Genomic DNA, 72089 nt, shown 5'->3' with positions numbered 1-72089 from the left:
CCCAAAGTACTTAGGCATAACACCTCATCACACACATGTAGGAGGCACTCCACCAACTAATAGTCGGGGGAGCCCCACTGCAGCTCTCCTACATCTCAGGGATTGGCCCTTTGATGCGCTGCTAGACATATAACACATATACGAGCACAAACTCCTCTCAAGGTACCAATATTTTACGTTCTAGGATGTACCATTCCTCACAACACTTTCCTTTAGGACCCAACGACTAACCTACAGCTTAGGACGTCCTCTCACGCTCATCGTTGGTCACAACCTAAGGAAGACAGGTGCCATGCATCCAGGAGGTTTTCTGGTACCTTTTAATTATTATGCTTAATGCAAATCGTGTATGGCTATGTGCTCAGACAAAAGAAAAATCAGCATCGTGCATGGTGCATAAAGCATTCTTTCCATGAATTTCACTAATGCGTGCTACGTTGAAAGGAGGCACCGAGCCATGTGCTCATGCTACTATCCTCTTTATTTAAACCGTTTCCTATTTGCCAAGTGTAATGCATAAATCAAATCTTTTCTTTATCTTTCAATGTTTCAGTTCCTTTTCATCCAACTCTTAGCATTTTGCATCATTGATTAGTTAGATAGGGTTTCTATGCATTTTTCCCTTTTAAAAGAACGATAAATACGCACAAAACATAGAAACGGGGACAAACCGAGGCCAACCTCGTGCTTTGCCATCGTTGTACATTGCACAAACGTAGATATAATTTTCCCTGATTTTTCTCTGTCCATTTTTCATTTTTTTCCTAGTTTTAAACCCATTTTTTCTATTTTTGGGTAAATTTTCCCTATTTTTTTAAATAAAAAATGACTGAAAATAAAAGTTGATTGTGGGTTGTGGCCCTTAGGTTCATTGACAGCAAAAACTCAGATTTAGTTGGTGTGACATATTATATTTCTCATTTATATAGCAAAAAATCCAATTTTACCCTTAAAACGCGTGTTTTTCATGTAATTTAACACTAATTCCGGCCATGTAGCCTTATATTTTCTGACTTTCAGAGCATAAACTGATCAAACTCATGGCAAACAATGTCATAAAGAACTTTCATCCCATATGAATAAGATTTCATAAAGCAAATAGCATAAAAAGATCATTTTTCTTCATAAAAATAGCATTACCGCTTATTTTCAGGTCTCGATTTCTTGGTCTTGATTACAGGACTAATTTCTAGCATGCATTTAATGCTCATCATCTTCAAGAACAGCACTCTTCAAGTCTTCATCCATCCGGAAGCAATCCGGTCTCATCCGGACAAGCTTTCCTCCACCATTCTTCATTGTCTTCATCCACACAAGAACAGCCCCTTAAGGGAGAGAGAGGGAGGAGAGAGAAAGACTAGAATTGGCTCTCTTCATTCAGTCCACCATTCTACGGGCGAAGGGCGGCGATAAGATCGGCCAAGAAGGAGAAAATCAGCCCCAATGTCTGTTCCATTGGGTACTCACAGCCCACAATCATGATGAGAGAGGAGAGAGCGCGAAAAATGCGCCATTTCTTGATCACGCCATGTCTCTCTTCTCTCTCCACGTTTTTTGATCAAGAGGTGCATAAAATTTTGGGGGGGAGGGTCCAAACTCAAAAGGCATGCCCAATTTTGGCCTCCCAAGTGTCCATATTTTCATATCTTGACCATTTTGTAGCCATTTCCTCGTCCGGTGTCCAATTCGAGTGCTATAAATTTTTGTGTGTCCGGCTTGACATCTTGCATTGGCCGGCAACTCCTGACAACCTGCACGACAGTCTGAAAAATTATCAAAAATCAAGAAGTGTCGCTCGGGCGCCTTTAAAGCACTTGACGCTTAAAATCGTCCTAGCTGGAGCCGCCTCCTTTGACGTTGAATATTTTTCCCTTGATATTCGTAATTTTTAGCTATTTTTAAGCACTTCTCGGCATCAAAACTCCGCTCTCATTAGTGACCACAGGATAAGGCGACTCAGCTCGTCGAATCCCACAATAGATCTGCACAAAACAACCAAAGAAAGCATCAAGCTGATACAAAATAGATACAGACTAAACACAGCACAATGCTCATCCTACCCCCTGATAAAACCAAGGCATGACATCCACAAGGAGTAGGCCTAGCATAATCTGATAGAAGGTCCAAGGCTAGTCACTAACCAACCGCTCCAACACGGCCAAACTAAAAAGAACTATTAAAGAGGTTGCCCTAAGTGGTGGTCTGAACTACCTACCTAACTAAGAACAACACAACCACGAGCTCCTACTAGGCGAGGACTCCTATAGCCTGATCAAGAAGTATTTTCTTTTATTACATTTCTTCTTTTAGGTTTTTATTTTCCATACTCGGGCATGTAAAAAGGAGGGAGCTGAGTGTAGTGACCCAAGGAGAACAGGGCATCGGTCTCAGGTCCTGTCTCGGTACCCAAGAACCTACCAAGCCCTCGCAAGGCGACACTTAATCCTTTTCTAACTCTCACTTTTATTTTTGCTCCAACCTTCCTTACTTTCTTCTTTTCTAGCAAGATGCCACCCCTAGGAAGACAAGGCATCGGCCCTGAGTCTGACTCATCCCCACGAACCTACCAGGCCTTCGCAAGGCGATGATCAACTGCTTATAAATTTTTGTTTCTTTTATTTTCTTTGATAGGGGTTAGAACCCCTTTTTACACACCTTTGTATATTTTTTTTGTCTTCAAGATATTCAGGGTTTCTTTTCCTTTATCATCTTTATTTTCTTCTTTGGCAGGCTTCTTTAACTGCCTCACAACTAACAAGAACTCCTAGAACGGCTGCCTAGCAGGCTAGCAGAACAAGGTCACTAGGACTACTTTTAAAACAGGTCTTTCAATGCCTGGCAATATCTTTACAGGAGGCAACGACTACTCAAACCTCCCTCAAACATACTGAACCTAAACCTGGGACTTCATGCCTTGGACGCCGGTCCCCAACAAGAAACGAAAAACCCCTTAACAAGTACACAAATATATATAGCATAAAACCACAGTACTCATAAAGGAAAGTTATCACCTGGACAGGGCCACAAGAAGCGTCCATGCAACAAAAGGTTCCTTCCAAGCTCTTCTTTCGAACCTGTCTAGCACAAAACTAAAACAAGAAACCATTAACCATACCTGCACTAAACAGACAACTGGCCCTCTTGGCCTAATGAAATAAGCATTTTACTGCAAAAACTGATCGGCCCTCTTGGCCTAATGCAATAAAACAGAATAGCACCTATACATTCCTCCCTGAAAGAATCCAGATATACAATAATAGACTCCTTTCCAAGGTGGAAAAACAGGCTTGCAACCCTAAACTAAATGCATAAGGTTATGACCCATCCCTCCTGCATATATAGCAAGAGGCGTACGCATAACATGTTGTCTAATCAGCCTATGGGTCTAGGATAATAATGGTAGATTAGTCTCGGGTACTCTTTGCATCACCCATATCAACCATCGTCTGCCATATATTGCATGCTCTAATAACACTCCCCACAAGCGACCGGATCCTATTTCATCATTGATAACAATATCCAAACTAGGACCACAATTGAAGAAAATGTATTCTTCATAGGCAAGATTTGCCAATGAATCCGCAAACTGATTCCAGTAATGTGGAATCAGCTGAAAAGACACTCTCTCAAACTCTTCAAGTAGGGTCATAGCAGTCTGATGATACATACAAAGAATGGGATTCCGCACTGTGTACGTCCCATCTAGCTGATTCAGGATCAACTGGGAATCCCCTTTTACTAACAATCGACGAATACCACCTTGTTTGGCAATAAGAAGTCCCATAATCAAGGCTTTATACTCCGCCATATTGTTAGTGAATCCTACCCCGAGATAAGTAGCTAACTTCATCGTAACTGTACGTCGGGGATTTCGGATTACTACTCCAACACTTCCTTTTTTATTAGGGCCCCTGGACGCACCGTCAAAATATAATGTGTACGTCCACAATGGGTTTACACAGCCTGCCATCATGGACTCCTCAATTCGTAATTATGATAGTTAAAATTCAACATGTTGAGAGGATGAACTAACGGCTCCATCCCACCTTCTTCATTTAACTCAACAAGGATGCTTGTCAACCGTCGTAAGCAGTGATGGCAGAAGACTTTAATCTCCCACACAAATGTTCCGTCTTCTTGCTCAATCACTTTGTATCCTTTGCTCCACTAGATAAGTTTCCCCTGATGGTATCTCTGCTCCAGATATGGGTGCTCCAAATAAGGGATTAACCGCCCCATCAACCAGCTTTTAAGCTCTTTTGCAGGTCTCAAATCATCCCCAGCGTGGACCTGCAATGCATTTTCTTTGTATTAGTATACTTAGAAATAATAAGGTTTAATCTTATTAAGATTAACCTTATTTTTAAACTTTACTCCCTGCAGATCAGCTAATAGAGCCGTAGACCTATTTTTCCCGAGCCTAACAATCTTGTAGGGACCATCCCATTTAGGTTCCAGCTTCCCTGGAAACAACTCCCTACGCGCATCGTAATAGAGGACTAATTGCCCTTTTTTAAATGTATATTTCTTTGCTCTAAGGTCATGCAACTGCTTCATCCGACGCTTGGCTATCTCCTGGTGTAATAAGCTCTGCAACTTCAGCTCATCCAGGTGGGCTATGGTCATGAAACGTTCAAAAAGGGAATCCTCATCTCCCAAAGAGTGGTTAATTGCAAACCGTATGGTTGGCAACTCGATTTCAAGGGGTAACACATACTCTTCCCCATAAACCAATTTAAATGGAGTATGGCCGGTAGCTCGCTTGAACGTGGTATTGTACGCCCATACTGCCACATACAACTTCATGTCCCAGTCTCGTTTCTTCTCAGAGACTATTTTAGACAAGATCCCCACAAGTTGCTTATTAGTACTTTCAACTTGCCCATTTGCTTGTGGATTATAAGGGGTCGTTTTATTGTGCTTGATTTGCTAAGCTTCCGTCAAGCTTTTGATCACTTTATTCAAAAAATGAGTGCCACGGTCCGACACTAATTCTTTCAAGGGACCAAAACGGTAGATAAATTTCTCTAAAAGGATACTTGCAGTCTCTTTTGCATTGTCGTGCCTCATCACCCACGATTCTGACCATTTTGTAAAATAATCAGTGGCTACTATAATGTACCTCTTCTGGGTAGTAGACGACGGGGTAATAAGATCCACAAAATCAATACCCCACTTCTCAAATGGAAGAATAGCCATGATAGGTGTAAGTGGGCGTTTCATATTCTCTGTCCTGTCATGTCTTTGACAGGTATCACATCTCTTAACATACTCAAAGGAATCTTGGAAGATGGACGGCCACCAATATCCAGCTCGTAAAGCTTTCTGCGACGTCAACCGTCCCGCAAAGCGCCCTCCACATGCAGAGTCATGGCACTCTTCCAATATGAAAGGAACCTCGTCAGGCATCACACATCGGCGGTAGATATCATCAACACCTTGTTGATATAGTGTTCCTGCGACGATCAAGGAAAACTTCAATGCCTGTTGTTTGATTTTTCTCTTTTCAGACTTTGACAAATCAGCTCCCGTCTCTCATGTTGATAGATAGTGTGTAATAGCAGCATACCAAGATGGAATAGAAGCTATATCAATTTTAAACATTTCCTTAATATCACTTCCTTCAGCCAAAGTCTCTTTCGGCTCCTCGAAATCCACAAGGCATTCCACAATACCCTGCAACCTCGGTGGCTTACTCTTAATCTCATAATCGAACTCCTACAAAGTGATTAACCACTTTGCCAAATAATCAGGCAGCTGCAGCTTGTTCATAAGCAATCTAAGCCCTTCCGCCTTTGTATAGAACACTACCTTTTCATAGAGGATGTAGTGCTTGAATTTCTTAGTCCCAAATGTTGAGATATCGACCTCCACTCGTGATACGCCAGGGTGACCGTTGTGTATTTATATCACCGACTTGTCAGTTGCAGACGCGGTTGGTACACCGCCCATGAATAATAGCTACATGATAGCTATCCTTATCTACTCTAGTTCGTGGCTCAGTTAGTATGCCACCTTAGTTAGTTGAGTTTGGTTTGAGACCCATATAGAGGGTTCTTCTATTTCTTTGTACTAGAGTTCTTTTGGCTTACACAACTAAGAAGAGAAAAACTGTTTTCAGCCTCCACCCTTGTGTGTCTTCCCCCATTGTGTAAGCAAGAAAGCTTCAAGCGAGACTCCTTCCTTCTCTCCCACAATCTTGACATGGTATCAGAGCCTTGTTCGTGGTAAGGAGCTCAAGAAAGCAAGCCAAGCTCGAGGTGTTCTGGTAAGAGGAGCAGTGTTGCTTTCATTTTCTGTTTTGGGAGCAGATCTCTGCAGGTAGCACAGCCGGAAAGTGCAGGAGTGCATTGTCTCAGGTTGAGATGCCCTTCGCGGTGAAGCAAGAGGGCAGTATATGCTACGGGAAAGGGCTTTAGCCCTTGGCGACCTTGGTTTTTTGATTTGAGGCCATTTCGGGGCCTGTTTTGGAGGCGGAAGTTTTCTGCACGCACTCAAGAAAAGGCCCAGTTTTATGCTGTGCAGCCACTGTTCTACAGGTCGGTGAATAGTTACTGTAAAAATTGCATTGTATGCTTGTGCGCAGAGACATTGGGAGTTACAGATTCATCCCTGTTGCCTGTTGATGCAAAATCGTCACTAGGAAGTGACTGTGTGGTCAAATACCACTTTCGCCAGTTTTGCAGATTTTCCCTTGTGAGGGTGAAGGTGTGGTTTTTGCAGTGACAGAATTTTTTGCAGTCTTCTGTAATGGCATCTGATTCTCTTTCACAGATTGTCACTGAAAAGCTTGACAAGAATAACTTCCAAGCATGGAAGTTTAGAATGACGAATTTCCTTATGGGAAAAGGATATTGGAAATTTATTGTAGGAAATGAAGAAGAACCAGTTCTTCCTGATGTTCCCAATCAACAGCAAATGCAGGCATTTAAAGCATGGCATGAGAGAGCCAGGAAAGTTATGTATTGGCTGTCTATCAACATTTCAGACTCTATGATTGTGCATATTCAGGATGCAAGTACGCCAAAGGAGGCATGGGATACTTTGTCAAAAATGTATAGCACAAATACGCAAGCCAGGAAAATGCAGCTCAAGCAAGAGTTGCATAATGTGCAAAGAGAAAATATGAGCATCAACGACTACCACATGAAGGTGAAGAAGATTGTAGATGCACTTGCTTCCATTGGGTCGCCAGTGGAAGATGATGATTTAGTTTCCGTGACCTTGAATGGTCTAGGAAAGGATTATGCACAGTTCCGAACATCCATTTCCGTCCGTGAAAGATTTCCTGATTTTGAGGAGTTGATTGCTCTTCTAATTTCTGAGGAGCAGAGAAATGGTGGTGCATCTTCTTCAGGAGGAACTTCAAAAGAAGTTGTCTTCTACTCAAATGCTGGAAGAGGTAGAGGCAGAGGTAGAGGAGGCCGATTTGGAGGCCGTGGCAGAAATCAGAATATGCAGCAAACTCAAGAAAACCAGTCCTATGGAGGAGGACGTGGTAACTCTAGAGGCAGGGGGAGCCAAAGAGGTCGTGGTGGATGGCAAAGAGGCCAAAATGCAAACAGTAATGTTGAATGCTACTACTGTGGTAAAATGGGTCATATGGCTAAAGACTGCTATAAAAAGCAGAATGACATCATGAATGGAAAACTGCAACAAGGAAATTATGCATCCTCTAGTAGACAGGGTGATGACAGAAATGAGCATCTGTTTATGGTGCAGCACATGAACAATTCTGTGACAAGTGCAGAAGAAAGCAATGATGTATGGTATGTTGACTCAGGTGCATCAAACCACATGATAGGTCATGCAGAATGGATGGAGGATGCAAGGAAAATGGAAAAACCAGGATTTGTGGAGACTGGTAATGATACTGCACATCCTATTGTGCAGATTGGAAAAATTCCCTTGTCTATGCAGGATGGGAAAAAGAAATACCTGTCCGATGTATTTCATGTCCCGAATATCACCAAGAATCTGGTTTCTGTTGGTCAAATGGTTGAACAGGGCTTGCAGGTCAGATTTAATCCTCATGGATGCTTTGTTGAGGATATAAAAAATAAAGGTCGCTTGATAGCAAAAGGAAAGAAGAAGGGCAGAATGTTTACATTGGATGCAGACATGTCTGAATTGAGTGCAGCAATGTTTGCACATGGGACCGGTGTAGTTGCAGATATTGATATCTGCCATAAACGCATTGGTCATGTTAATGTACAGCCACTTAAATCAATGCAGGCCCAAAATATTGTTGCAGGTTTGCCGAAATTCAAGGTTGCAGAAATGCATAAGGTATGTGAAGCCTGTCAATTTGGAAAACAGGCAAGGAAACCATTTCCTAGACATGTTCAAGAGAGTAAGAAGCCATTGGAATTAATCCACTCTGATGTGTGGACAACTAAAGCTGCATCTCTTGGAGGCTGTCATTATTTTGTCAGTTTTATTGATGACTATAGCAGAAAAGTTTGGGTGTATTTTATGAAAAAGAAAAGTGAAGTTTTTGGGCATTTCAAAACTCTTAAAGCGATGGTTGAAAAAGAAACAGGCCTGCAGATAAAATGCCTAAGGTCAGATGGAGGGGGAGAGTACCTCTCAAATGAGTTTGCAAGGTTCCTGCAGGAGCATGGCATAAAGCAGCAATACTCATGCAGTCATACCCCACAACAAAATGGAATTGCAGAAAGGAAAAACAGGCATATTGGAGAGGTATCTCGTGCCATGCTCAATGAAAAAGACTTGCCAAATTTTTATTGGGCTGAAGCAGTTGCTACAGCAGTCTACATAATGAACAGGACTCCCACTGCAGCAATACATGGAATGACTCCAGAGGAGAGGTATACTGGTAGAAAACCAGATATTTCTCATTTGAAAATTTTTGGTTGCATTGCCTATGTACATGTGCCAGATGAGTTGAGATCCAAGTTGGATCCAAAAGCTGAGAAGTGCATCTTTATTGGTTACTCTCTGCAGCAAAAAGGGTATAGATGCTATAACCCTTCTACTCGTAAGTTTACAGTGAGCAGAGATGTTGTTTTTGATGAGATGAGTAGCTGGTATAAACCAGTAAATGTGATTGATGATGTAGATGCACAAAATGGTAATGCTGCACAGAATTCACAGCAGCAGTCACAAAATATTAGTGGACTTGGAGCATCCTCTAGCAGTGGTTCACATTCTTCGCCATGGACAGGCAGATTGAGATCAGGAGAATCTTCTCAAAGTAATGCAGATAGTGGTATGCATGTATCACGAAAAGGAAAAGAGAAGGTTGATCAGCCCATGTTTGATGTGAATGTAGGTCACTCTTATGTGGATGGTGAATCCAGTGGCTCAGAACAGAGCATTGATGATGAGTTGGGTATTCCTTCTATTGTTACACCTGGAGTAAGGAAGACCAGGGATGTTTTGAGAGCACCTGGGAGTGAACCTACTTTGCGCAGGTCTATGAGAGCTAGGTATCCTGTGGATAGGCTGAAATATGATGGATTTACATCCATTCACTATGCATATATGGTCAAAGTGATACAGGAACCAGAACCCACTTCTTTTGAGGAAGCCATGGAAAAAGAAAAATGGGAGAAAGCCATGGATGAAGAAATGGATGCCTTGGAAGCTAATGCTACATTGGAATTGATACCTTTGCCTAAAGGTAAAAATGCAATTGGTTGTAAGTGGGTTTATAAGGTGAAGCACAATGCAGATGGTTCTGTGAACAGATACAAGGCAAGATTAGTAGTCAAGGGGTATGCACAAACATATGGTATTGACTATGAAGAAACATTCAGTCCGGTTGCAAGGATGGCAACCGTAAGAGCGGTCATTGCTATGGCTGCATCAAAGGGATGGTCTTTACATCAGATGGATGTAAAGAATGCCTTCTTGCATGGTGATTTGCAAGAAGAGGTCTATATGGAGCAACCACCAGGTTATGTGCATGCTGTTCATCCTGAGTTTGTTTGCAGGTTGAAGAAACAGTATCTTGTCACTATTGGCTTTCAGATTTCCAAGGCAGATTTCTCACTTTATGTGAGAAAAACAGAGAAATGTATTATGCTACTTGTCATTTATGTTGATGATTTGATTATGACAGGTGACAGTGATGAAGATATCCTTCATGTGAAAATGCTATTGAAGCAGAAGTTTGAGATGAAGGATTTGGGAGAGCTGCGTTATTTCTTGGGCATTGAGGTGATTAGATCACCAAGTGGGATACAGCTCTTGCAGAGGTAGTATGGATTGGACATGCTGTCCAAATATGGGATGACAGGCTGTAAGCCTATTTCAGTTCCTTTGGAGCAGAATGTGAAGCTGAGCACAGATGCAGGTGAGCTTCTAGAAGACCCTACTAGGTATAGACGCATAGTAGGAAGTTTGATTTATATGACTATTACCAGGCCAGATTTGAGCTATGCTGTTGGATTGGTAAGTCAGTTTATGCAGGCTCCAAGGAAACCACATTTGGATGCAGCTAGATGCATACTCAGGTATGTGAAGTCCACATTGCAGTATGGACTATTTTATGAGACTGGGGTTCAGATACAGTTGCATGGATACACTGATGCTGATTGGGCTGGTAGTATTTCTGATAGACGATCTACCAGTGGATATGTGTTCTCTTTTGGGAGTGCTGCAGTCACTTGGAGTAGCAAGAAACAGCCTACAATTGCCTTGTCGAGCACAGAGGCTGAGTACAGGGGTGTAGCAATGGCTGCATGTGAGGTAGCTTGGTTGCATAAGCTACTTTATGATATGCATCAGTCTACAGATGGACCGGTTGTCATTTATTGTGACAACATGAGTAGTATACACTTGGCAAATAACCCAGTCTATCATGCTAGAACAAAGCACATTGAGGTGCATTATCACTATGTGCGAGAGAGGGTTTTACTAGGTCTTATTGATCTAGTTTACGTCAGCACAGAGGATCAGGTAGCTGACATATTCACGAAGGCATTGGGCGCAGAGAAGCTGCGCAAGTTCAGAGACCTGCTTGGTGTGCAGGAATTGGGATTGAGCTCGAGGGGGAGTGTTGAGATATCGAGCTCCACTCGTGATACGCCAGGGTGACCGTTGTGTATTTATGTCACCAACTTGTCAGTTGCAGACACAGTTGGTACACCGCCCATGAATAATAGCTACATGATAGCTATCCTTATCTACTCTAGTTCGTGGCTCAGTTAGTATGCCACCTTAGTTAGTTGAGTTTGGTTTGAGACCCATATAGAGGGTTCTTCTATTTCTTTGTACTAGAGTTCTTTTGGCTTACACAACTAAGAAGAGAAAAACTGTTTTCAGCCTCCACCCTTGTGTGTCTTCCCCCATTGTGCAAGCAAGAAAGCTTCAAGCGAGACTCCTTCCTTCTCTCCCACAATCTTGACACCAAAGACCATCGCAAGACACAACTTCTCCATGTAGGTATAATTGATATCTGAAATGCCCAATTTTCGACTAGCAAAAGCTATCAGATGATACCACTTTTCCTCCCAAATTTGGGCTAAACAGCAGCTAATACTATACATGGTGGCTGCTGAAAATATATAGAATACCTCACCTCTTTTAGGTGCTTTTAAAACGGGTGCTTTTACTAGCTCCTGCTTCACATCCTCGAAAGCTACCTTACAAGGGTTGCTCCACCCAAATGAACAGCTAAAGGATAATAAGTTTGTTAATGGCAACGTTCTTTCTGCCAAGGCATTGATGAACCTTCGATAGTGCCCTATTGATGACAGAAAGCTATGCACCTCTTTCGGAGTGCGTGGTAGACTCATGGCAACTATAACCTTGATCTTTTCAAGGTCAGTTGCTATCCCTATACTGAACTGACCACATGGCCTAGCAATAGCCCATAAGGTACTCCAAAAACACACTTCCGTGGGTTAAGAGCGATAAAAAATTGTCTACAACGCTCAAAGCACTTTCTTAAGATAACCAACATCCTTTTCCTTACAGTGGCTGCCCCCAAGTCATCAATAAATACTTTCAACTCATCTGGGTAAATGTCACCAAAGGTCTTGTCTGCTGTTCGTTGCCACGATCCAGGTACATTACATAAACCAAAGGCCATCACATGGTATGCAAAAGTACTAAAGACAGTAATAAAAGTTGTTTTCAACTTGTCTTCTTCTGCAATTTCCATCTGGTTATATCCCGCAAAGCAATCCATGAATGAATATATCTCCCTACCCGCTAATTGATCCAAGATCCGGTCAATAAATGGCAACAGGTAGTAATCCTTAACTGTCTGCTTATTCAGCTCTCTAAAATCTACACATAAACGAATCTGGTTGTTTTTCTTCTTCCTGATAACAACTGGTGAATACCATTCTGTGTGTTGAACAGGGAAGATCAAACCAGCTTTCCTTAGCTTCTGTAACTCCTCAAACAACCCGTCCCTCAGTTCAAAAGGCATGCGCCTTACTTTCTGACGCACAGGACGACTGCCTTCTTTTACAGGAATAGTATGAATAGCCAGGCTGGGAGGAATACCTCTCAGCTCATCATAACTCCAAGCAAAGATATCGCAGAATTCTTGAATCAAGGACACATAGTCCTCCCTTTCTGCTGAACTGAGCATGGAACCTAATTTAATTGGCCGCGAATCATTCGGCGTGCCAAGTTCCAACTCAATCACATACGCGTCTCTTATCCTATCTTGCGGCTCTATCGGCTCATTTAGAGTTATCTGATAGATATCCTCTATAGTGGACCCCTCTTTAGATTCATCGTTGGATGATGTCTCACTACCAGATGGATCGTCTACTGTCTCTAATTCAGTAGAAGATAAAGAAGCTCTCTCACTTTGAGGAGACTCAGGATAAGCATCGACTATTAGGAACAACGTTAGAATTCGAAACTTGGCCTCCAACATTTGGTGGAGCCAACTGACTTGCCATAGGCATAGTCACACTAGGAGGAGGTGGCAGTAAAGGTACATTTTGAACCACACTCCCTCTCCCAATAGGGTTAGTCATAGGCATCCCTTGACTTCCATTCGTCAATGATAGATTGCCGCCAGGTACTAAACCCCCATTAACATTCATTCGAGAGGAGTAGGCCGTTTGTAATCGTGCTTCTACTCCCTCTGCCCGCGTAATAGCGGTGTCTATATCTGCCAAGGCCACACTGCTCAATTGTACTTGGATATTAAAATCCAACCCATGCAAAAATATTGCAATTGGGCAGCCGGCGGAATGGAAATGTAAGTTTGTAACTTACGGAATACTTCTTTCAGCTTCTTGGCATATGCTTTCACATTCTCATGAGGGTCTTGGCGTGTTACATTCAAGACCCACAACCAATATTGGCCACCTCTTTCAGGGGCATATTCCGCTCGGAAAGCTACATAGAATTGATCAATGGTGGTTATAGTTCCAGACTCTATGCTGTGATACCATAACACAGCCCTTCCTTTTAACGTCATATTGAATAACATCATGAGATGTCCCTCGTCTTGGATGCTATAATTGAACATCAATCTTTGAAATTCACAAATGTGAAATTCTGCAACCTCTTCCGCTAACCCATTAAAAATGGGCAAGGGAACTCCTAAGGCTGGTAAATCCAGCGTCCCTACAGGAATTGCAATAGGCTATGCCATGGTGATAATCGGATTAGCAATAGGAGCTTGAGCGGGTGAATTCACCCTCCCACTTGAAGTGGGTAGACTTGGTGGAGGAGAGGACGAACTTACGCTTCCTCTTGCACCTAACGGAATATGTGGAGCAGTTAAGTGACTAAGACCACTGCTTCATATACGTACTGGGCTACTCCTTTGAGGAGAATAACGGCTTACGATCTCTAATCGCCGTCTAGCCCTCTCAGCACGTTCTGCTTTCTGGATTTCGGCTTGACGGTCCTTGTCAAAGGACATAAACCAACTTCCTTTTGGTCCCTAGAAACCCTAAATCCGAAAACCAGCACTTATAGGCAACTCTTGGCAGACGCACCACTGACGCGACCTGAAATGGGCCAGCACTGGCTATAGCACTAGCCGGACCTCATGCTCATGACACACAAATACCCTCACGGCCTCGCGGACCAGGAGCGTCAATCTAATGCTAAAGGACAAACCGCCCTAAAGCTTAATTCATGCGTTTATAGTTTATAGTCCAACATTTTCCTTGAACTCCTCAGAGGGAGATCCCAAAGTACTTAGGCATAACACCTCATCACACACATATAGAAGGCACTTCACCGACTAATAGTCAGAGCCCAACTGTAGCTCTTCTACATCTCAGGGATTGGCCCTTTGATGCGCTGCTAGACATATAACACATACGAGCACAAAACTCCTCTCAAGGTACCAATATTTTACGTTCCAGGATGTACCATTCCTCACAACACTTTTCTTTAGGACCCAATGACTAACCTACAGCTTAGGACGTCCTCTCACGCTCATCGTTGGTCACAACCTAAGGAAGACAGGTACCATGCATCCAGGAGGTTTTTCTGATACCTTTTAATTATTATGCTTAATGCAAATCGTGTATGGCTATGTGCTCAGACAAAAGAAAAATCAGCATCATGCATGGTGCATAAAGCATTCTTTCCATGAATTTCACTAACGCGTGCTGCGTTGAAAGAAGGCACCGAGCCATGTGCTCATGCTACTATCCTCTTTATTTAAACCGTTTCCTATTTGCCAAGTGTAATGCATAAATCAAATCTTTTCTTTATCTTTCAATGTTTCAGTCCCTTTTCATCCAACTCTTAGCATTTTGCATCATTGATTAGTTAGATAGGGTTTCTATGCATTTTTCCCTTTTAAAAGAACGATAAATACGCACAAAACATAGAAACGGGGACAAACCGAGGCCAACCTCGTGCTTTGCCATCGTTGTACATTGCACAAACGTAGATATAATTTTCCCTGATTTTTCTCTGTCCATTTTTCATTTTTTTCCTAGTTTTAAACCCATTTTTTCTATTTTTGGGTAAATTTTCCCTATTTTTTTAAATAAAAATGACTGAAAATAAAAGTTGATTGTGGGTTGTGGCCCTTAGGTTCATTGACAACAAAAACTCAGATTTAGTTGGTGTGACATATTATATTTCTCATTTATATAGCAAAAAATCCAATTTTACCCTTAAAACGCGTGTTTTTCATGTAATTTAACACTAATTCCGGCCATGTAGCCTTATATTTTCTGATTTTCAGAGCATAAACTGATCAAACTCATGGCAAACAATTTCATAAAGAACTTTCATCCCATATGAATAAGATTTCATAAAGCAAATAGCATAAAAAGATCATTTTTCTTCATAAAAATAACATTACCGCTTATTTTCAGGTCTTGATTACAAGACTAATTTCTAGCATGCATTTAATGCTCATCATCTTCAAGAACAACACTCTTCAAGTCTTCATCCATCCGGAAGCAATCCGGTCTCATCCGGACAAGCTTTCCTCCACCATTCTTCATTGTCTTCATCCACACAAGAACAGCCCCTTAAGGGAGAGAGAGGGAGGAGAGAGAAAGACTAGAATTGGCTCTCTTCATTCAGTCCACCATTCTACGGGCGAAGGGCGGCGATAAGATCGGCCAAGAAGGAGAAAATCAGCCCCAATGTCTGTTCCATTGGGTACTCACAGCCCACAATCATGATGAGAGAGGAGAGAGCGCGAAAAATGCGCCATTTCTTGATCACGCCATGTCTCTCTTCTCTCTCCACGTTTTTTGATCAAGAGGTGCATAAAATTTTGGGGGGAGGGTCCAAACTCAAAAGGCATGCCCAATTTTGGCCTCCCAAGTGTCCACATTTTCATATCTTGACCATTTTGTGGCCATTTCCTCGTCCGATGTCCAATTCGAGTGTTGTAAATTTTTGTGTGTCCGGCTTGACATCCCGCATTGGCCGGCAACTCCTGGCAACCCGCACGACAGTCTGAAAAATTATCAAAAATCAACAAGTGTCGCTTAGGAGCCTTTAAAGCACTTGACGCTTAAAATCGTCCTAGCTGGAGCCGCCGCCTTCGACGTTGAATATTTTTTCCTTGATATTTGTAATTTCTAGCTATTTTTAAGCACTTCTTAGCATCAAAACTCCACTCTCAAAAATACATAAATAAGTAATATGCTGAGAATATGCTTCATGCCACCACTATAAAAGTACCATACATCAAACTCCAAAATAGACATGCAAGAATCATGTAAAAAAGGGTCATAATTGCATTATGTACTAAATGCCCACTATGTGTCATGCACAACAATTGCAAATTTTGACTTAGAAGGAGAGGCATTAGCAATAGCCATACTAGCCTCTTTCTTCTTAACCTCTTTTGTAGCCACTTTAGGACAATCCTTACACTGGGTTTTACCTTCTTATAGTACTTGCAAGACATCTAACTCTCTCTTTTCTTCTCATCCTTAACAGCCTTCTTTATCTAAACAACATTTGTTGATTTTTGCTTACTAGCAAAAATGAAGATTTTCCTTTACCCTTCTAACTAACCACAAAAACTTGGTATGCAATATGCATAATGTATCTATTTTGACTAGATTGTTCTTACTGTAGCAAAACAAAAACCAACACATCAAATGGCAAAGCATTTGGATTTCGTTTTATTATCAAATGAAGAGTAGATGCAAAACTCTAATAAGGATTAGGAAGACTGCTCCACAACTAAACTATTTGGAAAATTCTTATCTATAGCAATTCAAGTATATCCCAAGTATTCTTAGCCATATTACATGAAGGAATATGTGATGGTATGTTTAACAAACAATGCAATTAAAGCATAAGCCTCTGCATCTCTACCATCCCAATGAATCGACTTAGGAGTAGGTGGTGGTGGCACTCTAGCTTTAACTGTAGCAAAGTCTACAATGTCCTCAACAACATGTATTTTTTATGTTTCTTCTACACTTACAACTTCTAAAATAGCAGCAAGGTGTCTTTCAATTCCATGTACAATGTTCAAAAGCCCCTTTGCAACCAAATCATAATATAAGCCCATAGTGAATAGTTGGTCCCATCCAACTTGTTCTCAATATCCAACATAGAAAATATATCATTGTAGCCATTTATTGTACTCGATGCAAAAGTTGCATGTATAGAGGAAAATATGCACAAAACCAACATGTGTTATGTAGCACATCTTGAAGGAGATTGTAAGGGCTCTTACATACAAAATTGTTTGATGTTAAAAATTTTGCAAAAAAGGACAAAATAGCCTACACAGTATTGATAGTAGTGCAAATGAAGGCCAAAACAACTCTAGATCAAAAACTTGAGGATATCGAGTCCTAAAGGGCAAGCCCATATCTATATTGACCTGAAAATGCTTGTTAAATCTTGTTCCAAGCTAAGGAAATCAAGTGGAGGGTGTTGATGACTTTGTCCAAGAAGTCAAAGCCCACTGTAATACCGATTGTTGGATTTAGGATTGTAGAATGCACATACATAGCTAGGAGAAGAGGGATGCTTGGGAATGTACAACTCAAAGTGTGTTGAGAGGTGTGGAAGAAGAAGATTTACAAGACTAAGTATGCCCTAACATGAATAGGCATATAAACAAGGCCAAGGGCCTAAAGAGAAAAAAAGTGCCGCGATGATTCCAAGTGTATTCACACGCATCACTATTGAAATATGGTAACATGACTAACAAAGTTAGAGGTGACTACAAATGATGGAGCATGGATTGTGGCCATCCTAGACCCTAAACTTTAAAAACAAGAAAAGTTGATTCATATCCTACTCTGTAATGCAAAAGTACAACTTAATAAGAAGCATAATCCATTTGGGGATGTTGGAGAATTTGGTGGCAAAAAGTATTGAAAAACAAGACTTCAATGCCTATGTGCAGGGTATATTGATTCTACATCTAAGACATTGGTCATTGATGTACAAGGACCTGAAGAGTCTAAGGACACCAACGATAAGCAAAAAAGCAAGAAGGAAAAAGAAACTACAAAAGCCACCTTGGTGGGGTTTGGATGTATCTTAACTACCATGATAGAAGAAGCCATCAACAAACCATGCATACCGAGTGGAGCAAGAGTGTCAATCTAGAAGGGAGCATCGGGTGCATCAATACAAGAAGTCTCCTCACAACAATGGAAGGAATGGTAGAGCTAAAGTGGAATCTTTCAACCTTGAGCCCACATATGATGAAGGTTTGCAACAACTACAAAAGGAAGAAGAAGTAGTAGCCGAATGCCTTGTAGAGACTCAAAGAAGGCTCAAAGTACATAGGGAGGCAAGCAAGAAAGCATCCAATCAAATGTTCTCAAACAAAGGCCGCCTATTAATAGTGAGACCAAGCTTCAACCGGTCTTTTGTAGGCACAAATAGAGGAGTATTGCACACCTAGGCATAGAAAAAGCAAGAACAAGAGAGGATGAAAATAGTTGAAGAGGCCAAGAGGGCTAGGCTAGAAGCTATCTTAAAGCAAAATGTTGAAATAACTAAATCAGGTGAGATCCCACAAGTAGTAAAGAAAGCAAAGAAATAAATTAAAACCCCTACCAATGGTAGGAAAAAGAAGAAATCATTTAAGAAATATACTGAGATGGAGAAGATAGCTTCAAAAGAGGAAGATGCAATTGAAACAATGAAGAAAATATAGAGGAAAAAGGAAGAGCAATGATAAGCTAGGCAAGAAGAAGAAGATCTCACAAGAAAAGAAGAGGAAGATATGCATTGAGCCATCAGAAGATCAATGGAGAAACCTAGTACGGCTAAGGAGCTAGCTACCATGGATCCAAGTTAACATGCCCTAAGAGAGGTTAAATCTAGCAAGAGTGGAGAGAAGAGCATGCCTAGGGAAGGTAAAGGAAATATGCCCATTGAAACTCTATCACCCCCTTTGCCTCAATCAGGAGATCTAGCTCTAACCATAATTCCACCCTCAATTCAATCAGCCTTGACAAAGGTCAACACAATAGAATCGAGTTGGACACTAGACTAAAAAAGTTGGAAACTTGGCTTGCAGCACTATCACAAGGGCTATCTGAAGAGTTAACACTTACATGGTCTAAAAGAATGGTAGCAATGGAGGTAGAGTAAGAGAAAGGGGTTGAAAAGATACCTAGAATAGAAGGATCATCTACCTCCATTCCTCTCCTCACCTAGGGCCTTACTCAATTTTCTAAAGATTTACTAAAGGAGCTAGAGAAAGAAATAAATAAAGGTTGTTATTAGAATGCTACAAAAGGAAAAAGAGGCTTCATTGTATACAAACGATAATAATTAGGGAGAGATAATCCCACTATGAAATAAAATGGGCCAATGAAAGGGCTAGTTTGAAAGAAAGATTGATGCACCCCCAACAATAAAGCTTTACTTGCACTTTAATTGTAGCCACTGACCCATGTAAATAGCAAGAGAGGCTCTCAAAATAAATTTGAAAGTAACAGTACACCTAACATCAAGTATGAATTTAGGAGAGAAGACTATATGTTATAACATAGGGATGTAGGTTTCTCAAGTGTAGACCTAAAGAAAATCAATATCATCGACTAGGAAGATTCACTGATCACCACCTCTTGATGTAGAGGAGTGGGACCCAACATGTACCATGGAGCCCATATCCAAAGAACTAGCACCCATGGAGGCTTTAGACAAGTTCACGTCTTTGAATAGAAGTAGAGATCCTAAGTAAAGGACGATATAAAGTCTAGAAAATGTTAGGAGGAAATTTCTTGTCTCACCCCAACACATGTAATGAATGTACCATTCCCTGAGAGCAAGGAACCCACCCTCATTAATTGAGAAGGTGAAATCCTAATAGTAGAATGGTGGGAGTTATAGGATGTACCCATAATTTCAAGTTCAAATTTTTACAAAGACTTGGAACTATGCTTCCATTAGATGTGGTGCAAAAAGGAATTAAGGGGGGAGAAACATTAGGGAAATGATGGCTCAACCACAAAATACAAAATCCATGATCATGGCTTTGAGAACAATAAGGTTATTGGGTGGCAAGGTTCTTGAAGTACCAAGGACAATGTATGAGAAACAATAGTAGAATGGTGGGAGTTGTAGGATGTACCCATAATTTCTTCCATTAGATGTGGTGCAAAAAGGAATTAAGGGGGGAGAAACATTAGGGAAATGATGGCTCAACCACAAAATACAAAATCCATGATCGTGGCATTGAGAACAATAAGGTTATTGGGTGGCAAGGTTCTTGAAGCACCAAGGACAATGTATGGGTATGAATCACATCCTAGATGGAGGAAGAATATATTGGATTCAATTAGTGATGTTTGGGTTGCCTTCCATAATGCCATATCATTGGAAAGGAGACTCCACTCACCTACCTTACCCACAAAGGCATGGAGTGGGCTACAGCCCTGAAACCCACGATCACTTTGATTTTCCCCTCATCTTCAATGTTAATTCTTGAAAGGAGGAGAACAACATCAAGTTCCGAGAGCAAGATTTGATTCCCTCCTTCAAGTGCTTTGAAACACATTTTTTGAATTGTCCAAACCAATCCTTCATCACCACCTATAATTATCTGAAGATGCTACTCACTTTACTGAATCTAAGGAGAGCATTGGAAGAGGAAGGTCTCCATCCATTATTTTTTTATGTAAATGTAGGCATCAACAAGTGCACCATGGTAAGGATCATCTCTATGCTACCATGTGACTGGCTTTTACTGGCTTTATGTGTTGGACGATATGAACACAAGTGAGTTCACTAGTTGTAGCCACCCATTCTTGCCTATCACACTACTAGTGACTCAATTAGCCTTGAAGAGCTATCTTATGATCAAAGCCTACATGGACCGTTCATCAAGACCACTCCTCTTGCAGAAGAGGAATAAAGTATACTTTTAAAAAAAGAAAAAGAAAAAACAAAAGAGAGCAAATGCTCCACCACATAGCTTACATGGACTATTCATTCAGACCACTCCTCTTGCTTGCACAAGAGAAGAAAGAAGATGAAAGTAAAAGTAAAAAATAAAAATAAAAAAACAAAAGAAAGCAAAGGCTCCACTGCATAGGCTAGTTGCATGCACCAACACAACACCTAGGATTTAAGTTAAGCAAAACCCCTTAGCATCTTCTCCACATTCCCATTTAGGGTTTCTCAAGAGTAGGACACTCAAGCAATTAGCTGATTTGTCCCCTCAAATGCCATTTGACCACACCTCACCAATAACCTTGTATTGATTGGGTCCTCAAGTATGTGACATACCTAGGAAGTTCTAGCTGGCCTTCTTGTTGGTGGGTATCAAAGAGCTACCCTCAAGAACCATCAAGAGACACCCCTACATCATCATCAATCTAATCTCTTACCTTTGCTCACCATTTCATTCATGTCTTGCACATTCTCTTGAGTGCCATCGGACTAGTACTTGATAAGTGAGGGGGGTAATGTTAACCCTAGTCAAGGCTAGTTAGGAGCTAGAAAGTAGAAAAAATGGCAGGTATATGGCCCAAAAATTTAAAAAGCAAAGGTGTAACAGGGACCAAGACTTCAAGGTGGATGTGACACAATTCTCAAAGTGAAAAAGCACATCAAGTTAGATAAAGTAAAAAAAATGGCTGGAAGATGTTAGGCACTATAGGACTATTAAGGGATTTAAAATTAATGCTAGAATCCCTTGAGGCCGTTCAATGTAAAATCATGCTCAAGAATTGGGCTCACTCTTGTGCATCTTATATTTTAAATTTATGCACGCATAAAGAAGTAGGAGAGTAACTGAGTCAGAGACAAGTTTAATGCGACACATTGGACAACTAAAAGTAACCCTAAATTTGTGTTAAAAATAAGTTTGTGGCTACATGTGGCCCATGAGTTAATTGGCCCTATCTGTTTGTAAGTGAGTCCACCTTATATTTAAGGTGGGAAAAGCTAATCTGAACTCATTCTTATGTGTGGAACTTGGAGAGAGCTATGTCTAGCTTCTAAATTATCTTATTTTACACTTGTGGGTAGTGGAGAGAGAGAGAGAGAGAGAGAGAGAGAGAGAGAGAGAGAGAGAGAGAGAGAGAGAGAGAGAGAGAGAGAGAGAGAGAGAGAGAGAGAGAGAGAGAGAGAGAGAGAGAGTGTGTGTGTGTGTGTGTGTGTGTGTGTGTGAGAAAGGGACCAATGGGAGAAACTCTTATCCATCTCCATTTGCTTCTTCATATTAATTTCATTCCTCTCACCATGGAGCATTTGTGGAATGGCATGGAGGCCATGGGGTAGTGGTCTAGTTGAGGATGTACCATTGAAATCATGGAGCCATTTTCAAATCTCTTGAGCCTTGACTACAACCTGTAGGGTAAGAAAATGAGCTCCCTTCAAATCATCATTAATCTTGCATTCTTGCTTTTGGGATTTGAAAGGGGAATGTATGGTTAGTGCAAGGGTGCGCGTGGATAGTCAAGTGAGAGATATCAACGTCGAGGTAGATTGAAACTCTTGAAATAAGAGGAGCTTCGTCCAACATCCCGTTGTTGTGCTTATGAGGTGTGACAATAATCATACACATGGATATGTATATTCAGTCACACATTTAGGAGAAACTAACCTGGACACATTTGAATAGTCAAATAGATTGTGATGAGTTATGTATATGCATGCACATTCCAAAATGTGATATTTTCTCAAAACTTATAAATCAATCACAATCATGCTAACTAAATCATAGAATTATTTCTATATGTCCTAATTATCCATGTACCCTTTTACAAGCTAAAGCACATAGAGAACATGACATGGTGCTTGTTAAATCATGCACACATTCATATATGCAACCATAAGTGAACCAAACACACACTAGATGACTCTATTTTCAATTTCTCTTTCTTGTTATCATAGCCCCCTCATTTTTATTAGCTCACTTTTCATTTTAGCATAATTAAAACATATTTCTTTATAATTATTTGGGAAGCAAAGAAAAGCCATGATGACCTTAAAAGAAGAAGGCAATGGAACATGAGTTGTATGAGCAACATTTACAATGGTCTACCTAGAACTTGCAAGAGTCTCCAAAAGCATTGCATTAACATCAATGGTCTACCTAGAACTTGCAAGAGTCTCCAAAAGCATTGCATTAACATCAATGCAAACTACATGTATTTAGTGATGTATCTACATATTACTTCATACATGAATCCCCATTTGTTTGTCTTTTAATGATTTAAATGACTATACCAAATTGGATTTGCTAAACTAAGCTCTTTAGATTTGATATCTTTCCTTCAACATTCACAAATGGCACCCCCCTCACCGTGCATTTGATATCTTTACGTAGTCACATGGTATCCATTCAAAAGGAAGCTTTTGCCTTTATAGATTTTTCATGCCTTTTGATAGACTCATATTTATGTCACAACCCTAATAACTAAAGGCCATATTAGAATCGCTGTGGTACAAGTTACAATGTGAATTTTAATCTTTATAGCAACACAATTGCGGATGAGGGGCAATATATTGCTTTATGAATGTTACATGAACACATGCAAAAATCATGGATGATGCATTGATATGCCAAATCACACAGCTTGTCCAATTTAGTATTGTCTTTATCTATTTATCAATATCTAGATTGATTACTGATGTATGCAAGGCACAATTTGTAGTGTCTCATGCCTGGTACTAAATTATGAGAGAATGCTCATAAAATTTTCCACGTAGGAACATACACACATCCACCCCTGTAAGATTTGTGGATTTGTATAGTAGATATTCGTACACATACTACATACACCTACAGAATCTCCTCTTACACTACATACTCATAGAAACACTCTTGAAAAGTTCCATAGACTAGAAAGACATGAAGATATGTACAAGCATTTACTAAGCTTTAGAGGCCATTTGTTTGTGGGGTCCCCCTCCCCTTGTAGACCTTATGATGGACATAGCAATTAACTTCCCTCAAGCCCATCTGTCATGAATTGATGTCTTTTGTTCAACTTTGAAGACTCGTATGATGGACATAGCAAATGACTTCCCTCAAGCTCATGAATTGATGTCTTTGTTCAACTTTGTAGACCTTTTCAAATGACATTATAATGTGCATGCAGATACTATGCAAGTAAGATCTATAAACTTAAATGTATTAAGGATAAAGAGTGTGAGATGACTTTGAGAGAGAGAGAGAGAGAGAGAGAGAGAGAGAGAGAGAGAGAGAGAGAGAGAGAGAGAGAGAGAGAGAGAGAGAGAGAGAGAGGTGTAAGTTGAAAGGAAAAAGAAAGTTCTGGTAAGTGTGTTGTTTGCTTGTGGAAAATGTGCCCCCTTTGGTAGAGTGGTTGCTGCTTACCCAAAACATTAAGCGAGTGAGGTGCAACTTCACATATGAAATGCTATATCACATGACTAATTTCTTTTCCTCATAGAAAACATGAAGCATAGTCTTGTGAGAAGTGGCTAGTGGACCTAATGGGTTGTAACTTGCCAGGTCATTTCTAATGGGATAATGTGTGAAGCATGTTGTATTCTACTACATTACATAATTCATCATGTGATTATGTTTTTGTTTGTGTAATGGTTTGGGGGGAAGTAGCATGTTCTTGAGGGGAAAATTCCCCCTAGCACTTCATAGGCTTTTTTCTTTTTGCAAGGGTTTGATTCTACCATAAAGACAACCACAAGAGAAAAATAAAAAGTAACAAAAGGACAATGCCCTAGTGCATGTTAAGGTTAGAAACTAGAACTACATATGTTGGAAGATGTAATTTTAGTTTAGGTAACTTTCACAAGAGTCTAGTCAACTTTTGCATGTAGGAGCCTAGGTGGATGTGCCATGATCCGAGGCATTCAAACATTTGTCCACATGAGGAAAAAGATGTCCAAAGTGTCCATGTTGCCCACTTTCATAGTAAAACAATGTTGTGCTAACAAAGACTTGAATCGATGAGCTTCACAACATGTGACGATGATATATCCAATAGACAAATCAACTTTAAGTGACGATCCTCTGAATGAAAGAGAAGATATAAAATGAGTTCATTTGACTAGTGTGGAACCCTATGATACCTTCTCTTGAAAGGTGCACCTAGTTTGCTTGGACTAGTGTGTATCTGTCCTAAATGTGAGAAGGTCCTTCAAAACCCTCAATGTAACGAAAGAATCCATCTTTCCAAACCTTGCTAAAATGTGCCAATTTTTGAAACAATTGTGATTGGATTTCATCCAAATCTTTGCATCCCTAAGGGTAAGGCATTGCTAAGCTGCTCAATCGGGATGTGCATGTGAGAAATGTGATGTCAAGACTTCTCTATCCTATTAAAAATTTCCCCGCTTGATCTTCTCACTTTCTACTGCTACAACAAGCATCTCGACGATGGAGGGAAGGTGCAAAGCTGTTCTTGCTTGGATCTGGGCAACCTAATGAAGACATACTTTGTAAAAAGGAAGAGTGATGGTGTTGGGCCAGAAGAAGGACATAACCAGTGTTCTTAGTCACCAATCACAAAGCTCCCATTGAAATGTTCCTACAGTCAATTGTTGAGAACCTCGCAAAAGCTATCCGCATATGGGGGGAGGTAGTTTGCGATAATTTCAGGGGGCCACAAGTCTATGGGGCCATGCACCCGAGCTTTAATAAACTCGGAGGTTTGTGAAGGGCCTCATTGGGAAGGCCATCACCGTCTCTCGAGTCTCCAATGGACAAGTTCAAAAGCCTTTGGACGGGTAGCCTAGGTGATATAAGTGCGACAGACTCCAGAGCCAAAAAAGTCAACAAAATAGGAGGAAAAAGAAACAAGACGCGATCAAACCGACGACATGATCAAATCATTACGAGGCGGATGAGACCGCGTTCAGGATTTTCAAACTTGCGCTTTCGCAGTGCCCGTTCTGTGAAGAGATCCATCGTCCATGCAGCCTCGCGAGAGAGAGAGAGAGAGAGAGAGAGAGAGAGAGAGAGAGAGAGAGAGAGAGTATATTAGCCGGCCGCAACACGACGGCACCTCCCCTCCCTCCCTCCCTCCCTTCCTCGACTCCATCAATCCCTCCCTCCCTCCCTCGACTCCATCAATCCCTCCCTTTTGTCCTTCCCTTTTACGCAGAAAACGCAGACCGCCGGCACATGCTCTCCCGCACGCATGCTACCATCCTCCGTGCATACATGTACTAGCTCTCTCTCTCTCTCTCTCTTAGGGTTTTAGTCCCTTTTATCCTCTCGCTCTATAACCTGCCAGTATCCGTCTCTTTCCGAGAAAATCATTCCTCTCTCCATTCCCAGGGAAAAAGGCTCCCGATCCGCCATTTTTACGAATTCGTACGCCATTGGTAGACCAGCAAATCTGATAGTCCTCGCCTCTCAGTGTTTTTTTGAAGACTTGCTTTCGTTGTGCTCTTTGCAATACGCAGAAAACGTGAAGGGGATACTTGTTTTCCTCACAAACATCGAGGTTTTGATGGTTGCGGGACCGAACTTGGCCGGGAAATTCGTTGTCAGGCCGATGAATACAAGCCGCGGGAGATAACAAGATCACAGACCTCGCGTCACAACTGCATCCACTCGCACGGACGCTGCTACCTAAGTGCGCTAACATCAACGTAATCAAAGACCATTCAATGCGGTGAATCGATGGAGGAAGTGGGGGACTCGCTTGACAATGATGACATTTTTACTGACTTGCAATTCATGCTCTCTTGAGCTGTAGAGTCTGTCTCAGTTATACAGGGCCTAAATTGAAGACAAGGCATTTGCTTTCAGTCTCTTTGCCATACTGAATGCGTTGCAATTTGGATTTCGACCTTTGTCTTCCTCATCACATCGATGGATACATCTTTCATGTCAAGAGCAAAAAATGGTACGTTAGCATCAGAGCCTCTATATTGTTTCGTCTTTATATTCTGGCTGTTGATTCCATATTTCTGTTCGTTTTACTTTTTTTCCTGGCTGTGAAGCGTTTCAAAATGCTGCTGCAAAGGCAGAGCGCTTGTTGACAGAGATCAAAGAAGATTTCAAAACTGATTTTGGGATATCAACGGGAACAGATAAAGGTAGCACTGATTGCAGTGCCTCATATAACACAATAAACAAATCCTGTTTTCTTTTTTTTACGCAACAGATTGTCAAGATGCTTATCAAAGTTTGGATGATTGGCTTTGACTATCTCTAAACATAGCTTAATAAAATTTTGGTAGGTATAATAGTATGCATGTAATGCAAGGATGCTGAGACAGGTTACTGGAATTGGGCTATAGCCTTCTTCAGGCCTTTGTTTGGGCTGTAGTTCGAAACTGATAAAGGTATATAAAGGTATCTGAGGACGGAACGAGTTGGGCAAGGGTATTGAATTCAACATGGGGTGACTGAAAAACGCTAACGTTTATGATGCACTAGAATGATGCATGCCAAATAGCCCAGCAAGGATTGGCATGTTTGATGTTGGCAAACAAGTCACTTTGCATTCCTTGCTACATACCAATGTTGTTGTGCATGCCCTGATGCGCTGTGGACTGCATTTCCGTAACTACATTACCTTGAAAACCTTGCACAACAAGCTGAAAACCAGCATAATTAATTCTGTAAGTACCAAGCACATCACTAGCCATAGCATGGAACATTTGATCCTCTGCAAAGGTACTCTGGCTGAGTAAAAGGCCGACGTAACCGTGGCTGTCCAAAATTTGGAGGCTTGCAAACTGAGTTCCTTGCATATTAGACATCATTGGATCTTGTCCATTAAGCGGATTAGGCTGCAAATGCTGCCCATGAGCCTCACTAGATTGCCTTGACTTGGAATGGCCCTTCTTCTTCACTGGCAAAGGGGCTTCCTGCATTATTTCAGAAAACCGAGGATGCTGGGATAATTGTTGAAGAGTGCTCATTGCATAGCATATTGTGCCTTGAATAATGCATAGATTTTTAATTGTCTTCCACCTGTTTAGTTGCAGCTGACTGCAGCATCAGCTTGTATTATGATTGCTGCTTGCTATCCATGCAGATTTTGAGCATTGCTTCTTTGAGTTACGATAGACAGCTATTCCCATGAGGAATCCTCTTTCTCATCAAAATGGTCACTGCTGTGAGACATTTTCATTGATGTGTACATGGTGATCTCTATTTAGGGCAAGCTGAACTATGGCTGTAATGCAATTACAGCAACCACAACAACCAGCCAAGTATGCTCTCATGATGGTACCAGAAAGCAATAGGAGGGGCTGCCAAGCCCTTCCCATGATCCAAAGAAGACGACCCCTTCCGCACCTTGGCCTTGGCCTTGACAAGAGGATTTGAGTCAGAGTCAGAGGAGGCGGATGACTTGGTGGAGGAGTCCTTTTCTTGCTATGGATTCTCCTTCTTCTTCCTCAAAGCTGCTAATTCTTTGTAATCCTTGTGCAAATGTCCCTTCGTACCATAGCGATAACACTGAGCATTCAACTTCTTCTTTTGGTTGCTCCTCTCAGAAGCGGTAGATGCCTCATTGGAGCCACCATACTGAGATGGAAGCCGCGTGTGTAACCGCAAAGATGCCTCATACTCAAGTAGCATGGAGGACATATGGGTAAAATTCATTGGTGTTGATGACATCTGGGCCCGCAAAGCATTGGTTGCTCCATCAAACTCTAAAGGGAGCCTGTAGAGCAAAGTCCCCACAAGATGAACCTTGGGAAGGGCAGACTGCATGTGGCGAAGCTAATTCTTTACATGGGTAACTTGAAGCAAGAATGATTGAATAGTATCCTTGCATTCAAACTTCATCTGTTGAAGTGTCCATAGGGGGTAACTACACACATAGTTGAGGGAGACTGGTGCAACATCTGAAGCTTCACCCATATCGCTAAAGCTGCCTTGTAAGAGGTGATTGCTAGAAGAACCTCTTTAGAGATACAACAAAGGAGTAGAATAGGCATAGGCATCATGGGAATCCCATGTAAGCACAACTTCCTCGTAGTTGTCTTGGTCCCAATCAGTAGGAAGAGGAGTGGAGGCTCAAGATGCTCAAGGACTCCAAAAACAACGTATCATAATTGCTTCTATACAAACCATGCTTTCATAATAGCAATCCATGTTAGGTGGTTAGGGCCATGAAGTTTGTTATCAGTAGAACTGCAAGGAGGAGTTATCAGGAAAGGAGAGGAGGAGAAGATAAAGGAAAGAAGAGGCGGAGAGAGTACAGTCAAAAGACAGCACAGACTGCACTAAAGAGAGTTCTCACGTAGTGGAGAGATAGTTGATCACAAAATAACTGCTGTAACAGGACAAAATCTGATCAAACACAGCCAGAAGGTTAAGATTACAGCTAACAAAACCTGAAAATATAATCGCCCAGCATGTAGGGGTAACGAATGTGGAACAAGGAGTTTGTTGGAGTCAAAATGCAGAAAAAAAGCATTAAATGCAGCTGTACCCACAATAAAACAATGCAGAAAATGCAAATGCAGACTTGTGGAGACAAAAGGCGGGCAGCAGATGGCTGAAAACAGGCTGATTGGGATCAGCAGCACGTTGCCCAATCAGTAGACAGATAGAGACCAACGATCAACAGAGGAGTCATGAAAGACTTGTAACAATTGAAAACAGAAATAGGAGCATAGATCCTCAAATTTGATATCATGTCAAAAGTGGATGCAAGTGATGGAAGCATAAAAGAATGTTGAAATAAACTATTGAACACAAGACAAAAGAGAGAGAGAAGAGAAAACACAAGAACACTACAAAGGGGAACTCATAGATGTGCTCGAGAAATGGAATCCATATACCAAACACAAGACAATTGCATACAACAGTGAGTCACTGGTTGCATGGGCATTGGCTCTGGCATTGGCTCAATATTTCCAACAAGACCATGTGACAAGATGCTCTAAACACAAAAACACAATACCAATCGTATGACAAAGCACGAACTGATAGCATGGAATAGAGTTAGGGTTAGGGTAACTCAGAGACAATGAACATAGATAATAATGAAATGAATGACTGCTGAATATACAATGCTCATGCAGCAAACACACTATGGAGAGAGTGAATACTATATCACAAACTCTTGTATCTTGAGGATTAGGGCAGGGCTCATGAGTTGGAGAGTGTGTTGTACTTCGAACAGATCCCGAAATGCAGCAAGGCAGGCTTTGGATGTCGAACACTAGTAAACGCAGCCAAGGAAGATTAGATTTGATGCAAATGGCAGTGTAGGAGAGAGAAAGACTAAAAACGTAGGTGAGGAGAGAGAAAATAGCAAAATGCAACTTGTTTAGGTTTGGTGACAGCCTGCAAGAGCAGGTGATAGCCGAGGAGAGAGAAAACTGTGCAAGTGGTAGCTCTAGACAGCGAACACAGGTTGTTTGATGATGTGGCAGGCTGGCGACAGCAACCGAAGACTAGCAGTAGTAGTCATTAGGCTGAAATTAGCTCCGAACAGTGTGTGGTAGGCGCTAGATCATTGTAGATAGCAATGGCCAGCTTGGACCGCGATGTTCTCCGTGTCTGTGGTGTGGGTAGCAAGCTGAAAGACTTGAAATTTGCAAAAATGAGATTAGGGAGAGTGGTGGCTTGTTTGCCTATTTATAGAATGTTTAGAGTACCAAAATTAGGGTTTTGCATGTGGGACACAGTAACTCTCAAGGATCGTGTTTCTTTTTAAAATAAAAGGTTTATTTCATTAATTAAACATGTTTTGGGGTTGTTTAAGTCAAGCTAATGCATTTTTAGCTCAACACCCCCTCTCAAGCCCAAAACAGAGCCATGAGAAATAAGCCCTTAGTATATATTTTCTTTTACCCCAAGGCGTTCCATCCCAAAGCAGCCGGGGCATCTGGGGTGTGGGTAGCAAGGCGAAAGACTTGAAATCTGTAAAAACGAGGTTAGGGAGAGTGGTGTATTGCATACCTATTTACAGAAAGTTTAGGGTACCCAAATTAGGTTTTTACATGTGGGACACAATAACTCTCTAGGATCGCATTTCTTTTTAAAATAAAAGGTTTTCTTCATTAATTAAGCATGTTTTGGGGTTGTTTAAGTCAAGCTAATGCATTTTTAGCTTAATACCCCCTCTTAGGCCCAATACAGAGCCATGAGAAATAAGCCCTTGATATATGTTTTCTTTTATCCCAAGGTGTCCCGCCCCAAAGTAGCTAGGGCATAGGGCAAAGGGTGCACATTGGCTGCCCATCCAGTGACCTACCACGACTACAGACGCAATGGTTATCTTACCAAGGGAGTATATTGGTTGCCCTAGTGACCTTCTAAGACTATAGTCGCCAAGAGATCACCCTAGAGAGGCTAGGGCATCGGACCAAGGGTGCTTGTCGGTTGCCCAGGGGCCTATCAAGTCCAGCAAAGGCAGATGGAATCACCAATGAACTTTTGATTTTAATTATAAAAACAAAAACATAAGTAATGGAGGGGAAGTGGCCCATTTAAGTATCAGATAGAAAACAAACCCAAGTCCTTCAGAAAACAAGCAAACCTATCCTGCACTTTACTAGGATGAGTGCCTAAGGATAATGGAAAAAGATTTTATGCTCATGGCAGAATGCGATGCAGCGGTGCCATTGGACAATACCCTTGCAAGGAAATTGTTCACTTGTTTGAGTGCCCTTTTATAATCATGTCATCTTGGCAGTGCGGATGAAGTTACAAATGTCCTTAAGTACAAGTCAAAGAATAAATATTTGAAATGTCTAAAACTGAATTGTAAACATCATCATTGTCAGTGATCAAGAGAAGAAACTGCTCCCTCTCAAACTGGAGGAAGGAGGAGGAGGGAAGCATCCTCTCCCCATCAATTTGAAGAAGTAGAGGAGGGTGGACCCAAGCCAAATCCGAGGTAGGATATACTGTAGGATTAGCCGATTGACTACTTTGGTCAAAATGTTTGCAAAATTATCACTTAGAAGGCACAAACTCTAGGTGAATAGTGCCTAGCTCAACTTGCTCTCTAGTGAAGTGGAAGTGGACTTCCACGTGCTGTGTTCTAAGTGTGATGATCGGGTTGCCTGCAAGGGCAATGTCACTCTGGTTGTTGCAGTAGACAATTGTAGGAGAACCACAAGGGAAGTGAAGTGCAGCCAGTAAGCTTCTCAGATAGATGGCCTTAGTGGTACCATCAAAGAGAGCCCTATACTCAGCCTTTGTTGTGGAAGCTGCCACTGTCTTTTGCTTATGGCTTGACCAAGAAATGGTAGCTGTGCCCAAGGAAAAGTGGTACTACATCAAAGAGAATCCTATACTCACCCTCTATTGTGGAAGTTGCCACTGTCTTTTGCTTATGGCTTGACCAAGAAATGGGAGCCGTGGCCCAAGGAAAAGTGGTAACTGCCATGGGAACGCTAGGTGTCAGGATCTCCCGCCCAGTAAGAATCGATGTAACCTTGCAAGCATAAACGAGGTCCATAAGTTAGCTCATAATGAAAAGTACACTGCAAATATCTCAACACACGAAGACAAGCAATCCAATGTGACATCCTAGATGCTGAAAAATATTGATCAAGTACACTAACTGAGTATGCTAAATGTGGCCTAGTATGAATCAACCAAAGAATCTTTCCTACAATAGATCAATAGGTGTGTGTATGGGAGGGTTGACCTAGGGTATCCTTCGACAGATGGACAATGGAATCGAAAGGAGTAGCCACAGGCCATGTCTGATCCATGCAATACTGGTCCACCAGCTGAAGTTTGTACTTCTGCTGTGAGATACAAATACTTTTCCCAGAACAAACTACCTCCATCCCCAAGAAATAAGATGACAGATTGAGGTCAGTCATCTCAAAGGCTGACCAAAGCTTGGCCTTAATTTCCACTATGACAATAGAATCTCAGCTAGTGATAAGTAAGCCATTGACATACAACATGATATAGCTGGCCCCCACTCAAGAAATAAGATAACAGACTGACGTCAGTCATCTCAAAGGTAGAACAAAGCTCGGTCTTAATTTCCGCTATGACAACAGAATCTCAGCTAGTGATAAGTAAGTCATCGACGTACAACAGGATATAGCTGGCCCCCGTGCATGTAGTGCGCACATAGAGATTTGGATCATAGGGGGTAGAATGGTATCCTTGAGTTTGTAAGAAATTATCCATCCTTTGGAATCAAGACCGCCGAGCTTGCTTGAGCTTATAAGGAGCTTTTCGCAAACGGAATAGCTTGTCCAAACGATTTTGTAGAAGGAAACCCATGTGGTTGCTCCACATAGACTTCCTCCTCTAAATAACCATTTAAAAAGGCACTCTTGACATCCATGTGGTATAATGGCCAACTGAGGTTAGCGGCAAGCACAACTAGCAAATGGAAATTGGTTATCCGAGTAGTGGGTGCAAAGGTCTCCTCATAATCAATACCTTGCTTCTGACAAAAACCTTGCACTACAAGGCAAGCCTTGTGCTTGTCTAGAGTCCCATCAACCTTTAGCTTAGTGCTAAAATCCACTTCGTCTTGATGACCTTCTTGTGATCGGGATGATTCACCAAGGTCCAAGTCTCATCTGAGTCAATATTATCCAGTTCCTTCTCTATGGTCTCACGCCATAGAGAGTCTAGGAGAGCCTCCTGCCAATTGTCCGGCTCAGAATGTGTAACGTAATCATCCATAAAGATTGAAGCATATAAAGCCCGAGGGACAAGCCGATTAGATCTTCTAGGGCCCTCTAGAGAGCAATCCAGTGGGAGGATCCCTGAATCCTGCATAGCTTGGGAGTGGAAGAATTTGCAGGACGGTCAAGAGCAGGCAGTAGACCCGGCTCAGAAGACACAATGTTTGATGATGTGGACTAAGGTAAAGACTTAGAGTTCGGTGTATAAGATTGCACTATGTCCCTCTCATCAAAGACGACATCCCTTCTAACGATCGCCTTGTTTGCCTAAGGATCAAACAAACGATAGGCTTTTAGTTCGGAAGAATAATCCACAAAGATCAACAGATCAGCTCGGGGAGTGAGCTTTCCTATCTTGTTGTCAGGTGTGTGCATGTGTACACGACTCTTGAAGACTTTGAAGTGGGAAACAATAGGTCTCTCGCCAAAGAATGCCTCATAGAGAGTTCGCGGAGGGACTGGCACGGTCACAGGCATTGGTTGACGATATACACTGCAGTACTAATAGCCTCAACCTAGAGACGATCGGGAAGCTTTGCTGCAAACAGTATAGAGCGTGCCATGTTCAAAACTGTCCGGTTTCTACGCTCTATAACTTCATTCTAGAAAGGGCAGTTGGTAGAAGTGAGTTGGTAAGAAATGCTATGCTCTTGTAGAAACTTAGTAAACTCGTAGGAGATAAACTCGCCACCGCTATTACTCCTCATGGTACCTACATGACGTCCAGTCTGGTTATGAACCAACACCCAAGCACTGAAGTAAGTGAAAGCATCAAATTTGTGCTTGAGAAAGTATACATCCACATGTATCGAGAGAAATCATCCACTATCAAAACGACGTAAAGCGCTATTTAAGGTAGTAGTGGGCATCAGGCCACAAAGATCAATGCGAATCAATCTCAAGGGAGCCTTAGCTCAATGAGTGGATTGCTATGGGAAGGGGGTACGATGCTATACCTGGGTGACATGCTTTACAGATCTCTTGAGATAGCTTCAGGCGGGGAATGCCATTAACCATCTGGTGATTCGACAACTCATAAAGAGAGTCGTATCAAGATGTTCTAAGCGGTAATGCTAGAGATGCTCAATGCTCAAATGCTCCCATGCAGTGGCTAAAGCTTGGAAGTGATGGAATGTCGAGCCTTTGTTGTTTTGCGTTTGGCGATGTGGGCCTCTGCTAACCAATCAGACAAGCTCTTTGGCGTTAATAACGTTGTTGACTATGATGGCTGACCGGTGGTAGTGTGAGATTGAGCTTTCCATGGCTCCTAAGATTGGTTGCCACTGTGAAGAAAACTGCTAGGGTTTGCACTGAGGACACACAGAGTGTACGACCACGATAGAAACACAAAGAGACAGACACAGACATAGAGGGCAAAACTCAAACCCTAATGCAAAACTCAAAACTCAAACACAAACAGAAGAAGGGAGAGAGAGAACACAACTCTAAAGTGAATGAATGCTGTAAATGAATGTAAGAGTGTACAGTATGCTCAAGGGCAGAGCAAGGGAGTGTGACGTCCACCAGAGACGGATCCCAAGTCTGTGACCACCAGTCGGAGTGTAGGAGTGCTGAATAGTGAATGGCAGCAGGTTGGTCACCAAAATGCAGCAATCTGGAGGCTGGAAACTTGTAAATGCACTAGTGTACCGCCGATCAGAGGCTGGAAACTGCGCAGTCTGTTGGAAACAGTGTTTGATGTGATTGACGATGATTGGATGATCAGATTGCAGCAGATGATGATGTTGCCAGCAGTTGACGTCAGCATGGATGAAGGCGCTAACAGTAGGAGCAAACACAGATGGAGTAGGAGCAGTCTTGAGGGTTGGACAGCCACGTGGGAGGAGGCTGATGGCTGAAACGTGCACATGGAGTGAGAAACCTGCACAGACAGAATGAGGCTGAATGGGGGCAGCCTGTCTATTTATAGATGTGGAAGGGTGTCCCAAAAATTAGGGTTTCCACTGAACTCTCTCGAACCGCTTCCTGTTTTAGAGTTTCCATTGAATTCTCTCAAACTGCTCCCCGTTTTAGGGTTTCGATTGAAATCTCTCGAACCGCTCTCCGTTTTAGGGTTTTTACTCTAAAAGAGCATTTTTAAGTGTGTTTTGGGGCTGTTTAAGAGGCTAATCAGCAAGTAATGCATGCTCTAGCTCAATATCCCCTCTCAGGCTCAAAATTGAGCCGAAAGAGTAAACCAACCACTGTGATGTTTATTGACCCCAAGACGTCTCACCCCAAAGCAGCCAGGGCATCAAATAAAGGGTGCACGTTGGCTGCGTAGTGGCCTACCAAGACTACAGAGGCGATGGTTATCTTACCAAGGGAATCCAAGTAGTCACCCCAGAGAGGACAGGGCATCGGACAAAGGGTGCACGTCGGCTATCCAGTGGCCTACCAAGCCCTACAAAGGTGGATGGAACTACATGAAACTTAAAAAAAATAAAAATAAAAAAATAAGTCAGGTAAATTTTATGGGATGCGGCCGATTGAGTAATAGTGACCCAAAAGACGGAAGTAGGGAGGGTATACCCAACACATCACAAAACAAAACAAGCTAACCCATCCACTCAGGTTATTGATGACAAGGAAAAATAGGTGATGAGGTATACATGTGATGAAGGAGGATGGTGGTGGGGTAACAACAGTCGCCGGTGGAAACAGCTTAGGATGCTTAAGTGGTGCTCTGCACAATGAGATGCAAAGTATGCTACATGTTGAAGAATGCTCATGCAGTACTTGCCACTTGGACATTGTCTCTCATGGGAAAATTGTTCACTTGCCCAAGCGCCCTAGTACAAAGATGATGAAATCATGCAATGCAAAGGGTAAGGTACAAGAGGGGGGAGAAGTCGATGTCGAAGACAAAGTGCTGAAGCCTGTAGAATACCAAGAAGGGTAGGAACCCCCTCTCAACTTGGATGTAGATGTCGAAGAAGAAAGAGGAGCTTGATGTCGGTCTTCGTATGGTGCCGAGAACCATAAGGAATGAAAGAAGAGGAAGTGGATGAAGTGGATGAAGCACCCCGCTAGAATAGCAAGGTAGAAGTCACCGCCATGATAGCATCGAGAGAGATGCTGCTCGATCTACCTCGAGAGGGAAAACCACTATGTTGGAAGAAGAGCAAGCACTCCTAGGATGATGAAACTATGAAAGGAACGGTGCGCATCCCCATGTCTCTAGCCCAGGTAGGACCAAAGCAATTTGCAAGTTAGTCCTATATGGAAAGACAAAACCTTGCAAAAGAGATGAGAATTTGCAAACACAGCGGTTAGTGGTGAGATGCTCCAAAGCAAAACATAACAGAAAGAAAATCTAACTTCAAATAAATGCAATGAATGTGTATGGGTATGAGTAAATGTAGTAGAAATCAAAAGAATGGAAAAGCTAAGGATAATGAATCCTATGGGCCCGACTCTAAGAGTGCAAAAAATGAATGCTAGACTGACCTAGGGTATCCAAAAGGACCTAGAGATATGCTAGTCTAAGAAGGTGGCTACCATTGCGTACGTCCAATAGTAGGGCTCTGCCAAGGGAACGCTTGACAAGGTAGGGAGGAAGGTGAGATAGATGCATGAAGTGCAACAAGATCGGAACCTGCAGACCAATCAGCAAGTCCCTCAGGGGTAGTGAAAGAGATGGGCTGTTGAGGCTGTACTCAAGCCACATGTCCAGGAGCAACGACGGGTGCTAAAGGAGTAGATGAAGCAGGAGCAAAAGGCATAGCCCCACTGGATTGTGCAGTCGCAACGGTTCGTAGAGGCTTTTTAGGTGGAAGACCTTGGGCCTTGGAGCGACACTCCTCATCCACATGACCTGCTCTCTGGCAGTGTGTGCAAAACTGGTTTTTCTTAGGGAGTTGCTGCTAGATAGGTCTAGATTCTTTGGTTCCATTTGAGGAAGAGGAGTCACCCTTTGATTGGCTTGCCTTCGCATCTTGTGAGTTCTTGCCATTGGTGGTTTTCCCTCTCGAAGAAGAGCCAACCAACCCCCTCTGCTCTGAATAAGGCTGTGATGAGGATTTCTTGTGGACTTGATTATGCAGCCTTGCGTAACGCAAGAACTGGCACTCAAACTTGTAGAAGGTTGGCAATCGAGGTTGGGAGATGATGTGTTGAATGAAATTGAAGTATTTTTCGGGCAACTTATTCAAGAAGAAAGTAACCTGATCGTCATTTGACTTTGGAGAGTCAGTAATGGTGAAATCGGCAAGTAACCGCCTATATTCAGCTAGCTTGACTTTCATATCATCCCCTTCCTTAATAGAGAACTCTTGAAGCTCAAAGTCGAGATTGATGCGCCGAGTACGATCATGAGCCGCATAGCGGTTGAGAAGGTGACTCCAACGCTTTGACGCGAGCGAGAAATGCTGCAACTGAGAGTGAAACTCAGGAAGCAATCCTTGCATCTGCTCAACATTGGCTATGGCATTGCGGGCTCTCCGTTGACGGATGTAATCAGGGTGAGCCAGTCAAGGGTCCAGCATAGGCTCTAGACCAATGACAAGGTCCCAAAGACCCTGAGACTCAAGCTCTTGTTGCATGAAATTAGACCAAGTGGTGAAATTTGACCCGTTAAAACGTGTCTTATCCGTGAAGGCATTTTTGGTAGGTGTAACCCAAGGAGAGTGTGAAGACGCACCATAAGCTGAGGATGGAAACCCCTACGTATGAGTGGTCATGGGAGATGTGAAGCTGGAGATAGTGAGGGGGATGCCCATCACAGTCAACCCAAGAGTTATGGGTGTGCTCCTTTGCTGAAAGGTGAGAGGCACTGTGTGAAAGGGTGGCATTTCCCCTAACGAAGTACCATGGTGCAAAGAGGTAGAGAATGGGCTAGAGAAGGAAAGGGTGCTAGGAGCGGAGATGAAAGATCCAACCCCTAGGGTGTGTGATGCAGATGTGGAGTGTAATCCAAGGTTTTGGAAAGATGATGAGAGGTGATCAAGGTGTGATATAGAAGAGGGTGGGATGGAAGGGAAGTGAGAAGTGTGTGTGACATGCTCAAATGAAACAGAAGCTGTAGATGTACTTGAATTTCGTCTGCTTCGTGAGCCCCCGCTATTGAAGTTCACATATGCAAAGCCATCTGGTTCCTGTACCTCAAAAGAATAAACAAGCCTCAAATGATGGAGAAGCTTGATAAGAAATCATAGGAACTAGAAAAGAAGGCATTTGGGACATTGTGATTCGGTTACGAGTCGTATTGCGTATCTTGCACAAAGACTAGCTCTCCACAATATCTGTAGGATACTCTTTACAAGAGCACCGGCTCTGATACCATGTGAAGAAAACTGCTAGGGTTTGCTCTGAGGACACATAGAGTGTACAACCACGACAGAAACACAAAGAGCAGGCATAGACACAGAGGGAAAAACTCAAACCCTAAATGCAAAACTCAAAATTCAAACACAGAAACTCAAACACAAACAGAAGAAGGGAGAGAGAGAACACAACTTTGAAGTGAATGAATGCTGTAAATGAATGTAAGAGTGTACAGTGTGCTCAAGGGCAGAGCAATGTCGGAGTGTGACGTCCACCAGAGACGGATCCCAAGTCTGTGACCACGAGTCGGAGTGTAGGAGTGCTGAATAGTGAATGGCAGCAGGTTGATCACCAAAATGCAGCAGTCTGGAGGCTGGAAATTGGTAAACGCAGCAGTGTACTGCTGATCGGAGGCTGGAAACTGTGCAGTTTGCTGTAAATAGCAGGATGAAATAGTGTCTGATGTGGCTGGCGATGATTGGATGATTAGTTCGCAGCAGATGATGATGTTGCCAGCAAGTGACGTCAGCATGGATGAAGGTGCTAGCAGCAGGAGCAAACACGGATGGAGTGGTAGCAGTCTTGAGGGCTGGACAGCCACGTGGGAGGAGACTGATGGTTGAAATCTGCACGTGGAGTGAGAAACTTGCACAGACAGAATGAGGTTGAACGGGGGCAGCTTGTCTATTTATAGATGTGGAAGGGTGCCCCAAAAATTAGGGTTTTCATTGAACTCTCTCGAACCGCTCCTCGTTTTAGGGTTTCCACTGAACTCTCTGGAACCACTCCCCATTTTAGGGTTTTTACTCTAAAAGAGTATTTTTTAGTGTGTTTTGGGGCTGTTTAAGAGGCTAATCAACAAGTAATGTATATTTTAGCTCAATAGCTACCACCTTGCTTTCCTTGTTGGGGTGCAGAGGTTTGAGACTTAGATTTTGGCTATGTTTTGTCTTGCCTTTGATCAATACTCATAATCAAAATGGCTAGCCTTTTGACAATGTTGACAATACCTATTCTTCTTAGACACATTTTGCCACCCTGGTTTAAGAAAGGATTGGCTGGTCCCTTGGGTCTCACTAGATGAGATATGAGTGGAATTTTGAGGTTTCTTACCCTTCCCTTGCTGTCTCTTCTGAGAAGTGGCAACAAGAGCCCCCGCTATAGGAAATGCCCCATGAAACTGATTGAACAGCCTAGCATATCATAAGAGCTGACACTCAAATTCATAGAATGTGGGCATAGTGGGTTGTGAGATGACATGCTGCATAAAGTTAAAGTATTTTCTTGGCAACTTATTTAGAAACAACGTGACTTGGTCATCAGGGAACTTAGAAGCCCTTGTTGTACAGAACTCAGTGAGGAGTCACCGATACTTAAACAACTTGACCTTAAGGTCATTCTTATCATTAATGGTGAAAATTTGAAGCTCATGGTCAAGATTAATGCGATGGATTCTATCCCAAGCCGCATAGCGGTCAGTCAAATGTGTCCAACGCTTAAATGCTAAGTTGAAATGCTAAAGCTGAGAATGAAACTCAGGTAGTAAGCCCTATATCAGCTCAACTATAGCGGAGGCATTATGAGCCTTCCATGAGCCGTGAGTGAACGACCTCGTATGGAACAAGTGCGGGATGAGGTTGGGGTTGCAACCCTCTGCACAAGATCCCATAGGTTTTGGGAGTGTAAGACATGCCTCATCAAATTAGACCAAGTGGTGCAGTTAGACTCGTTGAAATGAGTATTGTCATTGAATGAATTCTCGGCAAATGAAGAGCTAGAACTATGAGGTGTTGGTGGAGGTGGATAAGTGTGATGTGGTGATGGATATGTAAAATATTACACGGCGCAGCGAACAGAATCTGAGAAAGAGATAGAGAGTACACAACAGATAAGAGAGGAATCAGTAAATTCTTTAACTCCAAACAACTGATACAAAGATGGCTCTGTCCACCCGTGCGCTTCCACTATGTGAAGCTTAGATGGCGATCTAGACAGAAGATAGGTGAAGAGCTTAAGGCTAGCTGGAACAACAACTCTGGCTGGGTGAAAGATGAGTAAGTGATGACTGCGAAGGGGTTTAGCTTTTATAGCCCGCGAAGGGCGTTAGGTCGGCCTATTGATCGACCTACCATATGAGCCTCCACTAGTCGGCCAGGGAATATTCCAGGGAATATTCCCTTTACCATCGGGCCGGGGGCGCTACCCCCGGACCCCCGCCAGGGGGGCCGCTGGCTCCCCTGGGACCCCCCAGCCAGGGGCCGCTTCCGCGGCCCCCGGACCCCACAATAGGGGCCCCTTTTAACTCCCTTACCACGCAACTCAATGCAATGTGCCTCGAGTTGCTACCAGCTTAACCACTCCGTCTAACCCAAAGATTAGACCCACAACAGTCACCTTTTTTGCCATCCGGTCACATAGACCTCATCTGATATACAAGTCAGGACTCAACCAATGTCCGGGCTCACATTTGGCTTCTCCTCATAATGGGGGCCTTACAACTTTGAGCACCATGGATCATTGGTAGCACCTAATGAGGGTGGGGCATTGATCATATCTAACACTCCCCCTCAATGTCCACCCATAGGTGAACTATCTCCTCGGCCCAATGCTGAGTCTCTGAAGATGAACTTGAAGCAGATCCTTCGTAAGTGCTTTGGTGAAGATATCTGCTCCATTCTCCTCTGTTGGACAGTAGACCAATTCCACTATCCCATCCTCCATCAAATCACGCACATAGTGATACTGGATCTCTATATGTTTGGTGCATGCATGAAACACTGGATTTTTGGCAATGGCGATGCAACTCTGATTGTCACATCTCAGCACAGTTGGTTCTTCATCGTGCACTCCCATATGCCATAGAATCCTTCTCAACCATACGGCCTCACATGCAGCAAAACAAGCTGCCTTGTACTTTGCTTCGGTAGAAGACAATGCCACTGTTGGTTGCTTCTTACTAATCCAAGAGAAAATTCCTGAACCCAAAGAGAAACAATAACCAGAAACTGACTTCCTGGAATCAATGTCTCCTGCCCAATCTGAGTCACAGTTCCCCACAAGAGAAGTTCCGAAACTGTATGTGATACCATAGTCAAGAGTTTTCTTCAAGTATCTGAGCACCCGCATCCCAGCCTTCCAATGACTCTCATGAGGCTTGTTTGAGAACCTGCTCAAAACACCAACAGCAAAACTGATATCTGGTCTGGTGTTACACAAGTAGATCAGACTGCCGACCAACCTCCTATACCTCCCAATGTCTGCTAGTGCTGATGTATCCTCGACGGATAACTTTCCATTCACCTCCATAGGTGTAGCTATCTCCTTGCACTCGGTCATGCCAAATGCCTTCAAGATCTCCCATGCATACTTCTTCTGAGAGATGAAGATCTTTCCTGGCTCTTGCCAGACTTCAATCCCCAAACAATAGTGCAGCAAGCCCAAGTCTGTCATTTCAAACTCAGAACTCAAAGCCTTTCGAGTTTGGTTGATCATATCTTCATAGTCACCTGTAATAAGAAGGTCGTCCACATATAGGACAATCACTACAGACTTTTTACCATCCCTGTAAACATACAAGTTAGCATCTGAGGCACATCTTTTGAAGTTTAGGTTTAAAAAGAACCTATCTATCCGCTGGTACCATGCTCTGGGGGCTTGTTTCAGCCCATACAATGCCTTCTTCAGTTTACACACTTTGTTCTCAGAATGGGGGGCCTCAAACCCTGGTGGCTGAGCCACGTACACCTCCTCCTTGAGGTCACCATTTAAGAACGCTGACTTAACATCCATTTGGTACATTGGCCACTTCTTGTGGGCAGCCACTGCAAGTACTGTGCGAATAGTGGTCATTCTGGCAGTTGGGGCAAATGACTCTTGAAAATCAAACCCTTCAACTTGTGAAAATCCTTGTGCAACCAGTCTAGCTTTGTACTTTTCTAAGGTACCATCAGCCTTGTACTTTACCTTCCAGATCCACTTGGTGCCAATAACCTTCCGCTTTGCTGGTCGATCCACTAGCTCCCAAGTGTCATTCTTCATTATGCTGTCATACTCCGCCTGCATAGCATCCTTCCATGATGGATCTGCAAGTGCTTCTTCTAAGTCAGTTGGCTCCTTTACTTCTCTCATAATCTCAACCATCAAGGCCATATTGACTATGTGAGCAGAAGCCCTCCTTTGCTCCTCTATTCTCTGAGACCTCCTTGGTCCATCTGCCTTCTCCTCAACAGATGCAGGCATAGGATTATTGTGGTCATAGAGCTGCTTCACCCAGCGCGGCAATGGCTTTTCCGGTGGGGTGATGTCAGGTTGGTGAACTTTTTCCTCATCATCTGAAGATGATGCTTCCTCCTCCTTAAGGATAGGGATAGCTCTCGGGACAGGTTCATAGTGGACTACTTCTTCGCTTGATGATAAAGTGGAAGAACTTGCCTTCTCCTCCTCCACTGTATGCGGCTCCTCCTTGAACACCACATCACGGCTCGCGATGATCTTCTTTGCCTCTTGGTCATATAATTTGTAAGCCTTCTGCTCATCACTATAACCCAAGAAGATACATTTTCTGCTTTTTGGTTGTAACTTGTTTCTCTTCTCATCTGGAATATGTGCATAACATTCACATCCAAAAATTCTGAAATGTGAAACAGATGGTTTCTTACCAGTGTAAGCCTCATGAGGTGTTTTTCCCTTGAGAGCCTTTGTGTAGCTCCGATTTAGAATGTAGACTGCAGTATTAACAGCTTCAGCCCAAAAATGGTTAGGCAATCCCTTGCCCTTTAGCATGCATCTTGCCATCTCCACAATGGTACGATTCCTGCGTTCCACAACACCATTCTGCTGAGGTGTGTGAGGCGTCGTCAATTGACGCTTGATCCCTTTGCTCTTGCAAAAGCCTTCAAACTCCTTTGAGTTGAACTCACCACCACCATCTGTTCTAAATTTCTTCACACTTTTCCCTGTTTCATTCTCAACAAGTATTAGCCATTCTTTAAACTTACCAAAAGCTTGAGCCTTATCACGAAGGAAGTACACCCACATCTTCCTACTGTAGTCGTCGGCAATCAACATAAAATAAGAAGATCCCCCCAAGGCCTGTGTAGGCATCTTACCACACAAGTCAGCATGCACCAACTCTAGAGGAGCATGTGCTCTATTCTTGCTTTCTTGTGGAAATGCCTTTCTCTGTTGCTTGCCCATCATACAAGCTTCACATGGTTCCTTCAATTCAGTTATTGTAGGTAGGTGAGCAACCATACCTTGCTTTTGCATCTCCTTCAATACTGCAAATCCGATGTGTCCAAACCTTTCATGCCAAAGCTTACTTGTGCCCACTCCAGCGGTGGCTGTAAGAGCACTTAGCTCATACAGGTTGTTCCTTCTTTCTCCTTTGCCAACAATTGTGCCAGCACTATCAATAATTTCTGCACCTGTCTTCTTGAACCTCACTTCATGACCAAGATCAGTTATGGCAGCAACTGATAAGAGATTTCTCCTGATTTCGGGAACATACAACACATTTGAAAGCTTTTTGACTTCACCATTTGCAGCAACAAAAGAAATAGTACCTGTGCCCGCAGCAGGACATTTAGCATCATTTCCAACCGTCACAGTGATGGATTCTTGTAGAGGCTGCATAGAACTGTATAGACCTTTCTTGTTGGTCATGTGACGGGAGGCCCCACTATCCAACACCTATGAGTCAGTGGTAGATTCTTCTTGCGCCGAGGAGCACACTTCCTCAATGGTCGCCATGAATAATTCCAACTCTGCTTCAGCCGTATTGGCTGTCTCTTTCCCTTTACTTTTAAGGGTACCATTCTTTTCATCTGCCTTCTTGACACGACAATCTGCAATTGCATGTCCTTTCTTCTTGCAGTAGAAGCACTCTCCTTGAAACTTCTTCTTGCCGCCCTTCTTCTTTTTGTCACCATCATTTTTTGTGGAGGAGACACCTTTGCCTTTTGCATTGGCAGAGAATGCAGCATCTCCATTGTTGCTTCCTTCTCGGGCTTTCAGCCTCAACTCCTCCTCCATTAATAATGCACAAAACTCCTCAAAAGTCAAAGCTTGAGGTCTCACCTGAGTATTAAGGGCAGTTACTAGTCCATCAAACTTTTGTGGACAAATCCGAAGACACCTTCGAGCTAGCTCTTCGCTAGTCTTTTGTATCCCAGCGCCAGCCATCTGGTCGCGCAGATTCTTAATCCGAGTGATGAATGCTTCAACCGTCTCTCCTTCAGCAAACTTCTCCGCTGCTAGTTGATTCTCCAAGTTTTGAATCCTTGTTTGGTTTCGTGTTTCATACTGACTCCTTAGTACATTCCAAGCCTCTGACGCTTTGGTTGTATGCTGAATCAGAGTCAAAACACTGTCAGAACAGCTTGTAACTAAGGCACACAATGCATCTGCATTCCTTCGTTTCCAAGCTCGTAGAAGATCTGCATTCGGAGGAATCATCACACTAGGATTTGATGGGTCGGGGGTAGGCTGTGGTTCTGCGTCAGTCCCCAGCACAGTCTCTAGAAGCTCATAAGAATCAAGGATAGTTGTAATTTTGAACTTCCACAAGGTGTAGTTTGTACCATCTAACTTGCCTTCGCTGAAGGTTGGTGGACGAATCCTCAGTGTTTGAATAGCCGGTACAGCAGCACCACCTCCTGCACCGCTTCCTGATGCACCAAAACTGCTTCCCGGAGTCGACATCGTTTCTCTTTGCTGTTGAAGCCTTTGCCTCTTGCACGCTCTCCGATCTCTAGAGCCCCCTGGGCTCTGATACCATGTAAAATATTACACGGCGCAGCGAACAGAATCTGAGAAAGAGATCGAGAGTACACAACAGATAAGAGAGGAATCAGTAAATTCTTTAACTCCAAACAACTGATACAAAGATGGCTCTGTCCACCCGTGCGCTTCCACTGTGTGAAGCTTAGATGGCGATCTAGACAGAAGATAGGTGAAGAGCTTAAGGCTAGCTGGAACAACAACTCTGGCTGGGTGAAAGATGAGTAAGTGATGGCTGCGAAGGGGTTTAGCTTTTATAGCCCGCGAAGGGCGTTAGGTCGGCCTATTGACCGACCTACCATATGAACCTCCACTAGTCGGCCAGGGAATATTCCCTTTAACATCGGGCCGGGGGCGCTGCCCCCGAACCCCCGCCAGGGGGGCCGCTGGCCCCCCTGGGACCCCCCAGCCAGGGGCCGCTTCCGCGGCCCCCGGACCCCACAATAGGGGCCCCTTTTAACTCCCTTACCACGCAACTCAATGCAATGTGCCTCGAGTTGCTACCAGCTTAACCACTCCGTCTAACCCAAAGATTAGACCCACAACAGTCACCTTTTTTGCCATCCGGTCACATAGACCTCATCTGATATACAAGTCAGGACTCAACCAATGTCCGGGCTCACATTTGGCTTCTCCTCATAATGGGGGCCTTACAACTTTGAGCACCATGGATCATTGGTAGCACCTAATGAGGGTGGGGCATTGATCATATCTAACAGGATAAGATGGTGGAGGATAAGGACGGGGATAAGAAATAGGATAGGCAGAAATAGGCTGTTGATGTCCAATGAGTGCCGATTGTTGCGGAGGCATTGGGACAAAAGTGTTTCCATAAGGTGCCGAAGGCGGAGAGGGAGGCATTAGGACATGGTAGCCTTGTCTAAGAGCTAGCTGGGGCACGATAGAATGACCAAGTGATCCACTAGGTAAAGCCATAGAGGCAAATTGTGGTACTAAATGATCCACACTTAGAAGAATGCGTTGGAGGCGGAAAACTCGAAAGTGTATGTAGGAGGATGATCTTCCATCATGGATACACCACCCGAATAGGAGAAAGAAGGAGCCCTAAAGATTGTGCCCAATGGAGGACCCCTCGATGTGTACACCACCCAAATAGGAGAAAGAAGAAGCCCTAAAGGCTGTGCCTAATGGAGGACCCCTCGATGTGGTAAGCGGTGAATACATAGATGCACTTAATGGACGCTGAAAGGAATGTGCAACGGAAGATGAGGGAGGGATGGGTGGAAGCCCAAATGTATTTGTGATGGGTGAAGATATGGGAAACATCATTGGTTTCTTTTGTCCATTAAATGCAACAAAATGAGATGTACCTACTCCAATATGACCATGAGAAACAAAATTATTTGAAGGAAAAGGAAGACTGAGGGATACTTATAAGTTCTTGCTTCTTTTTCTTACCTTGTTTGGAGTTTTCAAAGAAATATCTATCTTCCTCATTACTTTCAAACCAGAAGATGTTATGTAGGTATTTTAGGCAACCCCTAGACCAAATTGATACCCCTTCTTCAAGCGGATCTCCCAAACCACGAGGAATAGAAGAATTAGATACCATAGAATCATAAATGAGATTGTGCTTATTTGGCACTAGAGAAAAGAAGTAAGATGGAAGTGGTATGTAATTTGTGCGAGTTTTCACTTGAGGATGGCCAGTCCAAAGTGAAGATTTTGTCGTACCTACATGGTCAATAGTTCTGTGCATTAAATCTAAAGGAGGAAACTCAAGCTTACCTTCAGTTTGTTATTGAGCTCTATGCATAAGGATAAGATTGTACTTAGAGGCTGAAATCTCGTACGATCGATGGACTCCATGGTAGTCCAAAGTTTTTACACCCATGCCAGATCTAGTAGGGGCAAGCTGGGAGGCCCACTCCTGCTTGTTTTTTGACATGCTTGGTTATGGGGTTTGGAGCAGTGTGTTGGTGTTTGAAGTCATTTGAACCTTTTGTTGTTTTTGCTTTTGCGAATGAGCTCTCCAATCAAGTCCAAAGTTTCTCAAAGAGAACTTGGCTCTGATACCATGTGACGAGATGCTCTAAACACAAAAACAAAAAATCAATTGTATGACAAAGCACAAACTGATAACACAGAATACAACTAGGGTTAGGGTGACTTAGAGACAATGAACATAGATAATAATGAAATGAATGATTGTTGAATATACAATGCTCATGCAGCAAACACACTATGCGGAGAGTGAATACTGCACCACAAACTCCCTATCCAGAGGATTAAGGTAGGGGTAATGAGCAGGAGAGTGTTGTACTCCAATTGGATCCTAAAATGCAACAAGGCAGCATTTGGATGTCGAACACTAGCAAGCGCAGCCAAGGAAGGCTGGATCTGATGTAGGCGGCAGTGCAAGAGAGCGAAAGACTAAAAATGCAAGTGAGGAGAGAGAGAGACTAAAAATGCAGGCAAGGAGAGAAAAAATAGCAAAATGCAGTCTATTTAGGTTGGGCAACAGCTTGCAGGAGAAGGTGACAGTTAAGGAGAGAGAAAACTGTGCAGGCGGCAGCTCTAGACAGCAAATGTAGGCTGGTTGATGATGTGGTAGGCTTGCGACAACAAGGAAGACCAGTAGCAGCAGTTAGTAGGCTGATATCAGCTCTGAACAGTGAACAAACTGTTGTAGACAGCAATGGCCAGCTTGGACTGTGATGTCCTTTGCGTCTAGGGTGTGGGCAGCAAGTTGAAAGACCTGAAATTTGCAAAAAATGAGATTAGGGAGAGTGGTGGGCTGCATGCCTATTTATAGAAAGATTGGGGCACCCAAATTAGGGTTTTGCATGTGGGACACGGTAACTCTCTAGGATCGTGTTTCTTTTTAAATTTTAAAATAAAAGGTTTTCTTCATTAATTAAGCATGTTTTGGGGCTGTTTAAGTCAAGCTAACGCATTTTTAGCTCAACAGACCATGCACTGCAATCTGCAAGTGATGAATGAATGAACTGTGGAGGAGCAACCCATAATATAGCACAATATAATACCATAAATGTGACTAGGTCGGCCAGCATGAAATACTATCAACCAGCAATAAATGTCTAAATCACCATAGAAATGACCAATTAAAAAATGCTTCAAAAACACTGTAATGTCGGCCTTAGTGAAACACAGTCTAGACTCACTCGTGAGCTTACTATACTACTAACAGACCACATGCTCACCTCCTTAAAGAAGATGGCGAGTGTTGGGTAGTGAAGATCAACATCCAATGTGAATGGCACACCATGGCAAAGAGAGAGAGAGAGAGAGAGAGAGAGAGAGAGAGAGAGAGAGAGAGAACTCTTACAGGTGCACAACACAAACTAATAGATTGATGTGATAGATAATTGATCTTAAAGTATGAAACTTAGGTCTCAATACATAGGCTATACTACTAACAGACCGCATGCTTACCTCCTTAAAGAAGATGGTGAGTGTTGGGTAGTGAAGATCAGCATCCAATGTGAATGGCACACCATGGCACACAGAGAGAGAGAGAGAGAGAGAGAGAGAGAGAGAGAGAGAGAGAGAGAGAGAGAGAGAGAGAACTCTTACAGGTGCACAACACAAACTAATAGATTGATGTGATAGATAATTGATCTTAAAGTATAAAACTTAGGTCTCAATACATAGACTAAGATATGCACGTAAACTTTTGACCCATATTTGATTAGGTGGTGAAAAAGATGTTCACAACTAAACATACACTCTTATACACAATGATGTGTGTTTACTAATGGGAGTTGAATAATAACTAACAAATCTTCGTACAGGTCATGGGCGATTGAGCTTGTGACATGAGACATGAAAAAAGGAAAACAAGGAGAGGTCTTATCTTTGAAGAGAGAGTGCTTAATTCCATACAAAGATTTTGATAGGAGATTTACAAAGGTAGAGAGATCTTTTCAATTGGAGCTAGAAGGTACATGTGTGTGGCTCAAAGGTTGATCTAGTGATTAGGGTTCCAAACTTAAGTATAGCTCTTGGAGCTCAATGTAGAGGCCATGGAAACTCGTTATAAATCCCTATGAAATGTATAACTCCTTGGAGAATCTTTACGAAGGAAAATATTGTTATAAATGATCCATTAATCATCAATGGTTGCCACTCTCTCTCTATACCACCTCAACATGTATATATATTCTCTTGGGCTTCTCTTTATTACGTAATTACTTTCTCATCTATATATCCCTCCTCTCTTTTCCTCTTTGTCTCCCCATATCTCCATTTCCTCTCTCTCTCTCTCTCTCTCTCTCTCTCTCTCTCTCTCATCCTCATTATACATGCTCTCTCATGTTTTCTATTTTTGGGAGCTGGTATGATCGACATCAACATCGACATCAGGTTCTCTCCGAGGCACCTTGGTGGTAGCTTGATCATCCATTACTTGGGTATTCATGACCCTATTTTGGTGTTCTTTGTTATATGGACTATGATGACTCATTATCATTGTATTGTATTAGATCACGACCCGTGATTTGAGAGAGGGTGTTAGCAATTATAGTCAGCTCATGAGTGAGTTTAGCATGTGTTCTAGTGTGCTAGAGTAGGTTTTTTTTGTGGTTATTATGGTGATTATTTTAGCAAATTATGCTAGCGAGACTAATCACTACTCAATCCTAAGGTCAAAACTTTGAATTTTAATGAAAGTTTCACATTGCACCTTGTTCCTTTTACCTTGCCCATTTCCCAAGCATATCTTTGAGTTCTCCTTTGCAGTCTTCTTGTGTTTTCTCTTTCCTTTCTATTTTGTCTTGTATCCAACAGTTTATTTCGACATTCTTTCATGCTTCCATTGTTGCATCCACTTTTGACAACTCAATCCTAAGGTCCAAACTTTAAATTTTAATGAAAGTTTCACATTACACGTTGTTCTTTTTACCGTGCCCTTGAACCACATTGATTGCACACTTGTCCACTATCAAAACTTCACTCCTTTGCATGCTTGCTCTCAAATCCTTCAATATTTGTGCAATGTTTACCATGCCAAGAGCTAGGGATACCAGAATTAGAGCTTATTTTAATAAATAAAGCTAGGTGAGGTTTAATTAAATCATTTAGGTCATTTCTTTGTTTTGTCAACACCCCATATCTTCAATTTTTGGATCATCTTATTCGATACTGTTTCTTGCTCAATTTTCATCAAACTAGGAAATGGTTCTTGAGCTTTGATGCTTCCATTTGTGGAAGCTCAAAGGAAGGTGGATACTTGGATTTCATGTTGTTCTAGCGTGTGTTGGAAATTTGGGCACTCAAGCCTTGTCATTTTATGCACACTAAATTTTGTAATATTAGCTTTGACAACAAATGAGGTTGAATTCTTAATGATTGATCAAGCACCAGCCTTGTGGTTTTGATATCAGGCTAGTTACTTTGTGGTCAATTTAGTTGATCGGTGTTACATGCTTTGGTCTACATGTTTCAGTCCATAATCTACTATTGATCTTTGGCCTAACTCTAAAGGGAAGTAGGTGGGGATGACCACTTTTGATGCCTCTGTGTGCTCTAGTGGAGTGACATGAGAAGCAAGCTAGAACTAGAATCAGTTTGCTAGTTTCACAACCTAGTTGAGACAACAAAAGTTTACACTTGTGTCAGCACTTAACTGGGTGCTTAGCCTCAAAGAGTTGTTTGTTTTGTGATTTATTTTGTGAATTACATTTCATATCAGAGCTCTCATCAAACCACTCCTCATTCTGGAGCCCTGCTGGCCTTTGAGTGATTGAAAGTGCAGTATTTTATGTCCTTGCTACAACCAAATATAGAAATTAATTTTGTGGAGCTTGAAGGTTGTCATTCTCAGCATGTTAACTTATTTTTTAGCAAATATGTTGTGCATGTGACATTGTAACTTTCCCTTAACTTTCAATCATTGTGTGTATAGGATTCTGATCAGCTTTACCGATTTATGAAACTACTGATAAACTGTGTTATTCTGAATTCTCATTTTCAAACAATTTTGGATAGTGCAACTAGTAGCTTTAAGTAACAGTAGGTTTCAGAAGAGTGTTTTGACATCCTTTGAAGCCATTTCCTTTCCTTACTTGAATGTTAATATATCATAGGCTGGTTATTATGGGGATGGTGTGTTGTAGATTGATCACTGAATATTGGACTAATGTTTTTAGAACCTCCTGATTAATCTGTAGATGGTTCCGTGAAAGGCAATTCAGTACCTCTGAAGACCTGCCCTAATCAACGGTTGCAGGAGACACTTCACAGCAGTGAGACCGAGGTTAAATTACCGATTCTACAAAGTCATTTTACATAAATGATAGTTTTCTGTTGGGCATACAAAATGTGGTAAAATGAGAGGGATGGATGGATGGAGAGAGGGAGAGAAAATAGATATTGGCTGATTCAGTGAGGAAAGGGACGAGCTGTTGTGAGAGGGGCAAAGGATGCTGTAAGATTGGTGGGATTAGTGTCCCTTCTAAAGTTGGCCTATGCTTCAAGGGGGGACTGTGTGCAATGTGCAGTGCTGCCAAAATCCACCAGCCAATGGATCATTTATGATTCAGTACTTGATGCTGGAAAGTGGGGTAATGTGCTTGGATTTATTTCTAGGTCTCATAATTCAAGTTGTTTTTGAAAAATCAAAAAACAGTTAAATTCTTATTGATGACTATGGAGGTGTTAGAAATTTGCACAAATAAAGTAAGGACACAATTGTTGCTGGAGGGGTGTGGATGATCAGTTTGTGAAAACTTGCAAATGGAACATTTCGTAAAATATGACCAATAGATATTTAGTAAAGGCGGTGATTGAAAATAGCATTGTGTGTGTAGTGCCTTTATTACATTTCTGGTTATGAATGATTCCTGCAAACTCTGTGTGGTAAATGCCTGGAAAAGCTTTGTGTAATCATAGAATTTGTTGAAACAGAGTGGTAAGAGCACCAACCCCTCCAACCATGAGCAAAAAGGAGCAGAACATGCATCGATAAAAGTGATGGCCCAAAAGGAGATTCTTGAGGTAATCTATCGGGTTCACAGTTCTGAACAATCTTGTGATATTCATGTCTTCATCAAGCCTAACGAATCTGTCTAATCAATTTGAATATGCTAGTTCAAGTCACATGGGGTTTATGAATTACTTTTCAGTTGCTCTACCAAAACTTACTAGTTTGGCTTTGAAGTGCCTCTAAAGGAGGAACATTCAATTTAATAGAACCATCCTGTGATGAATGCATGTGAATTATACCAAACAACTACCTAGCAAATATATGAGAGTAATGAGAGCAGAGTCTGAAAACTGAAAATTTCTAGTGGTCAAAAGTGATACTGGCTCACTGCTTTAGGTGATATTATCATGGCTGAAGGCTATTTTCTTATATAAATGATCTGAAACGCTGCAGTATGATAAGGAGATAGAAAATTTGAAGCTGCACTATGTGCCCGAGAAAATGAAGGAGCATGAGTTTTGGAGATACTATTTTATGGCAGTTGACCTAATGAAGCAGGAAGGGTTTGAATTATCTGCAAACAGTTACAAGTCACATCAAGATTCAGTCCCATGCTATCCTCAATCTGAGGTTAGTAATTCCTATTCTTCAGCTTTGCACCATCTCAGATAAAAAGAAGGCATAAGAGTTCATTGTATGCTTCCAGAAACATCTATTCAGCAAGTTGTTTTTTATTTTTCACCTTTTAACATTCTGCCAATGCATACAAACTTCAACTTCAATAGCTAGTTAATATCATGCAGTGGCTTGCAGAGTCCCAAAAAAGATCCACTAGAGGAAGCAGCATACCAGAAGGCAACCTCTGTGTTGGCACTTCCTTCTTCGAAGCTTTTACGAAGACTAGCGGCGGTGATTGAGTGAGTATCTTTCAAGCCCATACAAATTGTCATGTCTTTTGTATTGTAGAACTATTTATAGCATCCCCTAAGAAGCAGTGTCTGTCAGAAAAATTTATGTGGCTAGACTTGAATCGTGCTATTAGCATATTGAAGGAAAGCATTCACTTGTGGTTGAGGTTGGTGGGTGAGGAGCTGAAGGTTTGTTTGTGATGTCTATGCTTAGAGTAAATCTGTAGTGTAAACCCAGTACTTAATACAGAGTGTGCTTCCTTTGCCATGTTAATAGAAAGTCACATTTCACTGGTAGATTGTCTATATTTATTTATCCACTGAAACTGCTAAGTTTACTCTTTGCAGGGTAGCAAATTCTGCTGACAAGGTAAAAGAATTGGTAGCAGTTGGGAAAATTGATAGGGACTTCCTTCAAAGCGGTGGGCTTGTTTCAGGCCTTGCAGCCATGAAGAATTCAATCCTTCGAGATAGCAAAGATTCAAAATCTTATAGAACTGATGAGGTCCAGGGTTATTTAATGTCTCTTTTTGAGGCAGGTAAGCTTTTTTCAGGGAGTGGCTTTGGACATAAGATTAGACTTTGGTTCAGATAATTAGCTGTTACCTTGGTCACTATCTAAGTTTAAAGATGCCTCACTACATGTAGATACAGTGCAAAGAGGGGATTTTGTAAATTTGGAAACCTGGTGTGAAGCAACACTTTCAAAACTTCCAGAGGAGATGCATGCAACACCACCAGGATCCTTTGTTTCACAGCTTGCAGAAATTATGGGTGGTCTGACAACAGGGCGTATGATGACAGAGTTTTGGTATAGAGTGGTTGCTGAGGTTAGATTTTGGGAACTGATCCAGAATATTTTTCTATGTGATCAAACGAATTCTTCCTTGATACAATAAATAAATATTGATGATAATGTGCTCAAAATTCTTAGTTCCCTCTGCCATTCTTAAGTGCATTCCTTTTGTATACATTCTCATATGAGATGAACTTGTGATTTTTAATAAAAGGCAGATGGTTTGTATTTGTAGTGTTTTGTTGCAAAAAGTGTGAGAATGTATGGATGCAGGAAATGAATGCTAAATACAAGAGTGAATGAAAGCCTGAAGGAACTGCATAGATTTAGAGCCTGAGTAAAATAATAAGCCCCTGCATAACGAGTGAGGTTGTTGCGGATATAAGATGGAAGTGATGACAAAACACAAAAAGGGATAATGCCTAGAAGACTGGCATCTATGGAAAACTGGGCACAACCTATCAAGCTAATGTTGCCAGTCAATATCTAGTTGCAGCAGTTGCTAGTCATTTGTAGTCTGTCTTCCATGAGTGTTCTGGTGTGGATGCCATACAGCTGTACAGATTTTACCTGATAAGTTTATTTTCTGGACTGTGTTATGTACTTTGTGTCCTATTATTTTCTTTTCTTTACCTAAGGATCAATACTGTATAAATGGAATTTTGAAGAGGCGGATAGTGTGTAGTTCTTAGAGTTATCAATCTCCAATTTTGCAGCTGAGGCGATGTTGGGAGGATGGACAACCAATTCCAAGGCTTCCAGTGGAGGCAATCCCAGACTTGCGCTACTGCCTTCTACATCAGAAACTTCAAGTTATCAATTGCTGCATTGCAAGGCAGAAGCGCCATGCTACAGATTTAGCAATGCTAGATGCTTTAAGTGAGGGTGCTGAACGCATGGGACTCCTGAATGCTGGTGATGCAGATGGTGCTTCCCAGCGAGTTGTACATATTGATGGGACCCTTGAGCCCTCTAGGTTGTTTGTAAAGGGAAAGGAAGGGCAGTTGCTCATGAGACTTGGAGCAGATTGTCCAGCTGCAAATTTGAGAATGCTTGAAACTGGGGAGCAAGTATATTCACCTGTAACTCAGGTAAGCATTGTTTCAAACTCTGTATCATCTCTGATGGGCCACATTTGAGTCAAATAATGAAATCCAGGTATAATGGTTGCACACATGCTTACAGAAAGGGCCAGTACTAACTGAAGATCTCATCAAGGAAACCGAGGAACTCATTTTGAGGACTGGAAGGTTAGCCCATACAGTATTGAAATCTTTTCTTTCAAACCAGTATATTTATTGGCTGAATTATAATGCATTCTCATGGTAAGGTGCGCTGAATAATTTTGTATGCGCTTAATGATTTTGAATGGTCAAATTAGGATATTCTATGAAAGCTGATATTAGACAACTTATACCGGTAAGGCAAACACATGGTTGGGCTAGACAGAGGAAGCAAGTTAACACCTTGCTTCCTAGTAACTTTGATTTTACAGAATTGCTGCTTATAGGTAAGCATTTCTAGCTGATTTCCAAAGTTTGAAAAGGTTGCTTGTCTTGTCTCAAGGGCATCCAACTGTGCTAGTTTCTCAAGCAGTGCGATTGAAACATCTATGCAGTTTTATGCAGCAATTCATTTTCCAAATGGATAATTTAGAGGCTCAGTCTATGTTGTGGGTGTATTTCTGTGGCTGTGCTGTAGATCACTCAATCCCGAAGTTACGGGGCCATTGTTGAAAACAACATTGGACCAGTAGCTGTCATTGTAGTGCTTTTGGAATAATAGACATGTTTTTGTTCACTGAAATCTATCATTGTAACAGTAGCTATTATTGTATTCTTCTGGAATAATAGACACGTTTTCGTTCACCCAAATGACTCCCCTGGAAATTGCACTACCAAATATGACATATCATTTCTAACTGAGCCCTAAATCATTATGAATAGTGTCAAAACAACAAACATGTACAGCAGATAGGGGTATTTTCACCGTCAAGCCATGTGAACCATGCACTGAACTCACCTTCTGAGCCTTTACAATCTACGAGCGAGCTTTGGAATGAGCTCTGGCATTCCATATCACCAGTGCTGATCACGTAACTACAAGCCAAGCAGAACTCTTGCATAGGGTTTCACCCATAAAGTAGCCTCTTCCAGTGCTGACTGTATGCTTTTCTGACCAAATCCTGATATCAAACTAGCTCTTAAGTTGGACCAGGAAGTCCATTCTCTTGATCTTAATTTTGAGGCATGCTTGGATTAGTTGGGTATATAAGAAAGTGCCCTGTGAGCTATTTAAAAATCTGGAAGGCTGCAGTGCCAGCCTATTGTTGGGTTTCTGTACTCGCCTCTTTACTCCCTGGCCCTCTGTACTTTATGCCTGTTAGAAAAAACGAGTAGTTCCTGCAAATATCAAAAATTTAATGGGCAGTGTGTTTCATGTCTGGATTTGATCCCAAGTATACCATGCGTTTCTGAATTTTGATACCACACTATCTGTTGAGATTCGTACAAGATCTCCACAAGAAAAACAATGAGATTCTCAATCAGAGGCCTAGTAAGATATTCTGTTTATCTGTTGGAAAGGTTCATTGAAGTTCGGTTTTTTTTTTTTTTGGGGGGGGTTTGAATTTCAGTGTTGGTGCTGGATGTTCACAGCTTCTTTCAGACATGCAGGCTTTTAAGGTGAGATAATATATGCACATGTTGTTCGTGCACGTTTTTGCAAACTACGATATGTGCAAGGGAAAGAGTGGGCTGTCTTTGTTTTGTTAATGGATTTCAATAAATACTTATTATATAATGATAGTTGTATCAATAGGCTGCAAATCCTGGTTGCATATTGGAGGATTTTGTTAGGTGGTATTCACCACTTGATTGGAGACAAGATTGTGTCACAGGCTCTCCGGGTAAGGATCTGAAGAAAGATTCTGGATCACGAGGGTACCTCAGCACAAGGATGCAATCAGAAGGTATCTAGCTTCTTGCACTTGTTTTGCTTCTTGTTTGAAAATCACATTCTTTAGAAAGGCTAGATAGGTTTGCATTATATAAAACAACTGTTCAATGTGAAGTTGCACTCTTTCACATTCTTCTGCCTGTTCTCTTCCCCTTCTGCAGTGTGCATTAAACTCTCATGAAATGGTCTTGGAGAATTTGATTTATGTGATAAACATGTCAGTAGCATTTACAAGTGCTGGTTTCTGCTCATTGTGATCTAAAATCAGATAATTCTCATCCTTTTTTGAGGCTATGTTCTGTCAGCTGTGTCTTTTTTTGCACTCGCAACTCATGCCTTCAGCTTTCCTTTTGTTAAAGAGTGGGCCTGAGCAACTTCAAAGAAATTTTGAAATCCATGCTTCTAGATTGGTGTTCCAATTTAGTGCGGCATTTGTAAATTTCTTATTTAGGAGTCCTCTTCATCTTGGGGTGAGGATTTCTCATTGTTTGTTGTAGGGGGTGTCCTACCATACTTGAGGACACAGGCCTGACTGGAAGTTTTTAAAATCTTCTCTGACAAGTCCCTGATGGTCTTTGTTTTCACAGGATTTAACTTGCATGTTTCATTTTTGGGCATTTATTTGTATGCCTAATTGAGTTCCTTTGTTGTCTCTTCACGGCTACATAGGTAACCTCTGGCAAGAACTTTGGGTTTCAGCAAAAGCAGTCCCTGCAGCCAGACAGGCTCCACTGTTTGACGAGGACCTTGCAGTGTCAGTTCTGTTACTTTTCTTCATTCCAATGCTTCACCTTCTAAAGTTTGAAGAACGTTAATGACATTTGTTGATTGCAGGGAGAATACATTAAATGAGTTGGAGGATATACCACCAGCTGATTTGTTCAGACAGATGTTTAAGGCTGTTGTGAGTACATATTCTTTAATTGGCCTTGAAATTTGAACACAGGTTTGTTTGTCTCAGCTAACGTAGGGTTTGCTGGCATTTTCTTGTTGCATGTTTACAGCTCAGCACTGGATTTGCCATTGCAGAGTCGTCACCTTTATTCAGAAGTTCAGTTGGATGGCAGTTCAGTGAGTGCCGAGAATTCATTGTTTCAACATGCAAGAAAGGAATAGAGGTTGATGACCTTGAACAATTATGCCAGGTATCTGCAAGGGACTCAGCTTGTCAGTCAGTAATGGCAACATGATGCCTGATGAGCTCTTGACAAGTGTTTTGTGGTGCAGGTGTATGAGACCATAGAGACTATGTTGCAGTGCCCGCCTGAGAATCTGCAAGATTTGAAAGTACCTCGCTCCAGAGAATGTGATGGAGCAGGGGCAATCGCTATGCTTACAGAAAGAGGTAGTCGATACTACAGCAACCTGATCACAAATGAACGGAGTTTGCTCAAAAGGCTTGCCCGTGAGCAGCCGACCTCGCAATCCAAACCTGAAAATGGGTCTAATATACTGACACGTTTTCTTGAAGCTAAATCATCTTTCTTTGAAAAAAGATTAGCACAACCTGGATCGTCAGTGGGTGAGGAGAAGGCAGGAGAGTTTAAGGAGAATGAATGGACTTTGATTTGAAGTTTTTCCTTAAAAATTGTGTGTCTATCAGATTAGACCAGAAGGTTCTTTGGGAAATGGTTTTTCGTAGGCTAGTGGTGTTTTTGTGCCTCGCTTCCCCTTTGCAATTGTAAATATCATACAGGAGGAGGGCTATGGTGCTGCTACCTTATTCCTGGTGTTAGGAGTGTTTTTTATTGTTTTCTCAGCCTGGAAAGGTTACAGCAGTTTACAGTAGTGAACTGTACTGGTTGGGAGTCAGGCTATGAGCATCCTGTGCATCATTACCTTGGGATTCTGGATTGGCGATGGTGCAGGCAGTGATGATTCAATAACTCTGCTGCAAGAAAGGACATAGAAACCTTCTTGTAATGTTACGTACGAAGCACATTGTTCCTGATTTTTAATGCGAAAATTCTCTTATCGATTATTTCCATGTCCCATACTTTTGGTTACCATGGCTTTCAGCATCACTTATGTAATTTTGGGTCTAATTTGGAATGCATCATAAGCATCCAAATGCTCAGAGATCCAGTGCAACACACACAGTTTTAGTCGAGAGTTCTGGTTTTTGAATGTATGATTGCATGGAGAAGACACCAGAAAAGGCGACAGAGAACGAGCGTTTATGTAGACAGTGATGAATCGCATGGCTTTTGAATTTATGGTTGTAGGAGAAGACACCAAAAAAGACGACAGAGAAGGAGCACTTATACAGACAGTGACGAATCACATGGATTCTTTGAAGTAAGCTTGGAAGAGGGTGTTTCTTCTCTCAAATCTTCGCATTCGTGACTATTTCCTAAATTATTTCCAAACTTTTTGATACAATTTCCAAACTATTTCCTTAATTATGAACATTAATGATTACTAGATTGCTTATGGTTGATTAGAATTTCCAATATACTTTCCAATTCGGTCAAAATTCCTAAATCGTCCCTCTCATTTGGTCAAATTTCTCAATATATTTATCCCTTGGTATTTTTATTTTTATAGAAAATATTTAATAGTCGTACTTTGGAAGCTTGTATGAAGATAATTGTGTTTTATAAATGCTATATGATTGAATGAGTAGTACTTTTGATGGTACAATACGAGAAGATATGGAAGCTTATTATATGATTTATGGAGATGTGCCATTAATCTTGAGCTGCTTCAATGGTGAAAGCTAGGTTCTTTGCGTAGAAAAGAAGGAATCATATAAATGTTTGAGTAGTTTGAAACAAATTACATATTCTTTTAGTAAATTTTAAAAGTTGAGGGGCATTTCGAGATTGTTCACCAAAACACACAAATTCAAATAGTTCATTATTTTAGTTGTTCACTAAATAAGAGGTTGAGTAGGTGGTACGACTCTACCTACATGACTTGGTGAGAGCTAGTGGATGTTGACAAAACCATATAGGATGAGAGAGATGAGTTTTATAGCGTAGTAATGCTGACCAGGAAACCAAGTACCTTGCATAGAGACTTTTGAATAGAGGTTGAATAGACAAATACTTTTAAAGGTTGATTAGAAGACTAGCCCTTATGATAATTAGACATGTCAATCGTTGGGAGGTGACACATGGCAAGCTTGATGGAATTCTCAGCCAACCATTGTCCATATTGACATGTGGCAATTATAAGTGGCATGCATGACATGTTAGTGACAATTGTGACATGTGGCACTTTTTGTGTGGTTCGCAAATGAGCGTTGACATGTCACATTCCAAAAAAAGGTTGTGAGATGTGCATTGTGCATTCTAAATTTTTTTACATTTGCAACCCTTTTTCTTCTTGCGACTTGAAGGTATGTGCTAGCATTCCCAACATGTTGGACATCTTTATTATGTTCATTAAGGTAGCATGCTTCTATTCTTATAATTGTTGCATATAGGCTTTAGTAGATGCAAACTTGATGGTGCGCAAAGGGCCATCCAAAGTGAATGGAATCCTCTTTAGCATGCCATAGGATCTAGATATATTTTTCACATATTTGTGTTATAAATAATGGTAAATCATGAAGTAGGGGAGGTTCCACATTAGAGGCGAGGCATGTAGATGACCTATGCGACCACATATGCAAGGCCTTCTATGATATTGTGAGTTGCCATGTATTTTTCTATTTTCTCCATTCTCAAGTTTGGTGTCTTGAGTATTCCCACCTAGCTATACTTCAAGAGTGTTGGGTCCTTGTATCGATCCTCCTATTTTTGTTAAAGGATGAGGTGGAGGGGATTTTGATGCATCTTCCAAGGGTAACACTACTAGGCTATCCTAGTGTATTTTTCCATTTTCTCCATTCTCAAGTTTGGTAACTTGAGGATGCCCACCTAGCTATGCTTCAAGAGTGTTGGGTCCTTATATCGATCCTCCTATTTCTATTAAAAGATGAGGTGGATGGGATTTTGGTGCATCTTCCAACGGTAACATTGATAGGCTATCTTAGTGCACCTCCCTAACTTTAATAGGCTTGGTTGGATGTAGTATGATGTCCTTACTAGGATTATTCACCTTTATCCTAGGTTTTGATCCCTTTGGTATATTACGTTGATGGGGGCCATACTTGTACAAAAAATCAAAATTTGGCAAAATGATGACGTGGAATGGTAATAATGAGGATACACAAACTCCATGCCAAGAAGAAAAAATATGCCTTCTTTAAGAGGCATATTAAGAATCTTGGATTCATAGTATCCAATGAGGGGATTGGGGTGGATATTGCCAAAGTCAAGGATGTGTAAAAAATGGGGCACCTCCAACAACGGTTAAAAAATTATGTAGGTTTTTGGGTCTAACCAGATGGTCTTAGCTTAGAGCAACCCATATGCTTAAACATTAGTAATAAGGGATAGTATGTCAAATAGAATAAAATCGGATAAGTTATGTATAGTAACATACGATATGATTATCAACGAAATTTATAAGATTTTAAACAAAAAAGCTAAAGCCAAGCTCCAATAGCCACCATCAAATTCAGCGTGTGCTGCATGAGGATGTCGACACACATTTTTCAATCTCTCGAGCTGCTTGGAAGAAGGAAATCAACAAAGCAATCATCTAATCTCTTCTGTCACTGATCTAACTCATTCAATGCAGCCCATGATCTCTCCACTCTAATGATCGGCTACAGCAGATTGCGCCAATTATAGGAGCATTTAGCAGCTTGGCTCAATCCCAGCCCTCCAGGACTGCAGTTAAGGGATTCTAATAAGCCCGCATGCCCAAGAACTGCCCCTAAACTGCTATGGATGGTAGAAAGCAAGGGTTGCGCACCTCTATGTAAACAAGGACAGCGCCCCCATGGCTGGGCACGAGAGTGAGAAGCAAGTCTATGCTGTTGGATCCAGCTCCTGTCTTCTGTAACCCTGCGAAGCCTACACCTTCGGAAGCATGCGTCGAGGAGTTTCGATCACCACAGTGGCACTTGAAGGATAAGCAAAGGTAGTCGAGCAAGTCATGGCTACAAGTAGAGTGGGGCAAACCGTAGCCACTACGCGCGCGGCACCACTCCCTCCTCCACCCGACCTCCCAGATGCCTTCGCATATATTTGGATCTTTTGAAATTGGCATTGATGTGTAAGTTAAGCCAGTGTTGTTTTGAGAAACTAGCATAATTTATTGTAAAGAGAACCCGGATGAGACACAAACCTTATGCACAAGACTTTAGAGTTTCATGGCATCTCTTCTAGATAGTTCTAACTTGGAAGCTAACTATAGAAGCTAAACCATAGTTTTGCTTTAGAAACCTCGGCGATCCGAGCTATGAATCAAGAGATATGAACAATTTTCCATGTCAGGGCTATCCAATCATCAATAGGATCTTTTGAGAAGCATGAGTTTTAGCACGTGATACTTCAGCATGGTGTTTTAGATATTTTTTCGCTAACATAATTGTATCTTAGACAAGGAAGGGGAAGGGCCTAAAGATAAAAGTCATTGTCCAAGAATGTCACGGCATCACAAATATGCCTAAGACAGGAGATTATTTAGGAGGGATACTATGTTGTTGAATGGCCTTTGTGAAATATTCAATAAACTATCTGTCATAAATATTGAGTAATATCTTGATGAGGCATTAAATCTTCTTGAAAGGGATTATTTCCTAAGATAGGATTGGTTGCCTTGTTTTTTGCTGACTCTAGAAAGCTCCCTAAGGGGAGGTTATGCTTGTCTATCAAGCAAGGATTATTGTATTGGTGAGCCACCTCTATTAGGCAAGGGCTATTGCACCAGCTCAGCCATCTCTATGGTTTCACCACACTAATTTTTTTATAAAGGCAAGGAATTGGGAGAGCACTCTACTCACTATATGACCAAAGGTTGAGTGGTGGAAAGGTCTTTATAAAGGCGAGGAACCTAGAGAGCGCTCTACTCAATAAGTAATCCAAAGCCACGTTTATTACAAGATATTAACTCAAAGGCTATTGCATGGGTAAAGCACATTATAGGCACAAGGTTTATTGCATAGTATCAAAGAAAATTATAAGTTGTAGTGGGGTCTAGCTCTTTATCTTGATCTTGACCTATACCACTTGTTGTACTTCATCAACTATACTTCCTTAGTAACTCCTCATCTTTTTGACAAATCCTAGGAAAATTACTTAGATGTGCCCAAGATCATTACAATAGAAGCATGAAGGGTTGGGACATCTCTTCTAATTGTGCCCCAACTCACTGTACTTGTGACATCTCTTCCCTTGGTCCTTCTAGGTATTGTAGTCCTCACTAGCGCATTCAACATATTGGTCTTTATCAAGTCTGATAAAAGGTTTGGCTTGTATGAGAGTATTTCTCAAGTCATTAGATTGCATTGCTATCAGTTGGGCATTTAAAGGAGCATTCAAGCCTTGGTAGAATCTAGCCATGATCATTTGTGTCCATGACTAGCCCATATTTCTTGAGGAAAACAAAGCATGAGTAGTATGCTTCAAGGGATAGGTTCTCCTTCATCAAATTGAAAAACTCTTATATCTTAAGGGATTTGTACATAGAATGTATATATTGTTCTTTGAGAACTTTCTTAATGTCTTCCCAGGTAGTTGCAATTTCAGAGGTGCCACTATCTTTACACCAGTGCTTCCACCATAGGTGGGCTAAGTGTCACTTAGGATGGAGCAACTAGGTGACTACCAAATACTACCTCCTTGGTTTTTCCAAGGGGTACATCTCACGTGATATCAAGGCAAAAAATTAGCAAAAATCTAGGTATGTGTTTCATCTAGTGTTTAAAGTCTTAAACATGGAATCAAAAGAGCTAAAAACAACATTGTATCTTAACCTCAGGAACATACTCTTGGTCATCAAGTGCCTTCTACGACCACCAATATTGGACATAAAGAGAGAATGTTTCTTTTCAAAAGAGTCAAGCATCTTGAGTTTGATGGCATAGGAAAAGATGTAAAATCTGATGTTTGTGTTGGATAAAATCCATGGCGGACTATTTTGTAGTTATGGAAACTAGCATCATTAATCAAGCAGTGATAGCTAAAGTTGCTTGTATCCCATGGAATACATGGGCTTAGTCCATTAGGTCACTTCTAGGTCTACCTTTGCGGGGGAAGCACTTGGCTTGATTCACAAGGATTGACTTAGGTATCTAATGACTCAACAAAGTCATCTAACACCAATATTAGCATTGAACTAAGGCAAAATCACTAGTGTGATTCAACAAATCGAGCTAGTCTCACACTTGGTTCAATGAAGTGGGAGTGCTAATAAATTTGACCTTATTCAAGAAATACTTGACTTGTCAAGCCCACTCATGCATATGACATTCCCATTAGGAGAGTAGGCCACCCACTTTCCATGCACACATCCAAGGGATTCTTTAGTTTTCTAATTACCTAACATACGTACTTTGAACTCATATAAACTACTTCTTTAATTAGCCTTTTAGGAATCAGATTCATTCACTTGACTTAGTATAGACATAAAAACAATATTAACTAGTCCTTTAGAAGATAATTACAAATATATGCATAAATTTGTACCTTCTCCAAGATATTATGCCTCATAAGCAACTATTTGTATACTAGGATCCATATCCAAAACATGTGGATACTAGAATCCATCCACATCTAGAATTAAGTCTTCCAACCTTTATTGATGTTAGGCCGCCATAGAGATTTTTATCTCTATCTAGGACTAGCATGAGAGTATTCACAGCCTCACTAACTCTTAAGTTGCAATCGAAGTGAACCTTGCCCTATGTAGTGGCTTGACCTTTATGTTGGGGGTAAAGGTACCTGTGCCTAACTACTCGTGCATTCACTATACTAATAGTGCCCACACACCTTTACATTGCTGCAGGTGGCAAGTGCCCATCATTGTTACTTCATTCTTTATTCTTTTAATGATATTTGAATAAGGGAAGACTGACATTCACACATTGTAACTAAGGGAGTTTCCACATACATTGTCTCTCTCTTGCTATCTTGCTTCATCCGTTATAACTCCTGCCTTGCTCTTGCTTGTAGGTGGCGGGCGCCCATCACTATCACTTCATTCTTTATTTTTTTTAGTGACATTTGAATCAAGGGAACGGCCACACATTGTGATTGTTGGAGTTCCCACATTGTATGCGTCTCTCTCTCTTACTCTTGCTTCTTCCACCATAGCTCTTACTTCTGCTCCATGCTTCCACTTTAGGGATCACTCCCTTCAATTGTTATTAGAGCCATTGCTTTGCCAGTGAGAAGCTCTTCCCTTTCAGTTGAATTTAACTCAAGAAAAGCTTCAGCTTAAAGGTTCCATGGTAGTTTAGCCCTCTTCTTTCTAAGGTATGAATCTTGCTCCCGCTTCTTTCTTGATTACTCCCTCCACTTGAGGCTTATTCTGGAGCTTCATGACCATTTTCCAAGCCTCAGTAAGTGCTCAGTAGCACTCAGTAGCATCAACAAGAGTAGCAACGGGAGCAACAACAAAAACATGATTTGCACTTGTTGCTGCTACCCACTTCCTGATAGTCTCAACCCCATTCCCCGGCTCTTGGTAGCACTGCTCCCAGTACTTGGAAACCTCTGGAATCTTCCATGACATCAATCTTGTCATCTTATACATCATTTGAAGCTCTCGAAATCAGCCACCATTGATTCATAGTTTGTGACAAGTTGCTATCGTACAGTTCAGGACAACACTTCATTCATTGTCTAGAGGTCACTTATGCTTCTCAGGATGTCTATTTGATGCGGATCATCTGAGGATGTTATGCCAATGTATTGGAATGCTATGGGAATGATTTGAGCACTTTTTTTCTTAGTTTTACATAGTTTTTTTTAAACTGCTATAATAACCAAGGTTGAAGCTTATTTTATGAATAAAAGCATATGCCTATCCTGGATGCTTATTGATTATTTGAGGTGATGTATCGATGCTTATGGTTCATGTTGCATGCTTGGTTATGCTCCTGGATTGCTTTTGAACTAAGATTGGAGCTTTGAAACTTGACATTGGTTGTCATTCACTGTTGTGTATGGTTATTTGATGCTCCAATAAATGCTTTGCAAGTTACTTGGGTCAGATGCTCCTAGATTTGGATCTTGGATGCATGGATGCCTTCCACATGATGTATGCATCTTAGTTGGTTATGTATTGAGCTTCCATTACATTGCTCAATCCATTGTGCTTGTAGTTGGTCTCTTATCTTACCCATGAGACCCACTTTTTGCATAATGGTTATGCCTGTGGGATGCATCTCAGTCTAACGTACTGATTCTTTGATAGTTCTCAGTGTTGGTCGCATATTCACTCACTACTAGTTGGAGCTATTCCCTGGTAGTCATAGTTTGTCTTATATCGACGATTGTATATCTTTGTCATTGATTTTATGTGAGCAGTGACCTTTAGTTGATAGTTCTTTGCATTGAGTTTGTGGACAGTCCATTACTTGGTCAGTATCCCTTATTTTCAACTTGATCTAGCAATGGTTTTAGTGTAGTTTGTAGTAATTACAATAGCATGCTTTGACAGTTTGTGCACTTGTTTGCTTTATGGCTAGTGGCTTGAGTGATAGCGCTACCTTTTGAAACATAAGGGTGTTTAGCACAAATCTTTTTCTTTAAAAAATAATAACAGCAAGGTAAAACTTAGCATAAGTGGTATTGTAGTCTTCCTAGATTTTCCCTTGGGATCTAGTTGGACTGAATCTAAACAAGAATTTTATTCTTGAGAATAACCCCTTTGGAGTTTCGTGGGTCCTTGCCTACAATAAAAGAAAATCTTGGTTAGTTTAATTACAAACAATATTCTTTGGCAATTTCATCTCAAGGTCTTATATATCGAGAATTAGTGTTTGTGATTACCCATTAGAGGTTTCATTCGATCAACACAAATAAAAAATATTAAATCTTTTAGGGACACAGTACTTTCCTTGTACTTGCTTAGGTTCATCTTGTATACAGACCCAAGTGCTCCTGCCTCCGCGACCTTCATAACTTTCTTTTTAGGGGCCGTGGTCTTTAATCGCAAGATTGAAAATGGGATTTTTGGCGAAGGATCTTGGGGGTAATTAGATTGATGGGGGAAGGCGATCACTAAGAATTTAGAAAAATTGAGAAGAGTCTTGACTCCACAGAGAAGTGGGATAGAAGGGACGGAGAATTTGATTCTAAGAGTTCGCAGAATATCCTTCTTGTCTTCGTGACGAGGGTTCTTGTCCCCATACTTCTCTTGCCCCACTTCTTCTCGCTCTATAATCCTAAGAAGGGTCTCTCCTCTCTTTGCTCAAACTCCTCTCAACAGCTCCCCATGCCTCATATTTATAGCTAAGTTGAAGAAGAAGGGTTGTGGCCAAGAAGAAGAGCTCTTTTTGGAGGGTATCTTGGCAAATCAGCAATCTAGAAGCTTTCAAGATCATGCTGACGATTTAATCTTTGAGGCCTAGAGAGGCTTCTGGAGATGCCATGACTGATTTTCTTGGCTCTCAAATGATGTCGCTTCAATCCAAGCCTCTCGTCAAACCGAGAAGAGGGGGAGATTGTTGGAGTTAACTGCTGAATTATTAAAGGTGAATTTAGGCTTTTTGATCTAGAATCATGAATGCCAAAATTGGGGGGGGGGGGGGGGGGGGGTTTTCATGGCACCATTTTTTTCAATTAAGAAAGGGGGGGCCTTTTCTGAATGTCTTGTTCTCATTCTTCTTTATTTTCAAGCTTTTTAAGCTTCAAAGCTTAAGGCTTTGTGATTTATTTTACTTGCCATGTTTAAAATATGTTTGGTCAAATTTGACTTATGGCTCACAACTCTCATTAATACGGTAACTTCCGTGATGACAGATGGCTACAATCCTCGTCAGTCCGAAAAAATGTCATGTTACGATCCTCGAGTCATTTTGCTCGAGATATTCTCTTTTTAATAATTTAGAGTTCTTCAAGTTCATTTTGTGAGAAGTCGAGAAAATTGAAAAATAAGGTCAGGATGTCGGGATGTCAGGATATCATATCCTCTTCCCCTTAGAGGAATCAAGATGTCCTCACATCTCGAGTGAAACTGGGAATATTGGTTACATAGTGATTCATGGTCAATCCATGTGGCATCCTCTTCAGGGTAGTCTTTCCACTGGAGGTGATACTCTCTAAGGGTTTTTCTTCTTAGAGTCTTCTCCCGCATGTCGAGTATCTTTTCTGGTTGAAGTTCGAGGACTCCCTGACTTAGCATTATAATTTGTTGGTCGTTAAGTACATGGTCTGGGTTAGAAACATATGCTTTCAATAGACTAACATGAAATACATTATGTACTTTCAAGTTATTAGGGAGTTGCAACATGTAGGCATTTGGTCCTAGAAACTTTAGCACCTTATATGGCCCACAATACCTGGGACTTAACTTCTTGAATTCCCCCAAAGATAAGGAACTTTATTTTGGACGAACTCGTAGGAAAACCATGTCACGTTCTTTGAAAATGTGTTCTTGCCTTCGTTGATCAACATATGCCTTCTGTCAATCCTTGGTGGCTTGAATATCTTGCATTATATCTTTCACTTGTTGCTGATCCATTTCTTCTAGCATTTGCCTAGATGTTTCTACCCGTAGGGTAGGATTGGAAAACTTTAATGGTGTAAGACAATCTTGCCCATATGGTGCCTAAAAAGGAGTCATTTGAAAAATTTGATGGTATGATGCATTGTAGGCAAATTCAGCTAAGGGTAGGTATTGGATCCCTGTTTGGGTTCCCTATTACAATAATCTCTCACTATATCCTCGATAACTTCGTTGACCTACTCTGTTTGACCATCAGTTTGGGGATGGTAAGTAGTACTGAAGCAGAGATGGGTTCTTAGAGCTTTGAATAGACTCTTCCAAAAGTATAAGGTGAAGAGAGAATCACGGTCACTGATGATTCTTTGGGATAATCCATGTAACCTGAAAATTTCCTTTATGAAAAGCTTGGTGATATATCGGAAGCCTTGTAATTGGTTTTTATAGGAATAAGGTGCGTAACTTTTGTTATCATATTAATGAATACCATTATGGAGTTATATCCTCCTTGTATCGGGGGTAATCCAACTATGAAGTCCATGCTGATATACTCCCATTTCATTTGAGGGATGTCAAGTGGCTGGGGCTTTCCTGGGAACTTGACAAGTTTAGTTTTAATTCGTTGGCAGTTTAGGCATTCGGTGACATAGTTGAGTACATCACCCTTGAGTCTTTCCCAATAGAAGCTTCTTCTGATTGTATAAAGATTCTTAGCATAACCAGGATGACCTGAAAATGGAGAGTCGTGAGCTTCCCATAGTATTTTCCTTTTGCGTTCCTAACTTGCAGGAATACATAGTCTTGACATGTAATAGGCAAGCCCCTCGTGTATGGAAAAATTTTGATACTTAGTCTTGAGTTTTGGATTTGAATCCTTGACGAAAATTTCTCTAAACAATCTCTGATAGCTTGGATCCTTCACTGCCTCTTCTTTAGCCATTTCTATGAGAAGGTTAATGGGCATGGAAATCATTGTAGCAAGAGTTCCAGTCCTAGAGGGTTCTTCTAGGATTAGAGCATTAAGGAATGATTTATGGCTTAGGGCATCTGCAATCACATTCTCCTTGCCTAGTCTATACTTGATTTCAATGTCAAATTCCTGCAAGGTCTCAATCCATCAGTGTTGTCTCATATTGAGATCTGGTTGAGTAAAAACCCACTAGACAAGTAGTATGTAATTTCCTTCCTAAATTAATGAGATAGATTAAGCGAGTAAACATATATTTTTTAAATATGGTTGGAGAGAATTTTGATAGTTAAATTACATAATTTTTCAAAATGTCACCTTGAATCTCAATACTATGGAAGCTCAAGAGAAGAAATTTCTTCTCAAGCAGTACAAGCCACCGGAGTTTGATGGTAAAGGGAGGGACATTCCAATTGAAGCAGAAACATGGCTAGAATCTATGGAAGACTATTTCATTGCTACAGGGACTGCACCATCAAATCAGGCCATGATCGCCAAACTAAAACTCACACGAGATGCTCGTCTTTGGTGGAAACAGTGGTGCAAGGACCAAAGAACGCCCAAAAGTGCTATCACTTGGGACAAGATTAAGGACACGGTACATGGGAGATATCTTCCACCCACATATCAAGCCCACAAGATGAACAAGTTCTTCAATCTAAAGCAATTAAGCATAAGCCTAGAAGCCTACTACTCCGAATTCATAACACTTCTAAAATATGCACCTACAATTGATGTTTCACAACAAGTATCCAAATTTTGCAATGGTCTAAATCCGCCCCTGAATATGCATCTTGAATCAATGAGACCATCGAATTTACAAAATGCATTGATTTGAACAGCTCCAATAGTTTAGGAGATCGAACAAAGAACAAGGAATGCAAAATTTCGGAACATAAACAATCAAAATAAGGGCAACTTCCAAGGTTATGCGAAAAGAGACCAAGGGCAATACCAACCAAATAGGATGAAGAAAACCAAATCAAATGCAATGGAAAACTTTTTACCCACACGAAGGAGCAATGATACTCCGATGTGCTTCTATTGCAAGGAACCAGGACATTTCAAGAGGCAATGCCCGAAGCTTTGGCTAAGGTCATAGTTTCGCGGACAAAACCAAGATGCCAGGGAAAAGGTTGCTGGAATAAACCTAAAAGAGGTCAATAATGATAAAGATCCCACAATGGAATCCAATATGAAAAGAGCCAGAGTACACGCCACTCTCAATAAGAAGGGCCCAAATTGCCCATTCTCAGTAATCCAACCACCAGCAAATCATCAAGGTAAACACTTTCAAATTTCAATTGACTGTGGAAGTACCCACTCTTTCGTATCACCAAATGTGCGAAAAGGCTAGGCATAAGCACTACTCTTGCACCTAGATTGCTTGTGGAGTTAGTAAGCGACAAAGAAGTTCAATCAATACAAAAAACTAGCATGGTCAAATTTAGCTTGGGTGGCAATTCTTCCAAAATGAACTTCTGAATCATGAACCTTAGGGCTTATGAATGTTTGCTAGGAATGGATTGGTTAATTTGAATAATGCCCATATCTATTGTGGGAAGGGCCAAATCACATTCCAAAACTCAAAGGGAGAACAAGTAACCAATCAGGGAGAAGCAGGGAACCCTAAGGTTTAGCTGGCTAAAGCCTCCCAAATAGTAAAGGGACTAAGGAAAGAGTTACCGATCTATCTAATTAAACTCAACAAGGCTGAGCAAGATAGTAAAGCCAAGGATCAACCATCTTGGCTAAAAGAATATACGAATGATTTTCCAGAAGACCTGATAGAGCTCCCACCAACAAGGGAAGTAGATTACGAAATTCAACTTATTCCAGGTGCTACCCCCACCACAAACGGCCCTACTGAATGTCAATTCCTGAAGCCATTGAGCTAAAAAAACAACTCAATCAGCTATTAGATCAGCGGTACATCCGACCAAGTAATTCACCATGGGGAGCCCCGGTTTTATTTCAAAAAAAGAAAGATGGAACACTCCACCTTTGTATCGATTACTGTGGATTAAACCAAGTGACATTATTCCTATAGGGGATGGAATCTCAAACCGCTAATACTAATCAACCGTTAGTAATAGATTTGACAAAAAAGACTCAAGTTGATTCTAGTGGGAACGACCGAAACTTCCACTGCATGGTAGACTCAAGCGATCCTAGTTAGTAAACTTCGAGGTTTTCATAAAAATCTTAGATGGCGCTTCCTAGGACATCTCTTGATGGACAACTAAGAACATACCACCAAGGAAAGCTCGGACGTGCACGTTACAATTGGTATCAGAGCTCACATTGATATAGAACATGACCCAAGTAAATAAAACTAGTTATATTTACAGCATAAAATATCTTTTTCTTAAATAGTAAAAATCTTCTCTTGTCAATATATATTCTTGATTCTACCAGAAAGACAAACCTTGGAAACGATTCTTGATTTTCCAAGTTATGTTTATATCAAGAATGCACTCCTTTAGTTTCAGCTGGAGAAATTAGATAATGTGAATATTAGATCAGATATACAATCCTTCACCCCTGTATTACGAAAGA

General features: G+C 41.5%; 1 protein-coding gene across 2 annotated transcripts; it reads left to right on the top strand.

Annotated features, from left to right (window-relative positions):
* The first annotated feature begins 25662 nt into the window (after positions 1-25662).
* LOC148027530 (Rab3 GTPase-activating protein catalytic subunit) lies at positions 25663-59496 on the top strand. 2 transcript variants are annotated; one of them, XM_087689260.1, is made up of 17 exons: positions 25663-26016; positions 26260-26705; positions 26803-26898; positions 51636-51721; positions 52372-52461; positions 52844-53020; positions 53204-53307; positions 53647-53837; positions 53947-54128; positions 54811-55185; positions 55280-55344; positions 56730-56778; positions 56915-57065; positions 57722-57806; positions 57887-57956; positions 58057-58197; positions 58280-59496. In XM_087689260.1, exons 2-17 carry the CDS (start codon positions 26672-26674, stop codon positions 58622-58624), a joined length of 2241 nt encoding a protein of 746 aa, XP_087545386.1. In that variant the 5' UTR covers positions 25663-26016; positions 26260-26671; the 3' UTR covers positions 58625-59496. The 2 variants fall into 2 exon arrangements, with proteins under 2 accessions (XP_087545386.1, XP_087545387.1); XM_087689261.1 differs by lacking the exons at positions 25663-26016; positions 26260-26705; positions 51636-51721 and having other exon boundaries at positions 58280-59495.
* The last annotated feature ends 12593 nt before the right edge of the window (positions 59497-72089 follow it).

This window comes from Lygodium microphyllum, chromosome 12 (genome assembly GCF_053477565.2).
Source record: "Lygodium microphyllum isolate KBCC chromosome 12, Lygodium_microphyllum_v1.1.10, whole genome shotgun sequence".
Lineage (NCBI taxonomy): Eukaryota > Viridiplantae > Streptophyta > Polypodiopsida > Schizaeales > Lygodiaceae > Lygodium > Lygodium microphyllum.
Note: the sequence above shows the minus strand (reverse complement) of the source record. Positions and strands in the feature narration are given on the sequence as shown.

What these genes read in the sequence shown, in the direction of transcription:
- LOC148027530 (XM_087689260.1), top strand. Translation starts at nt 26,672, where the DNA reads ATGGATACATCTTTCATGTCAAGAGCAAAAAATG. An exon ending in CATGCTATCCTCAATCTGAG is followed by an intron (nt 53,021 to 53,203) that starts GTTAGTAATTCC and finishes AGTGGCTTGCAG; the next exon opens with AGTCCCAAAAAAGATCCACT. An exon ending in ACCTTGAACAATTATGCCAG is followed by an intron (nt 58,198 to 58,279) that starts GTATCTGCAAGG and finishes TTTGTGGTGCAG; the next exon opens with GTGTATGAGACCATAGAGAC.